Source organism: Mustela erminea, chromosome 12 (assembly GCF_009829155.1).
Source record: "Mustela erminea isolate mMusErm1 chromosome 12, mMusErm1.Pri, whole genome shotgun sequence".
Classification (NCBI taxonomy): Eukaryota; Metazoa; Chordata; class Mammalia; order Carnivora; family Mustelidae; genus Mustela; species Mustela erminea.
Genome location: NC_045625.1, coordinates 46155645 through 46227733, shown reverse-complemented (window position 1 = coordinate 46227733; position 72089 = coordinate 46155645). Strand labels below are relative to the sequence as shown.

At 34.7% G+C, this 72089-nt stretch overlaps 1 long non-coding RNA gene across 1 annotated transcript; it reads left to right on the top strand.

The window, feature by feature from the left end:
• The first annotated feature begins 37251 nt into the window (after positions 1–37251).
• LOC116569934 lies at positions 37252–66690 on the top strand. The gene is made up of 4 exons (XR_004277253.1): positions 37252–37326; positions 42662–42768; positions 60684–60772; positions 66594–66690. It is a non-coding gene; the product is annotated as an uncharacterized LOC116569934 (long non-coding RNA).
• Positions 66691–72089: the final 5399 nt, after the last annotated feature.

The following is a 72089-nucleotide window of genomic DNA, read 5'->3' as shown; positions in this document are numbered from 1 at the left end:
GGAAAATTAAAATCCCCCATGTTCAGAAAGGTTAGGATTTCAAGACAGCAAAGGGGAACACTAAACCAAGTGCAGGGTCCTCCGGAGCCTGGACCCTTGCAAGGCTGCAGGTCACAAGCCTGGGAAGCTGGCCTTGCTGCTCTCCTTCCCAGTCAGTGTTGGGAAAAGAACAAATATATTTTGTCTACTGATGCTGCGATTGGTACAGAAGGAGCATGAGCATTCACAAATATTCACTAAATGTATAAGTACATACCTGCTGACTATAATTCATGTTTTACCTGCCGTACTCCCTACCAGTGAGAGGCTGTCCCTTTGGATGCTGTCATCATCCTCACAATGCCTGAGATTTCCATGAAACTTTAGACAAGGCTGGTGGCCCTACAGTTCACCTAATTTCAGTCTGCTCTGATTTTCTCCCTTTCCCATACTCAGAATGTGTAGATATTATATCCCCAAATACTTTGGCCAGTTTATAAAAATACAAATGCTGCAATAAAATAGGACCATGAACAAACTTTGAATATAGAACAAAAAGACGGAAATGTGAGGTAAGACCAGAAAAAAAGTTAAAGTCCATTAAGAGCCTGTGTAGTAAATAAACTAACACACATGCTTGGCTGTGAGAGTCTCCAAAAGCAAAACAAAGGCATGATTAGTTTAAAAAAAAAAAATTCTTGTTGTTTATAGGAACAAGGTTGTGATAAATATTCTGAAGAAGCAGGCCTTGTAGATTCACTTGGAAGCAACATGTTTTGTTTTCCTATGGGGCAATTTCTTTCTCGTCCCTTGAATGGAATTTGGGGCAAATCTCATTAATGTTGAATCACTACCAGGTAATAAAAGGTCCTCCAGTCAGTAATTTAAATGTCTAATCTAAAAATTTAAATGCCTAAAGGAATTATAAGTCAATGGTATAGCTACTCAGCTCACCGGTTGGTACAAGCCAGAGGCCAGCCTCATACAGTGGAAAAGAGGGCATGGTTGGCCCTCTTTCTTCACCTGGTGTTTCTTTTTCTCTTTTTCATTATGCTAATAACGGCCATTGATTTTTCCTGAAAGGATGACCCTTAGAGCCAGGAACTAGAACTCTCACTGTGTACCCTACCTTAGAGATCCTGTGTTGACTGTCTTCTGTTTTGCCCTGTCACATGGGATGGAGAAACTATCTAGATCAAGCAGAAATACCTCTTCAGAACCAGGATACTAGTTCAGTATCCTCCGACCATCACTCTGGAATATCCAGGACCCTGTCATTCTTTGTCAAATGATGCCAAGTCTGGGTCCATCGTCTGTGCGGGGCTCTTCCTTAGGGTTTGTGTTCCTGAGGCAGGGAGGCTTTGCTGGTGTGAGTATTCCCTAGATTGGGGAGAGGGGTGTGCCCAGGGGCTAACTGTCTGTGACAATATGGGTGGAACTTGGGTATTTGGTGTGGGTGATTGTAAGTGTATCTGTGAGATTTTCCATGATGCTGAAGGGAGCTGAAGCATAAAGAGGAGGGAGAGAGGCTGCAAGTGCTCCCAAGATGTCAGAAGGTCAACAGTAGGCAATTTGCACCAATAGACTAAAAGGGTCTCAAGAATTCTAAATTCAGCTTTGTCACTCAGATAGTTAGGAAGGCGTATTTTTCAGGTATATGACTAGATCACATTTTATTTAAGAGTTTGTTGCTTTGATTCATAGCTAACTCTTTAGACATATAATGTTACTTGGTCCCTCAAACATTAGAGATGAGTCTGGCTTCAAGATCAGTTGAAATGGGGTTGCTGGAGAAAATGGGAGGACAAAGAATTTTATACTTGACTAAGACTGTATGTAATTCTGTGTCAGGCTCTCTGAGTTTTGTTTTTTAACACCACAGACAATTAGGAAAACAAACAGAGGGTGAACAGTTTATATTTCGATGGAGAATGATGTGGTTGCTTTTCTATTTAGAGGAGAGGAGGTACTCGGGTGTTTCAAAATGATACATTTTTTTTTAGGACTTTCTCTGGTTTCTCAGAACCCTTGCATCACTGGGAGAAGAACAGATATGTTATGGTCAGTATTTCTATATTTCTATTCTTCCATTTTTAGAAAAGGATTTACTTATTTATTTGAGAGGGAGCAAGAGAGCAGGGGGGAGGGGCAAAGGGAGAGAAAGAAAGAGTCCCAGCCAGACTCCCTGCTAAACTCGGAGCCCCACACGGGGCTCGATCTCATGACCCTGAGATCACAACCTGAGCTGAAACCAAGAGTCGGTTGCTTAACCGACTGAGCCAGCCAGGTGCCCCTTATTCTTCCATTAAAGAAATAGCAGGGTTACCTTAACCCTTGCCACTTTACATGATCTTGTTGGTCAATCTCAAAGACTTTACCAGCTCTCTATTGGATGTGGTCTGCATCGGGTACACAGAAAATGTTCCTATGTGCTTTGCTCAGACAACATGTGGCCTAACATGGCCATCTCTGTTATTCTACTGTGAGAGTAGCCTTCCAGTCTCATCCTTGAGACTTCCTAGGCTTGGTAGGATATCAATGGGCTTTTGCTTCCACATTTCACAGAAAATATAATTTCTCCAAGAGGTTTCAGAAGAAACAATGTTTCCCCCCACCCTGATTCTTAGATTTAATAAGGTATTTATAACTATGGTCTTTCTATAACGGATCTTACTTATGATAAATAATAGTAACACTGATAATGGCAGTTCACATTCAAACAAGTACTTGTTGTAAAAGTGCAAGTTAGAAGAAGTTCTGAGGAGGCTGAATATGTAATCCAGAATATAAAAAGGGAGGTTAATTTATTGGGGATTGTTCTGGAAAACCAGTAAAATCCTGGGAATTTCTGGCAAATATGTGTGAATGTGTATATCTATTTTTCTGAGGAAAATATTATTTGCTTATTATTTTTCTTGTAAGTCAATCACATAAAAATGGTTAAAACATTGACTAAGAGGTGACAGGATCAGCATTGCTTATACAAATTATGAAAGGTCGTAATTCTCTTCAGATGAAATGGCCGTCAAAAAAATAAAAATGGTCAAAAGATCAATAGATGTCAGAATTGTTTGGGGCAAAATTCCTGCCTTTTTTTCTAAATTGATTTTGTGCTTTTGAATTACTTGTGGAAGTTATTAAACTCTAAATACTCATACTATGCGGAACTACAGGATCAGGATTTGCAGCATTCCGGGGATCTGTTCTTTCTCTCTCCTTCTCTCAATCTCTCCTCTGTCATCTCTCTTAAAAGTTTTCTAGTTGATTTTAATACATAAATAAGTTGAAGAAGCAGTTTTTTAAGAGCCCTGGTTCTCAGTTGGGTAGGGTGGGAAAAGGAAAAGCAACACAATTCTCATGATAACTGGAGAACTTTGTCAAACTCTACGTGTCAATCCCCTTCTCCCCACCAAGACATGAAAATGGCACTCCAAGGAGATTGGTTAAGGGACAAAAACAAAAATCAAAATCAGAGATTATATTTTTATCCATAGTGCTATTACCCATAGAGATCAAACCTCCTGATCCATGGTCTCCTATTATTTGACTGTAATACCAAAGATAATAGGTTCTAACTACAGAGAATACTTGAAAATAGACATTTACCTTGAGACCTTCTGTATCTGTGAATTTAAAGGAATATTTTGAATAACATCAAGAATTTTCTGAAATCCTGAACTTTGCCATTTTGAAATGTCTACTTAAAGATTAAATTTCTAGCCTTACACATTAACTCTATAAATTTTTGTTATTTTATACTTTCATGACACCACATATGTACATATTTCTGAACACTTCACATACTTAAAAATTGTTTTCTTTTTGTGCATTCAGATACTCCCATAAAGACAAGATGGTTTTCTATGAACGATTATTGGTGATTCTACTCAGTGATGCTAGTAGGTATAATTAACTTGACTGTATCTGAAGTCTTTAGGGGTACAGTGAGAATAATATTCGAAACCCCTCCCTTGATTTCAATGATATTTCATTCGTAACCTCCCACTTGATGTCAGATTGAGGTCTTTCTGTTACAATAGCATTGACTCTACCAGTCATCGGAAGCCCACTCAGTGTCTGCAAAGTGTACAAAACGCCCCCCTTTTGGAATTTCACTCCATATGTCATGGACATCTATGCGATCCTTTCAAGTAGTTTTCAACTAGATATATAAAAATCTGATTCATACAGACATGTCCTCATAAGCAAGTGTATGGAAGTATGGTGTCTGCTTCCTCATTGTTTTATCACACTGGAAAATGTGCTCAAAATGGGCGATTGGAAGGATTGTGCACATTCTCCTTAGGTGAGAAATTCAGTTGCCAGCAGAAACAGATGACTAGTGAGATGAAAAATACATCTTGATAAAAGGGAAACTCCAGCAGTTCATTAGATGGATATTAAGTGCATATGACTGTTTATAACGATATACACTCTGAAGTTCTACCAGCATTTTATGCTTTTCCACCAGCAGCTGTGCTCACTCCCTGGGGAGCTGATTTTTTCCTAGTTGGGGGAGAAGGGGACATTGCATGATCTAAGATGCTACTTCTTCCTTGGATCTCTATAAACTCAAACATACTTGGCAGCCGCAGAGATACACAGCATGGTCCCTGTGTTGCTCTGCTTGTCCAGGGGGAGCAGTTGGCTTCACACAGAGAACAGGTTGCTCAGACTAACTTTTCGAAATGATAACCCTGAAATCCTAGAATGGGGGTGGACTGAACCAAGAAATCGTGGTTCTCTCTAGTTAAATATTTCATGCCTCATCTGTTGTAGCTCATTCTACAGGAAAAAAAAAAAAGAAAATAAACTTTCTTTCTATGTCGAGCTTCTCTTATTTCTTGGAAAAGCATTTCAGGTCCTTGCTCCTCAGCTCGCAATATTTGAAATATGAATTCTGAATTTGTGGCTTATCAATAAAAACACATTGACTTTCACAGAGGTTGTCTGGTGAATTCCAGTACAGGAGTAGAAACATTTACTTACATTGTGTTCACAGCTGATAAACTGCGGTTGCTAACAGTTTGTTAATTAAATCTTAGTTAAGCTTTGTCCTTCCTGCTTAGAAACGGGAACTCTTAACATTTGAGGCTGCAATTTGCATGCATCAGTCAACACCAATGCTGAACAAAGTGCTTGTTTAGGTAATAAGATAAGGAGGTGCCCTCTCCACATTTCAGTTCTAACCGCCTCAGAGGCAACATTTCCCAAGATTCCCAGCTGCTGCTTGTTCAGGCAGCTCTGTGGTTTGCGCTGCATATTAATTTCTGTTCGACACGGGAATTCAATTTGTACTGTACATTTCATTTCTTCACAGATTTAGATTTATTTCATGTTCTCTGCTTTTAATTAACTCTCTGGCACAGCTGCTGGACAGGATAGAAAAACTCATTGCTCTCCCTGTGTTATGAGTACACCACCAATCATTTGCCACTTAGATGGTGGTGCAAGAGCTATCGGTTTCTATGGCAACTAGAGCCGTGGTGATTGATTCCTTGCCAGTATGGCATCACCACAGGGAGTGCGGCTTGTGATTTTTCTATGCTCACAACATCCATCTAATTAAAACAGGATTATGGAATCATCCCAGTGTATGTTCAACAACTACACTGCAATCCATTTATGTAAATGTCAACACTATTAAACACAGTGGTCAGAGTGTTTATGAGGAAGTACTTGTTTTGGTCTTTGGTTTGTGCCCTGGAAAGTGAGCGCCCAACCACCTGGTTTTGGCTACCACGTTCTCTTAAAAATGGTAGCCTTCGATCCAGCACAATCTTTCTGCCCCGAAAAATCGTAGGAAGCAAAACCGAATGACTGCCTTTCGATTGATACAATGCTAGCTGAGTCTAGAATGCTGTTCTAAGACTGGCTTGGAAATTGGTTAATTAATTTAGCGTGTATGAATTATTTATTCATCAAAAGCTCTTAATTCATGTGATTGATTTTTGCTTCAGCGGCCTCCCTTGAGAGCAGAATATCCTTCTGCTCTCGTGATTTTCTTTCACAGAGCATTCCTCGAGTCCTCTAACAGTTACCTGGGGTTTGGGGAAGGCTCACCTATCAGGTGAGATGAAAGATGCAGCATTCACAGTTCTGCACAGAGGCTTCAGATGAAAAAGGCAGCTCAGGGGTTTCGTGAGGGACTCAATGGGGAAGGCAAGCCCTGGAGAGAATTGTGAGATGTATATGCGCAGTAAAACGGAAGGACGGAGGGTGACAGATCTGTTAGCAATGTTTTATACATCAGAATTGTTACTGGATAAGGCTGACAAAATACTCTGTTAACATGAAAAACGACAGTCTGTGTTGCCTAATAGCTTCATGTCCCAGTGTGTTTCATTTCCCAATGTGTTTGTATGTTATAGAAGCTTCTACTATGATGTGTATAAGTCCAGGCTATATAGCATGTGTGTTTGCTGTCAAAACTCTCTTTGTTTTACAGATCTTCCCCCTTGCCTTCATATATGTTATGTGAAGAAGTGGCACATCCAAACGGTACTGCCAAAAGTATTTCTGGTTAAATATTAATTATTAGTACTATACTTTCCAAAAGTTTTATGACATCTCAAAGTTCTCATGAATTGACAGTAAAATTATTCCCAAAGCAGGAAATTCATAAAATGACAAAAGTATATAAAACATTTTGACTAGAGAAAGAAAAAGGATTCTAATATCAGCATAGCTATCCACAGACATGTGATGATGGGTTGAGATAAAAATTGACGGAAGTGGGAGTGCTTCCCTGAAGGTAACTTTTAAAATATGTACTGTTCTTCTGTGGTGCGACTGCAAGTGTGTGCGACTGTACAGAAGTGTGATTTGCAGTATTCTTTTGTCTTGGCCACACAGTTTATATTACACGTGTATCTCTGCACTTGTAAGAGTTTAAACATAGTAGTGACGATATGTATTACTCATGGCTAATTCATTACTGTGAAGCAAATGAGCATCCGTGTTAACTATGACCAGTAGCAGCACCATTCACCCTATGGTAAAGTCTACTGTACTTGAGAGATGTTTATGGCATCACTAATGTTTTCTTTGGATCCACAGGAAACTTTTATTTATTTTTTAAAATGTTTTAAAATTTTTTTATTAACATATAATGTATTATTAGCTCCAGGGGCACAGGTCTGTGAATCGCCAGGTTTACACACTTCACAGCACTCACCATAGCACATACCCTCTCCAATGTCCATAACCTCACCACCCTTTCCCTACCCCACTTCCCCCGGCAACCCTCAGTTTGTTTTGTGAGATTAAGAGTCTCTTATGGTTTGTCTCCCTCCCGACCCCATCTTGTTTCATTTATTCTTCCATAGGAAACGTTTCTTAATGCATAAATCAAAAAAACTTTTTTTGAGGGTTTCTTTTGGAAGGGAAAATTTACATATTGCAAATGCAAAACATTTGAGGGTAATTTGGAGGTTTATTTTCCTCAAGTAATGTGATCAATAAATTAACCTCGTTTTTAGCTAATTATTTTTTCTTATGTAAACTCAAAGAATGTAAAACTATGCTTTCCTTAAATTTTAAAATCTTAAAATGATGTAGTATGGAAGGGTGCATCAGAAATTTGTATTGTGTAATTTATATATAAATGCTGGATATTCTCACTGAAGACTTGAGTAATAAAATTATAATTACACAAACTAGAATGGGTAGAATTTTAAGCATATTATCTCTGTCTGCTTCTATAAGCACCTCATCCTCAAAAATTATATTTCATTACAGTTTTTTAATAATCAAGATCTGTTCTGTTCATATGTAGAAACTGACATTTTCTTGAGAAGTCACAAAGTTTGTCTAAAGTACAATTGGACATGTTTCATGAAATCAAGGAAAAATTATGCAAAAAGATAAAAAAAATTAGAATACCCTTGAAAATTGTATTAACTCTCTTTCTGAAAAGAATCACAGACATTATTTAGATACCGATTATTCTATATATTTTTATGGATCATGACATCTTCGACGGCATCCCATAGTTACAAAATGAAAATATGTACTGCTTTAAAGGACTCTCTTTTCAGAGTTTATTTTTTAAGTTCCCTACAGCAAAACTGGAGTAAGTGAAATAGTGAGTCAAGGACTTGGTAAAGCTGCCTTCCAGATGGCTGGAGACATATTTGACAGAGCAGGTGCTATGTTAATCTGACAGCATTTTTTTAGGTGTGTTTAGGTTGATGGAACCCGGAGTCATTACTCCACTATCCACATGCAGGGAACAGCTGGCCAACCCAAGATCCATCCTTGTGAGTGCATAAACTCTATTTGAGTTTTGATGGTCTGGAAAAAGTAAAAGATCTATTTTCCCCCTTTTCTTTGCAAGTGTAACAATTGAGTAAAAAGGAGCAAAACTTCCTTTGCTGTTGAAATGACTGTAGTCAATGCCAACTTCACTCCAAATGCAATTCATTTGTATTGGACCAAAGGAAATGTTTCCAAACTAAACTTTTCCATTGTTCTCTGGCCTCCTTTCCTTATTTGACATATGTAAGTGTTCAGCTGGATGGACATGGAAATATGAGCCTGAAAATAGAATATTCCTTCAGAATAGGAGTCTGAAAAAGGTAGGATGGGGCATGTACAGATAGGAACTTGAGTTAAATAAGAAAATGACAAATAGATGGATGGATAAACAATAGAAAATTAAAAACACATAGAGACAAAGATGGTAGATGGTTAATTGGTAGATAGATGAACATGGGCATATGATATAAAATGTCGTTTTAGTATGATGCTTCTAAAAATATTAGACCCCCTCCCATACAGAAAAATAGGAAAGAATGGACTGGTAGGTTGTATATATGACTTGACCATAATTTGACCTAACACATAATAGTTACTATTTCTCAGCTACTTATTGTGTTAGCACTGTGTAAAACAGTTTTACAAAATTATCACATTTAATTGTTACAACATCCACGTGATATAGATAATCTTTCTCCATCTTGCAGATGAGGAAACTGAGGCTCAGGGAAGTGATGTGTGCATGGTCACACAGATAGCCCACGGCAAGGTAGGAATTTAAACTCAGAAGTACTAAGTGAAAACTTGGGCTGTTTATTGTACTATAGCACATGTATGCCTAGTAAGTGGCATGAAACATGACCTGGAAGCATTATAAAAACTTTGGAGGAGAGCCTGGGTGGCTCATTCCGCTAAGCCTCCAACTTCTGGTTTCAGCTCAGGTCATGATCTCAGGATTGTGAGATCAAGCCCCTGGTCGGGCTCTGTGTTCAACGCAGTCTGCTTAAGGATTCTGTCTCTCCCTCTGTCTCTCCCCATCTCACTCTCTCTAAAATAAATAAGTAAATCTTAAAAGTAAAATAAGATAAAAGGCTTTAGAGGACGTTAAGAGTGATCAGCATGGTTCCAGAAACTCTGTGACCTGACCTGAGAAAACCTAAGTGTTTCTAGCATATCCCCTAAGCTTGCTATCTTGTGCTAACCCCTGAAGATAACTCATTGTTTTCAGTGTTGTCCCAGACTCCAGGGTCACAGAAGGATGGTGTTGGCCCTTTGGGTGGAATGCTATCATCCAGATGAAACAGTCAAGGTCTAGAGATGAAGATAGCAACTCCTGAGGAACTAATAGTGTCACAGATATCCACCTAATCCTCTTTCTAATCAGCTTAATTTGATCCGGGCTCATTTCCGGAATTCAGCTAAGAGTTACTTAAGTTTGGGAGTGGTCAGGAAACATACAGTTATTTTCATTAGATATGGACATATCACTTTTAGAGCTTTCCAATGCTAGGAAGGGGGAAAATTACACATGTGCCTAGCATTTAAACATTTTAAAAAGCATAGTTAAGTAACTCAAGTACTGCCAGGGAGTCCCCTGGCCTTTGAGATCTAGTTAAACTTGATATGAATTAACATTACACAATCTTGTAAATTCTGTGAATCCTAGGAAAGCACTTCTAATTTTTTCTCTCTCTTGCTGCTCTTCTTATCAGTATACATTTGCTGCTCCTACTCTACCCTAAATCAATCTGGATGTAAATTCCATCCTTGTCATCAATTCCCTCAAGGAAATTAATTTGATAATTTTACTGAAGGTTTCTCTGCCTCTGGGCAGTGTGACTTTGAATGTGATGGTGTCACATAGCTTCCATTCTTTCCCATCTTATAACTCACTCTCCATTTCTCCTCCGCCTATTTTCCACCCCAAGTTGTTGTAGAAACAAGGAAATTTTTCCTCTCAGATAGCGAAAGAACTGGGGTCCCAGCTTCTATCACACATTTAGACTGATATCTCTCTTTCTTCAACAGCTGGAGAAACTCTATTCCTTTCCCAAAAGAAATATGAGTGACTAGAATGATTTCCATCCTATTCTCGTGTTATTTTCCCTTATATCTTATTAAAAGTGTATCAGTGAAAACTCTAGAATTTCCATTGGAATATAAATCAATGAGCATTGATTATATTAGTGTTATTATTATTAGTCCAAAAGAATAATCAAAATTATGAATTTCTAGGTCTGAACCAAACTGTGTTAAGAAAAAACTTCCAATCATTGGGACCATTCCTTCCTCAGATTTAGGCTCTGACTTCCTTAACCAAAATAATTTAGGGGGAAAATTAATAATGTGTCAAAAGCTTTATTTTTAATAAGAAAAGGGGGGACCTCTTGTGCTTATGTTTAACCTCATTATCAACACAGATATACAAATACTGGTGAAGAATGAGGGGACCCACCTCCTGGACCAGATACAGACCTCTGACAAAGTTGTTAAATAAATCCCAACACTCAAGAACAGTATTGGTTCACTTCTTAAAAGCTTCCACTAGCCAAAAGTTGTCTTGAATTTTTCTGCTTATAGAACCAAACCCTAGAAATGAGGGGAATTTAGTAAGTGATACGGTTTCTATGAAATGTCATTTGACCTTCAAGTGATCAGTAAAAGGAAAGCAGTGTTTCTAATTCAGTATTCTTAGTTGCTATCATTTCTTAAAATTTCTTTTTTTTTATAATGCTAATTCATGGTTGTTCTTTTTAATTATCAAGTAACATTCCCCTTTTAAAAAGTTCCAGTGAGATGTAAGTCATGGAGAAGAATGGGAACATTCCTCTTCCCCCCATTCTGTCCGTCTTTTCCCAGTAGGTAACAGCTGTTAAAGGTTTGATGTAGATTTTTCTAGTTAATTTTTCTGTATATGCACAAGTTAAAGATTACAGGACAATATAATTCACATTTTGGACCTTGCTATTTAACAATATACTTTAGATATTGTTTAAATATCAATAATTTATTTGGGTGCCTGGGTGGCTCGGTGGGTCAAGCCTCTGCCTTTGGCTCAGGTCATGATCCCAGCGTCCTGGGATCAAGCCCCATATCGGGCTCCCTGCTCGGCGGGAAGCCTGTTTCTCCCTCTCCCACTCCCCCTGCTTGTATTCCCTCTCTCGCTGTCTCTCTCTCTGTCAAATAAATAAATAAATAAAATCTTTAAAAAATAATAATAATTTACTGATTTTATATATCACTTACTTTCTTTCATATTAAGAATGTATAATGTTTCAATGATTATCAGTGTACCTTTTGTAGATAATGTCACTATACCTATGCCTTTGTGTACATATGCAAATATTCCTTTATAATAGACTCCTAGGAGCACATTTGCTGTATCAAAAATAATGCACATTTTAAAATTTAATTGATATCAATTGTGTTTAAAATGGGAGGGGCAAGATTTACCAATTTAATATCTAGCTTATAATTTAAAGACTTTTCTTTGCCTCAGGCTTCAATATGGCTAGCCAAGCCACTGCATAATCTGATTAAGTCTCTATTTAAATTTTTGACATTTTGTCTGAGTTTTTTACACTGATTCGTATTTTTTAATTTTACATTAAAATGTTATTTATCTTTATTTTAAGGTTTTTGGCAATATGTTCCTTAGGTTTGCTTACTTTTGAACTTTATAAAATTAATATCATACTATGTAGTCTTCTGGGCCTAACTTATTTTTCTCAATATTTTATTAATGTTAATACAATACTAATATTTCTCCACTCACTACTATAGTAATTTCATTCTGGGAATGAATATATCACAAATTATTTACCCATTTTTAATTAGTATTCAGATTTTCCCAAGGTTCTTGCTATTATGAATAATGCCCTATTAACATTCTTACACGTATCTCCTAATTACTAATGTGCAAGTTTCTTTTGAAATGCCTAAGAATTTCTGAGCTACAGGGTACATAAGTGGAAAGTCTCACATTTTCAAGATAATAACAAGTTATTTTCTAACATGATTATACCATAATGAACATAAAGTCTTAATTTTAATGTAGTTGTATATATTCTTCCATGGTTAGTATTTTCATTTTATCTAAGTTAAAGATTCCTCTACTGGTGGCATATTGGATTTTCCTAAGATGAGCACAGCAAGAAGTCTCATCCTACATACTTTCCTGTAATGTGATCTCATTCTTTTCCCATCAAGAAGTGGAATATGACCTTTAATCTATGCTGGCCTGGCCTTAGTGACTTTCTGAGCAGAAGTGACCTTCCAGAATTTCTGTGGCTAGGACAAAGAATGAGTCTCATGGAATGTTCCCACTTAGAATACTTAACTCCAAAGGCCAAGCCCCAGGCTCTAAGAAGCCCAAGCCACGAGAAAGAGCCATCTGGAGGCACTTTGGAGAGATAGCTTCTACTGAGCTCTCTACCAAAGTCACAATCAGTTGCTGTTCAGGTCAGTGAACCATCTTGGATGTCTCGCCAAGAGAAGGTTTCAGAAAACTCCAGCCCATCCACTATCTGTCCATCCATTATAACCATAATGAATCTCAATCAAGAACTACCTAGCTTTAGAGATAATAATAAATTGCTCTTTTAAATCATTAAGTTTTAGTTTGTTGTGTAGCAATACATAATTGCACTATTACCAAAAAAAGTTTTATATTCTTCTGAAAGTTGACATTTTAAAAAAATTTTAACATCCAAATCCTTAATCTACCTGCAGGTTTTTTTTTTGCATATAATGAAGTTACAGATCCAATTTTTTATCCTTCATAAGATTAACAATAGGAAACCAACTTTCTTGTAGAACTTATTTTTAAATAGTTGTTGTTTCCAGAATCTCTGTCTCTTTTTTTCTTTTTTAAGATTTTATTTATCTGACACAGATTGAGAGAGAGAGAGCACAAGCAGGAAGAGCAGGGAACCCATGACCCAAGCCAAAGGCAGACACTCAACCAACTGAGCCACCTAGACCCCTGTTTCCAGAATCTCTTAACTTGATACATGTTTGTAGCTTGAATTACTTTTCAGGTTTCTACAATAACAAGTTTAACCCATGGCAGATTCTGAAGAATGTAATTTGTTGTACCTAAGGCTAAGATTATCATTATTAGAAACTGGCATAAATTAAATTCTCAATACATGTCATCTTATCTGCTCCACAAAAGATAGAAAAATAAAACTACCTTGTGAGAAAATGTGCTGGATTTGAATCTATACCCTATTACCTGATTCTTCCTGGAAATACAGTCTTGCATTTTCATGAAAAATTTAGAGTCAGAAATGTCTGTGTTTATGAGTCTAAATATGTTTCTTAATTCTTTTCTCTATATCATATGTGATGTTCTTAATTCTATTTTTCCAATTTTCAAAAATTATCAAACTAAATATGTTCTGAAGAAATGTTCAGCTATAAAGAATAGCAATAATTTGGGGGAGGAGTCAAGATGGCGGAGAAGTAGCAGGTTGAGACTGCTTCAGCTAGCCGGAGATCAGCTAGATAGCTTATCTAAAGATTGCAAACACCTGAAAATCCATCGGCAGATCGAAGAGAAGAAGAACAGCAATTCTGGAAACAGAAAAACAACCACTTTCTGAAAGGTGTTTTCCTTTTTTTTTTAAATTCTTTTCTTTTCTTTTTTCTTTTTTCTTTTTTTTTCTTTCTTCATGTTTGAACCTCTTTTTATCCCCTTTCTCCCCCCTCACGATTTTGGATCTCTTCTAATTTGGTTAAAGCATTTTTTCCTGGGGTTGTTGCCACCCTTTTAGTATTTTACTTGCCCCTTCATATACTCTTATCTGGACAAAATGACAAGACGGAAAAATTCAACACAAAGAAAAGAACAAGAGGCAGTACCGAAGGCTAGGGACCTAATCAATACAGACATTGGTAATATGTCAGATCTAGAGTTCAGAATGACAATTCTCAAGGTTCTAGCCGGGCTCGAAAAAGGCATGGAAGATATTAGAGAAACCTCTCGAGAGATATAAAAGCCCTTTCTGAAGAAATAAAAGAACTAAAATCTAACCAAGTTGAAATAAAAAAAGCTATTAATGAAGTGCAATCAAAAATGGAGGCTCTCACTGCTAGGATAAATGAGGCAGAAGAAAGAATTAGTGATATAGAAGACCAAATGACAGAGAATAAAGAAGCTGAGCAAAAGAGGGACAAACAGCTACTGGACCACGAGGGGAGAATTCGAGAGATAAGTGACACCATAAGATGAAACAACATTAGAATAATTGGGATTCCAGAAGAAGAAGAAAGAGAGAGGGGAGCAGAAGGTATACTGGAGAGAATTATTGGGGAGAATTTCCCCAATATGGCAAAGGGAACGAGCATCAAAATTCAGGAGGTTCAGAGAACGCCCCTCAAAATCAATAGGAATAGGCCCACACCCCGTCACCTAATAGTAAAATTTACAAGTCTCAGTGACAAAGAGAAAATCCTGAAAGCAGCCCGGGAAAAGAAGTCTGTAACATACAATGGTAAAAATATTAGATTGGCAGCTGACTTATCCACAGAGACCTGGCAGGCCAGAAAAAGCTGGCATGATATTTTCAGAGCACTAAACGAGAAAAACATGCAGCCAAGAATACTATATCCAGCTAGGCTATCATTGAAAATAGAAGGAGAGATTAAAAGCTTCCAGGACAAACAAAAACTGAAAGAATTTGCAAATAACAAACCAGCTCTACAGGAAATCTTGAAAGGGGTCCTCTAAGCAAAGAGAGAGCCTACAAGTGGTAGATCAGAAAGGAACAGAGACCATATACAGTAACAGTCAACTTACAGGCAATACAGTGGCACTAAATTCATATCTCTCAATAGTTACCCTGAATGTTAATGGGCTAAATGCCCCTGTCAAAAGACACAGGGTATCAGAATGGATTAAAAAAACAAAACCCATCTATATGTTGCCTCCAAGAAACTCATTTTAAGCCCGAAGACACCTCCAGATTTAAAGTGAGGGGGTGGAAAAGAATTTACCATGCTAATGGACATCAGAAGAAAGCAGGAGTGGCAATCCTTATATCAGATCAATTAGATTTTAAGCCAAAGACTATAATAAGAGATGAGGAAGGACACTATATCATACTCAAAGGGTCTGTCCAACAAGAAGATTTAACAATTTTAAATATCTATGCCCCCAACGTGGGAGCAGCCAACTATATAAACCAATTAATAACAAAATCAAAGAAACACATCAACAATAATACAATAATAGTAGGTGACTTTAACACTCCCCTCACTGAAATGGACAGATCATCCAAGCAAAAGATCAGCAAGGAAATAAAGGCCTTAAACGACACACTGGACCAGATGGACATCACAGATATATTCAGAATATTTCATCCCAAAGCAACAGAATACACATTCTTCTCTAGTGCACATGGAACATTCTCCAGAATAGATCACATCCTCGGTCCTAAATCAGGACTCAACCGGTATCAAAAGATTGGGATCATTCCCTGCATATTTTCAGACCACAATGCTCTAAAGCTAGAACTCAACCACAAAAGGAAGTTTGGAAAGAACCCAAATACATGGAGACTAAACAGCATCCTTCTAAAGAATGAATGGGTCAACCGGGAAATTAAAGAAGAATTGAAAAAAATCATGGAAACAAATGATAATGAAAATACAACGGTTCAAAATCTGTGGGACACAACAAAGGCAGTCCTGAGAGGAAAATATATAGCGGTACAAGCCTTTCTCAAGAAACAAGAAAGGTCTCAGGTACACAACCTAACCCTACACCTAAAGGAGCTGGAGAAAGAACAAGAAAGAAACCCTAAGCCCAGCAGGAGAAGAGAAATCATAAAGATCAGAGCAGAAATCAATGACATAGAAACCAAAAAAACAATAGAACAAATCAACGAAACTAGGAGCTGGTTCTTTGAAAGAATTAACAAAATTGATAAACCCCTGGCCCGACTTATCAAAAAGAAAAGAGAAAGGACCCAAATAAATAAAATCATGAATGAAAGAGGAGAGATCACAACTAACACCAAAGAAATACAAACTATTATAAGAACATACTATGAGCAACTCTACGCCAATAAATTTGACAATCTGGAAGAAATGGATGCATTCCTAGAAACATATAAACTACCACAACTGAACCAGGAAGAAATAGAAAGCCTGAACAGACCCATAACCAGTAAGGAGATTGAAACAGTCATTAAAAATCTCCAAACAAACAAAAGCCCAGGGCCAGATGGCTTCCCGGGGGAATTCTACCAAACATTTAAAGAAGAACTAATTCCTATTCTCCTGAAACTGTTCCAAAAAATAGAAATGGAAGGAAAACTTCCAAACTCATTTTATGAGGCCAGCATCACCTTGATCCTAAAACCAGACAAGGATCCCACCAAAAAAGAGAGCTATAGACCGATATCCTTGATGAACACAGATGCGAAAATACTCAACAAAATACTAGCCAATAGGATTCAACAGTACATTAAAAAGATTATTCACCACGACCAAGTGGGATTTATTCCAGGGCTGCAAGGTTGGTTCAACATCCGCAAATCAGTCAATGTGATACAACACATCAATAAAAGAAAGAACAAGAACCATATGATACTCTCAATAGATGCTGAAAAAGCATTTGACAAAGTACAGCATCCCTTCCTGATCAAAACTCTTCAAAGTGTAGGGATAGAGGGCACATACCTCAATATCATCAAAGCCATCTATGAAAAACCCACCGCAAATATCATTCTCAATGGAGAAAAACTGAAAGCTTTTCCGCTAAGGTCAGGAACACGGCAGGGATGTCCATTATCACCACTGCTATTCAACATAGTACAAGAGGTCCTAGCCTCAGCAATCAGACAACAAAAGGAAATTAAAGGCATCCAAATCGGCAAAGAAGAAGTCAAATTATCACTCTTCGCAGATGATATGATACTATATGTGGAAAACCCAAAAGACTCCACTCCAAAACTGCTAGAACTTATACAGGAATTCAGTAAAGTGTCAGGATATAAAATCAATGCACAGAAATCAGTTGCATTTCTCTACACCAACAGCAAGACAGAAGAAAGAGAAATTAAGGAGTCAATCCCATTTACAATTGCACCCAAAACCATAAGATACCTAGGAATAAACCTAACCAAAGAGACACAGAATCTATACTCAGAAAACTATAAAGTACTCATGAAAGAAATTGAGGAAGACACAAAGAAATGGAAAAATGTTCCATGCTCCTGGATTGGAAGAATAAATATTGTGAAAATGTCTATGCTACCTAAAGCAATCTACACATTTAATGCAATTCCTATCAAAGTACCATCCATCTTTTTCAAAGAAATGGAACAAATAATGCTAAAATTTATATGGAACCAGAAAAGACCTCGAATAGCCAAAGGGATATTGAAAAAGAAAGCCAACGTTGGTGGCATCACAATTCCGGACTTCAAGCTCTATTACAAAGCTGTCGTCATCAAGACAGCATGGTACTGGCACAAAAACAGACACATAGATCAATGGAACAGAATAGAGAGCCCAGAAATAGACCCTCAACTCTATGGTCAACTAATCTTCGACAAAGCAGGAAAGAATGTCCAATGGCAAAAAGACAGCCTCTTCAATAAATGGTGCTGGGAAAATTGGACAGCTACATGCAGAAAAATGAAATTGGACCATTTCCTTACACCACACACAAAAATAGACTCAAAATGGATGAAGGACCTCAATGTGCGAAAGGAATCCATCAAAATCCTTGAGGAGAACACAGGCAGCAACCTCTTTGACCTCAACCGCAGCAACATCTTCCTAGGAACAACGCAAAAGGCAAGGGAAGCAAGGGCAAAAATGAACTATTGGGATTTCATCAAGATCAAAAGCTTTTGCACAGCAAAGGAAACAGTGAACAAAATCAAAAGACAACTGACAGAATGGGAGAAGATATTTGCAAATGACATATCAGATAAAGGACTAGTGTCCAGAATCTATAAAGAACTTAGCAAACTCAACACCCAAAGAACAAATAATCCAATCAAGAAATGGGCAGAGGACATGAACAGACATTTCTGCAAAGAAGACATCCAGATGGCCAACAGACACATGAAAAAGTGCTCCATATCACTCGGCATCAGGGAAATACAAATCAAAACCACAATGAGATATCACCTCACACCAGTCAGAATGGCTAAAATAAACAAGTCAGGAAATGACAGATGCTGGCGAGGATGCGGAGAAAGGGGAACCCTCCTACACTGTTGGTGGGAATGCAAGCTGGTGCAGCCACTCTGGAAAACAGCATGGAGGTTCCTCAAAATGTTGAAAATAGAACTGCCCTATGACCCAGCAATTGCACTATTGGGTATTTACCCTAAGGATACAAACGTAGTGATCCAAAGGGGCACATGCACCCGAATGTTTATAGCAGCAATGTCCACAATAGCCAAACTATGGAAAGAACCTAGATGTCCATCAACAGATGAATGGATCAAGAAGATGTGGTATATATACACAATGGAATACTATGCAGCCATCAAAAGAAATGAAATCTTGCCATTTGCGACAACATGGATGGAACTAGAGCGTATCATGCTTAGCGAAATAAGTCAAGCAGAGAAAGACAACTATCATATGATCTCCCTGATATGAGGAAGTGGTGATGCAACATGGGGGCTTAAGTGGGTAGGAGAAGAATCAATGAAACAAGATGGGATTGGGAGGGAGACAAACCATAAGTGACTTTTAATCTCACAAAACAAACTGAGGGTTGCTGGGGGGAGGGGGTTTGGGAGAAGGGGGTGGGATTATGGACATTGGGGAGGGTATGTGCTTTGGTGAGTGCTGTGAAGTGTGTAAACCTGGTGATTCACAGACCTGTACCCCTGGGGATAGAGTATTATGCCTCCATCAGAAAGGATGAATACCCAACTTTTTTAGCAACATGGACGGGACTGGAAGAGATTATGCTGAATGAAATAAGTCAAGCAGAGAGAGTCAATTATCATATGGTTTCACTTATTTGTGGAGCATAACAAATAGCATGGAGGACATGGGGACTTAGAGTGGAGAAGGGAGTTGGGGGAAATTGAAAGGGGAGGTGAACCAGGAGAGACTATGGACTCTGAAAAACAATCTGAGGGTTTTGAAGGGACGGGGGGTGGCAGGTTGGGGTACCAGGTGGTGGGTATTATAGAGGGCACGGATTGCATGGAGCACGGGGTGTAGTGCAAAAATAATGAATACTGTTATGCTGGAAATAAAAAAAAAAAAAAAAAAAAAAAAAAAAGAAACTAAGTTATTGAGCTGAGACATTCTGCTTATTTCATATACATGTTAAAGATGTAAATCTCCCTGTGAGCGGTGTTTGAGTTGTATCCCATAAATTTTGATATCTGTGATTTCATTTTCTTAAAATTAAACATATTTCAAAATTTAAAAAAAAAAGAATAGCAATAATTTTAAAATACTATGATGCATATTTCTAAAAGCTATGTGCTTTTCTTCTATATCCACAATACCAAATAGCAAGCTTTTACTTCATTAGCAGTAATTTGATTTACAGTTATGCTTAATCTGTTTATGTATGTAAAGGTGATATATGAAAAAATGGTATCATCCTCAGGATCTCATAAACAAAGAGCTCTGGCATATATAATCAAGTACTTGCTGGGGTATAATCCTTTAACTTCCTATTTAGCGTGAAATTTAAGCTACTGCACTTTTTTATAGACTTGATTTTTTAGAGCCATTTTAGGTTTACAGAAAAGTTGATAAAAAAAGAATACAGTGAACTTACAAATATTCCTCACCACTCCCCCAACACACAATTTCTCCTTTTATTAACATCTTGCTATTGTGCACATTGCAAGATGTTAATAAAAGGAGAAATTGTATTAACATCTTGCATTAGTGTGGTACATATGCTAAAACTGATGAAGAAATACTGATCCATTATTATTAAATAAAGTCCACAGTTTACATTTGGATTCATTTTGTATCACACATCCTGTGGGTTTTGACAAATGTGTAATGACGTGCATTTACCAATTAGAGTATCATGCAAACAATTTCACTGCCCTAAAAATCCCCTGTGCTCTATTTACTCATCTCTCTTTCTACCTAAACCACAAGCAACCACTAATCTTTTTACTGTCTCCACAGTTCTACCTTTTCCAGAATGTCATAGAGTTGGAATCATACAATATATATCTTTTCAGACATATTCTTTTCAGTGGAATTCCTTCACTTAGCAATATGTATTCAAGGTTCCTGCATGTTTTTCAAAGCTTAATAACTCATTTCTTTATATCACTGAATAATATTCCATTGTATGGATGTACCACTTTGTTTATCCATTCCTATTGAAGGATATCTTGGTTGCTTCAAAGTTTGGCAGTTCTGAACAAAGTTGCTCTAAACAGTCATGGGCAGCTTTTTGTGTGATCATACATCTTCAATTCATTTGGGTAAATACCAACGAGTATAATTCCTGATCATACGGTAAGAGCTTTAGCTTTATAAAAATCTGCCTAACTGCCATCCAAAAATGTTTCTTCCCACTGGCAATGAATGCAAGTTCCTGTTGCTCTAAATCCTTATCGGCATTTTCTGTTGTCAGTGTTTCGGAGTTTAGCCATTCTCATAGTTATGTAGACGTATATCATTGGTATTTTATTTTGCAATTCCCTAATGACATATGATCTTGAGTATCTTTTCATATGTTTATTTGCCATATATTTTTTTGATGAGGTATCTGTTTAGATCTTTTGCCCATTTATTAACTGCTTTGTTTGCTTTCTTATTGCTAAGATTGAGAGTCCTTCGTATATTTTGGATACCAGTCCTTTATCAGATATGTGTTTGGCAAACGGTTTCTCCCAGTCTGTGAATTGTGCTTTCATTCTCCTAAAAGGGTATTTCATAGAGCAAAAATTTTCAATTGTTATGAAATCCAAATTATCAGTTTTTTCTTTTATTAAATCACGCTTTTGGGGTTTTACCTAAAACCTCACCAACTTAAAGTCATCTAGATTTTCTTCCACGTTATCTTCTAAGAGTTTTAGAGTTTCATGTTGCATATTTAGATCTATGATTCATTTTGAATTAACTTTTATGAAATGTGTAAAATCTATGTCTAAATTCTTTTTTACATATGGAAGTCCAACTGTTTCAGTCAGTCATTGAAAAGACCATCCTTTTTTCATCAAATTTCCTTTGATTTTTTTTATTGATCAGTTTACTCTATTTGGGTGTGTCAATTTCTAGACTTTTTATTCTGTTTCGTACATTCTTTCTCTATTCTTTCACCAATGTCATACTCTCTTGATTACAGTTGTAATCTTGAAGTTATAATTATAACAGTGTTTTAACTTTGTTCTTGCCCTTCAATATTTTGTAGGCTGTTCTGAGTTGTTTGCCTTTCCATATGAACTTCAGAAACAGTTTGTCAATATCCATAAGTTAACTTATTGAGATTCAAATTAACAATGCACTGCAAGTATAGATCAAGTTGGAAAAAAATGAATATCTTAACAGTATTGAGTATTGAGTTTTCATATCCATGTGTATAGAATCTCTATTTATTTAATCTTTTTCATTTCTTCCATCTGAATTTCATCATTTTCCTCATATAGAAATCTATAAATATTTTATCAGATTTATAGCTCAGCATTTCACATTTTTGGTGCTAAAGGTATTGTATTTTTTATTTCAAATTCCAATTGTTCACTGATGTTATGTAGGAAAACAACTGTCTTCATAAGTTAACCCTGTACCTTGAAAACTTGCCTTAATCAATTACTAGTTTTAAGAGCTTTTTGATGTTGATTCTTTGGGATTTTCTACAGAGAAATCATGTCATTTGTAGATAAAGACAGTTTTATTATTTCCTTCCCAATCTGTGTTTTGTTTATTTCTTTTTCTTGTCTTATTGTATTAGCTAGAGCTTACAGTACAGTGTTGAAAGCAGTGGTGTCGAGGATATCCTTAGCTGGACCCTGATTTTAGCAAGAAAGCATTTAGTTTCTCACTATTAAATATAGTGCTAGCTATAGGTAATTTGCACATATTCTTTGTCAAGTTGAGTAAGTTCTGTATTCAAGCTGCTGATAGATTTTTGTCATGAATGGGTGTTAAATTTTGTCAAATGCTTTTCTTCAACCATTGATATGATCAGGTGACTTTTCTTCTTTAGTTTGTTTAATCAATTACATGAATTACTTTTAAATGTTTAACAAGCCTTACATGTCTGGGATAAATCCCACTTGTTTATGGTGTGTAATTATTTTTATACATTGTTGGATTCAATTTGCTAACTTTTTTGAGGATTTTTGCATCTATGCTTATGAGAGATATTAGTCTATAGTATTATCTTAATGCGTTTTTCTGATATTGATATAAGAGTGATGCTGGCCTCAGAATGATTTAGGAAGTTCCCCCCTCTGGTTCTGTTTCCCAAAAGAAACTATAGAGAATTGGTATCATTTCTTCCTTAGATATTCAATAGAATTTACCAGTGAGCTCATTTGGGCATAGTGCTTTGGTAGGCTTGGAGGGTTGTTAAGTATTCAATTTCTTTGTAAGATACAGGACCATTTAGTCTGTCTATTTAGACTTGTATGAGTTGGTAGATTGTATTTTTCAAGGAATTGGCCCATTTAGTCTAGGTTATCAAATATTGGGGCACAGAGTTGTTATAATATTCCTATGTGACCCTTATTATCCATGTTATTTAAAAGATAAATTAAGGGAAAAAATGTAAAGGGTTATATTTTACCTTCAGGTATTTCTTTCCTAATTCTCTTTTCTTTATGTAGAGTTGAGTTTCTGACCTATAGGATTTTCCTTCCCTCTGAAGAACTTTAACATTTCATTACTGGTAATAAGTTCCCTCAATTTTTGTTTGTTTGAGAAAATCTTTATTTCTCTTTTATTTTTGAAGGGTAATTTCACTGGATATAGAATTCTAGGTTGGTAGTTTTTTTCTTTTAACACTTTGAATATTTTCTCCACTCTCTTCTTGTGTGCAGTTTCTGAAGAGAAGTCCAATATAATTCTTATCCATGCTCCTCTATATTACATATAGTATTCTGTCTTTAACTTCTATCAAAATTTTCTTAGTCATTGATTTTCTGTGGTTTGAATATTATAAACCTAAGTATAGATGCTTGGGGGTATTTATCTTGCTTGATGTTTACTGAGCTTCCCAGATTTTTAGTTTGGTGCCTGTCAATTTTAGAAAATGTTCTATAATTATTACTTCAAACATTTATTTGTTCCTTTCTCTCTTTCTTCTACTTCTGGTATTTCTATTAATATATTTTGTACATTTTGTGGTTATCCTTTGAATCTTGGATATTTCATTCAATTTTTTTCGTTCTTTTTTTTTGCATTTTAGTTATAGATGTTTCTATTGATATTTCTTCAAGCTCATTGATTCTTTTCTCAATCATACCAAGTCTGTTGATGAGCTTATCAAATTTCTGTTATACTGTTTTTATTTCTACCATTTCTTTTGATCTTCTTAGAGTTTTCATCTCTCTGCTTATTACATGATGCATGCTCTCTTGTGTTGTTTACTTATTCTGTTAGAGCCGTTTCCTTATATTAATCCCAGTTGTTTTAAACTCCCAGTCTGAGAATTCCAAAATTTCTGTCTTTACCTGAATCTGGTTCTGATTAGTTTGTCTTTTCAGATGGTACATTTTGTCTTTTCAATTTGTGCCTTGTTAATTTTTTGCTGAAAGCCTGATATGATGCAGGAAGTAAAAGGAACTGAGGTAAATAGGTCTTTAGTGTAAAGTTTTATGTTTATCTGACTAGGAATTAAGCCATACTCACTGTTGTAGCTGTGTTGTCAGAAGCACTTCAGGGGTCCTTGTTTTTGTATCCACTTTTGTCTTTGGATTTCCCTAGACATTTCTTTTTCTTTCTTTCTTTTTCTTTTTTTATTAACATGTAATGTATTTTTTACCCAGGGGTACAGGTCTGTGAATCATCAGGCTTGCACATTTCACAGCACTCACCATAGCACATACCCTCCCCAATTCCCTAGATATTTCTTTTTTTTTTCTTTCTTTCTTTTTTTAAGATTTTTATTTATTTATTTGACAGACAGAGATTACAAGTAGGCAGAGAGGTAGTCAGAGAGAGGAGGAAGCAGGCTCCCCACTGAGCAGAGAACCTGACCTGGGGCTCGATCCCAGGACCCCGGGACCATGATCTGAGCCAAAGGCAGAGGCTTTAACCCACTGAGGCACCCAGGCACCCCTCCCTAGACATTTCTTAAATGATGTCCAAGATGCATAGTTGCTTCACTTGTATTACTCTGTTATTATGCAAGAGCATCATTGAGGTGATAGTAAGGTTTGGAAAAGGAGAAATGTTTTATAGTCTTATGATTAGGTCTCATTCTTTTAGCAAATCTGTGTCCGTAGGTTGTCACTTTCCTAAGTGTGTCTCTGCTTTAATTTATTTGCCCCTGTAGGTGAAACAAGAGGACCAGAGGCAGCTGTAGTTGGATATTTCCTTTTCCTACCTGGAAGACTAAAGGGTGATAATATTATATATTTCCCTTCACATAGGTCAGTTAGGCTTTGGTAAGACCCAGTTGCTTAGGGTTTGGTAAAATAGTTTCCCTTGTAGGCAAGCCTCATTAAGGAGTACATAATATTCTGGGCATATTTCAAAATGAAGAATTTTGTCTTCTCCCTACTGGAAGTATAAGGGCATTTTCCACTGATCTTCACTGTGAAAACCTGGTGAGGCTCCTGAAAGCAAAGTTCAGGAAAGTGTGGGGACCCCTATGACTGACCCTCCCTGGGATTTTAATTTTCAAGCTTGTCCACATGGAACCCCCAGCAATTGATTAATTGTAGTTTAAGTTTTCTTAACCCTGTACTGGCTCCAGATATGGTTTCTGTCCAGGGACTACTACTCTAGTAAGCTGTGATTCTCTGTCTGCCCATCTGTCTCAGTGATGTGGGGGGAAGCAGTTGGCCATGTGATCTCTATTCTCAATAAAGGATCTCAGAAGAGTTGTTGGTTTTCAGTTTACTCAGCTTTTTTTCTCATTGTGATGATGGAAGTAAGGCCTTCCAAGCTCTTTACATTCATATGAGAAAACAGAACATTTTTTATTCTTTAAAACTTTTTTTCAAGCTATTATAGACGCATATGCAGTTGTAATATACAATGCAGAGATATACTGAGAACTTTTTTGCTGGTTTCCCCCAATAATAATATCTTGCCAAACTATAGCACAATTTTACTACTAGGATATTGACATTAACACCATCCACTGGTCTTGTTCAGATTTCCTCAGTTCTACTTGTACTGATTTGTATTTGTATATATGTATGTGGGGTATATGTTTAATTCTATACAATTTTATTTCGTGTACATTAATGTGTCCACCATCCTAGCCAAGATGAAGAATAGTACTTCTAACACCACAAGAATCCCTCTTATTGCTCTTCAATAACGATATCCACTCTCTTCCCACCATATTCCATTTTTACCCCTGGAAACCACTAATTAGTGTCCATTTCCATAGGTATTGCATTTTTTGATACATTAAATTTGTATTTTATATAAAGTTCAATAATATTAGAATTTTGATAAGTAAATTCTCCTTCTATACCATAACTTATACATAGCAAAATGAAATTTCATTTTATACATATATTTTTTTCTGTGTAATATATGAAAAAAAGGGCCATCTATTTCGAATTAGAATGCAATCTCACTTCTCAGATCTCCTGAGATATGATCCCTGAGTTGAAAGTTAGCTATTTGTTGTCATGGAATTTCTTCTCCTGCCAGTGAATATAGAACTCTAATGGTCAGAGCAGATAGTAGCTAATGTCAGAATGGTCTCTCCCTATGTGGTTAACAGCAGAATGCCCCCATTGCATGTCTACTTCAAACAGGCAGCCACTTTCTCTCTTAACAACGAATCAAGGTGAGAATGCTTTCAGATGACTGGGCCCTGTGGCAGAAGGATTCAGAGAACACTGGGTTAGAAATAGAAAATGGTGGAAGTCTACATGGGATCGGTATTTTCTTTATTTGAATTACAATTTGTTAGTATCCATATAATTGAATGTTACTACATAAAATTATCACTTTTTAATTTCACATAAGATTGTGCTGTTCCTCCTCTGATTTCCCTTATATTATATATCTGTACTTGCTTATATATTATTAAAAGCTATTTTAATAGATTATCTTAATTGGAAACACTAAACTAGTTTTATGCAGCATTTTGCCAAGAAAACCATAGTGATCTCACACAGGGATTAATGCTGAATTGATCTTTGTATTGATTATCCATCTTACTCTTAAATTATGCAAAGCTTCAATTAAAACATAAAAATAAAATGTGAAAGCAAGGGAAGATTCGGTCTTTCAAAATATGCAGATCAGATGAATACACTTTATTTAGGACGTCTCTCCTTTTTGCATCTGTATTTTGAACATATCCGGTTATATATTCCAAGAATAGGCATAGATATTACAGAGAAAAATCTGCTTTTAAAATGTACTCAGTAACTATTCACTAATCCTTTCCTCAGAGAGCTTAGTCTGCTAAATATGATACAACATATTCTCTTGCATGCATTGATTGAATGCCAGAACAAGACTCCAAAGATAGCGTAATCTAAATACCCAAGGGTCCTGAAAGAGGAGATGATTTAATCGATATCTGTTACACAAAGGTTTAGCAAAAGGAAAAGTATCTGAACATTGTAATGTCAGTGTGAAGGATTTAAGTTTGTATAGTTATATTGATTCCAAAAATATTATATCTATATCAATTTAAATCTCTACCTATTATCTTTTTATAATGCATTTATTAGAGAGAGAGAAAAAGAATTCACACATATACCAAAATTAGATCAAATCCTATAATAAGGATAGGACAATGCCATGAGTTGTTCCTTGTTTGTAAGACATGTTATCCTAAGGGGGGGATGTCATTTCAAGGCATAAGGATATGGCAAACCATTATGGCATGAATACAGTTGATATCCATTTACTTAGGAAAAGATGTCACTATCAAAATTCTATGTGTGTATTTGCTTTATGGAAAAGACTTGAGTCACTGGTGAGGGTACTTTTCTTATCTGATACTTCTCATCCCAGCTGTAATTTGGGGGCAAATTTCCCTTTTAGGGATTCAGGTAAATCTATGTGGGCCAACTCACACAGGCATCTAAAATGAAAAATGAAGTTCATGTAAAAGGTAAGCATGTGATGAGTCTCATATCCCCTGGCCTTATGTGGGTGATAGAAATAATTACTTCCAGACATATCACTGCACTGGGCACAGTTGGCACACGGGAGTCAGCCAGGTGTTAGACGTGATAGGAAATGTGCTGCCTGATTAGACGGACTGGAGTCCAAGTGCAACAACATTCTCTCTTAAATGAGATGAGGGGCGGGAATTTAAAAATGCCATTTAATTTTTCATCTGTGGCCAACACATGCCAGTGTTTCAAGATGATTTTGTTAATCACATGGGACTATTGGCTGCATGTGGTAATAAAAGGATAGAAAAATGTTTTTCCCAAACAAGGCAAACATGGTCCAACTCAGTTTCATTGCAATCAGTGCGGTTGAGGATTTTTTTTTTTTTCATTCTCTTGGTTTAGTTCCTCTTATAACTACATAAACATATTTTGCTTTGTTTTGTTTCTATTTGAGGCAAAAATCTTCTTTGCAGGCATACTAAGATTTTTATTTCACTGAGCCATTTTTATTGTGATAATTCAGTCCTACTCTGAGCCATATGGATGCTCTGGAAACTTTATTACTCCTGAAGATGCCCTGCAGTTTTTAGCCAAGAAGATGGAAACTTTATTCCAAAATATAGATCACTTACGTAGGGTTGTTTAACTTACATTCTTACTCAGTTTTGATCATTTGATTCATGTCACATGTTAAATATTCATTAATAATATTATGGTCAACATTTACTGTGACTTTATAATACAGAAAGCATAGTGCCAAAGCATTTGATATGCATTGTGTCATCATTCAAATATAATAACTCTTTAAAATTAATATTGTTATTATGATCATTACTAATTGAAAGGGAGAAAGGACTACCTAGACAAGTTTCATAAACTACCCTACGCCATGTAACATGTGAGGTACAGGACTTTTTCTGAAATTGAAGTCTGTAGTCTCAGTCATTTTGATGAATGCATAAGTTTATTTTTTATTTCCTTTATGTAGTTCTCAAGGCCCTTTCTGGTAAAAATCATTTTCATAATAATAATGACCTTTTTGTCAATTAGATTATCACTTTTGCACAAAAATTTCATTTATATGATTTCAGATTTCAACATTTAGGAAACTACTAATCAAGTTTTGATAGCATATTAAGATAAATATAAACATTCTTGATTATCTTAAGAACTATTAGAATACTCCTCCCTTTTCCAACTACATATCTGTGTGAGGCCAGATTTTCTTAATACACTTGAACCAAGACAATATATCGCAACAGACTGAATGCAGAAATGCAGACATGACAATTCACCTATAGCCTGTTAAGCCAGACATTTCAAAGGTCTGTAAAAAAGGTGTGGTGCAAAAATAATGAATACTGTTATGCTGGAAATAAAAAAAAATAAAAAAAAATTTAAAAAAAAAAGGTCACTCTTCCTTTTATTATTTTAATTGTTAGGGAAAATATAGTTAAATTTCACAAAAATGATATTTACATTAACAATTACTTATTATTGTTGTTTTTTAAAGAGATTTGTTTATTTTTAGAGAGAGAAAGAGGGAGAGAGGGAAAGTATCTTTCAAGCAGAATCCCCACTGAGCAAGGAGCCTGACATGAGGCTCAATCCAACTCATGAGATCATGACCTGAGCTGAAATTGAGTCAGGCGCTTAAATGAGCCACCCAGGCACCCCTATTATTGTTATTTTTTAAATGAATTAATAAATAAATATTTTAAATGTACTTAGGTTTTAATTTTGATACTTAGAATATTGATAGATGTAGCCAACATAAACAAAACTCTTCATAACCTATAGGAGTCTAAAGGGATTCTGACAATGAAATTTTAGAACCACATCCCTAGCACATTCCCCCAAAGAAATACTGCTCCTACCACTAGTTCCTACATAGTATTCAGTAAGTAAATACATCACTTTGTTCTTTCTTTTATTCATGTATCCAAAGTCTAGCCTTTCCACAGAAATAATATCATAATGCTAATAGCCCAGTGACTTCCAGGTAGGGTGAATTTTCACCAACCTAAGAATTTTCAACTGTAATTCGAAGGAAATTAAGAAACCCTGGTGCTTTCTAAATTATGGAACAACATAATTAGGGTTAAGTATTGAGAATGTTCTTCAAGTTATAGTGTGTAGGATCAATGGTCGAGGAGACCAATTGTGATGTTATTAGATTAGTAGAGGAGAGAAACATCAAGAATGGGAAAGAAGAGTTAAAGCTATGAACAGTGACTGGCACAGGACTGAGGCACTATAAATAGTTTCAGGATGAAGAAACATTTCAGTGTTAGGATGACATAACTTAAAGCAGATATCAAACTCTTATGTAGGTCAAGGAGGAGAAGATACGGACTGCACTGAGGTTTTGAGACATATTGCTCTATATATCAAATTTTATTATCATAGTTGACATGAAAACTATGATGATAAAAACTGAAGGTGCTTTGCAAATAAAATTGGAAAATAATTTTGTACATAGGGAACTTAATAAAATATTTTTTTAAATATCACTGCTAAGTATAAGAAAGTAAGTAAGGTGGTTTTCCCAACTACAATTTATGCTCCATTAAAAAAGAAGTATCTTCTGTATATTCACTGTTATATCCCTAGACACAGAGTACTTGGCATCTAGTAGATAGATGTTCAATAAATATTTAATGAATTAATGGTTCTGTTGGAGCAAATAAACAGAGTGTATTTAATCAAGAAAGAAACTTAGAAATTGGGTAATTCAAATTGACCTTTTTTTGACAGATTAGATTCTGAAATCCCAAGCAGAATCTTCAATATCCAAAAGCTTGTGGTAAACAGAACCCAGAACCCAAGACACTTGACTCATTAACCAGGAATGAAAAATTTCTCATTCTTAATGGTTCCAGTTTTAAGGTAGATATAAACAGGACCCCTTTCAAAACAAAATAATATACTTTAGATTTCAGCTACAGCATAAAATCAATTTGTTTCACTTTGTACTTTTTTAGAATCAGCAAACAGAACATAGCTATGCCCAAGGATTTGGAGCAGCTTGTAGGAGGAGGAGTCACAATTCTCCACCTAAGAATTGGGGCTGCAAATAGGTTTTAAAAAAATGGGGTGAAAGTTTTTCCTGCTCCAGAACTATGTAAGATTCAGTGACTTTTTGTCTCTACTAAATCATTTTATTGTTTTGAACAATTTCTTATTTGATAAACAGAGCCGTTCAGAATCTCCACATTCAGTATCTTCAAATATTTTTCACTTTTTCCATAGAGGATCTAAAAAAAAGATGATCATGTAAAACACAGGTGGATGAGTGAACTATTCTCTAATCAGTGCTATGATATGTTCCTTACATTTTAGAGTAAACAGTTTAATAGAAAATATACCTCAAGGGGCCCAGAATTTTAATTGAGTGGCTCAGTAGGTTAACCATGGGACTTCTCCCCCACTTTTTTAAAAGATTTTGTTTATTTATTTGAGCCAGGGAGGGGCAGAGGGAGATGGAGAGGGAGAAGCAGACCCCCTACCCCGCACTTCCCCGAGCAAGGAGCCACATGGGACTCTTGATTTCATCTCAGGTCATGATCTCAGAGTCATGAGATCAAGCCCCATATCCGGTTCCTGGATCAGCAAGGAGTCTGCTTGAGGTTTTTGCTCTGCCTCGCCCTCTGCTACCACCCCAGCTTAAATGCACTCTCTCTCAAATAAATAAATTAATTAAATCTTTCAAGAAATGCTTCAAGATAATAATGTATTAATTTGTCTCTTAATTAAGAGTCAAGCATCCTAACCATCTTTTAAGCCTCGGTTGCTCATCATTACCTTTTTTTTTAATTTCAAGAAAACTAGCTTGACTTTCATTGATCACTATTAAGATCTTGTGACTTGATCTGAGTTTGGCTGCATGACAAATATCTTTAATAGTTTTCTTTATAAATTTCTGTCACCTTTACTCTTTCATAATCTTTGAACTACCCACTTCCAGTGAGATTAATAACTATCATTCTGTTCTACTTTCAAAATCCTATAAACCAGAGAGAAATGGGCCAATCATCAATCCAGCAATTCCATGAATAAAGTCCATATCTTTTCATCCAGTCCCTTGAGCAATTAATTTTTATATTTTGCTTCTTGGCTCTAGCATACTCATTTATGTCTCCAAAGTATAAAATGTCTAGAATAGGACTTCTGTTATTCATGATTGTTTTAGATACTAAACTTTTGTAAATATAATTTCAAAGCTTATATACATAAACATATTTATGCTACAAACATAATTTCAAAGCTTCACAAATGTAAATAAACCCCTCTTTTATCCAGTGACTAGATCTTCTTTCTTATAAAAATGAGACCTCACACTGCATGAAGATCATCCCCTGCACCCTAGGTGCGAGCATTTTGTCATCCAGTGCAGCTCTTAACTTCTAAATAAATTTGAAACATTTTGATTTTTAAGTGATTATTTCATAATAACTGTAAGAGGTCTGTTTCAGTGTTAAGATATGTCAGATTCTCCCATTTGATCAAATTTATTCAAGGGGGTAAAATAAATATGACTGATTTCAAGGACTGTATCACCTATTTTGTTTAGTGACATTCATAAATATTTGGTTTAGCTTTCTGATGTCATAATCATGTGATCAATGCCAAGCCTAATGGAATAAAGGGAAGGAAATGATAGAATGGGGAAGGGAAGGAGAAAGAAAGGAGCAAAGAGGGAAGAGAGAGGAAGGGAGAGAGGGAGGAAGTAGAGAGCAGGGAAGAAAGGAGGGAAGGATTACGGAAGTACAAAACACTTTAAGAAACTTACCTGTCTGGTTTTTTTTGTAATTGTATAAATTGGTAAAATAAACTGGGAATTGAGAATTTTAAGATAACAGTGTAATAATCTTTGATTTCAATTAAGATAGATTTCAAACGTAACGTCCAAAAGAAAACAGGTGAGGGACACAGAATTTTGTGAGAGGATGTAGGTATGCAGGGGTATAACAGAATGACCAAATGATAGATTAGCAGAAAGATGCTGGCATGACGTACATTGATTTCAGAAAACAAGAAAACAGTAATGGACAAAATGGTATCATGGTGATAAGACTCTAATGAATATTTATACCATATTTTTTTGAACAGCCTTTGTGGCAGTTTCCCTTATTTAATGAGTTCTGTGTTCCCAGTGTAGGAGCTAAGTTACTCTCTCTCCCAGCTATTCGTGCCCTTAGTACATGGCCTGTGAACTAGATTTTGTCAACCAGATATGGTCAAAATAGACATTGATTTGAAAGAGATCAATGTGAAAAATCCATTCTGTTACAAGGGTGGCAGAGTATGGGAAAACACAACTCAAGCTTTCAGACCAGCAATGACAGAGATTGTGCTACAAATTTTGCCATATTTGGGTTCTTGCGCTCAGTGGCTGCTGTGTAAGCTGTAGTGCCAGTATTCAGTGGCAGTGCCATTATATCTGAAATTTGCCAGGCAATGTAATATATGTGTACTCTTCCTGGTTTTATAATCTTGGATGGTAATTCTCTGGTGCCGTATTCCCAGAGATATGGTAAAACATTGAACACTCCCTAATAAATTCATTTTGTATGTTTGTAAGTTAGAGAGGATCTTGTGGTCTAAGATGTAAGATCTCTGAATGAAACAAGGATCCCACCTTATTTAACACGAACCATGTAGAAAACTTCCTGCTTACCTATTCATGAACTAGTGCCACAAAGTTTCATTCATTTCGTACTAATCTTTCTTTCCCCTCTTGTGTCAACAATGCCTGTAGTTCAGTATTTTTCTCCCATACTCATCTTTCTCTTCTCATTCCTACCATCCACACGAAAGAATTTTCCATTTTCAAACCTGAGATAGTTTGGGTGCAATTTGGGTTGGAAAGTTCTTCTCTAAAGCCAGACAGTGGAGGGAAAGGCAATAGTCACCCAAGTCCCTCAAGAGAAACAAAAGACATGATAATTATTAGCTATTTCACTTAGAGACAAACACATTAGAAATTATATTGAACAAAGCAGCATTTATAGAATACAATCAGGGAAATGAACACGTGTGCGCGTGCACGCGCACACACCTTTCCTTATCTCAAAACAAAACAAACAAAAGGAACAGTAAACAGACACTGAAATGTAGTTAATGATATACATGCTAATGTATTTAAGAGTAAAATGTTGTAGAAGAGGAAAATTTCTCTTTCTCTTCCAACCCTCTTTGGATCTCTGGCTGAGCCCAAGAATTAAGCTGACATAAGGCAGATTAACAGGAGAAAAGCATACAAGCTTTATTGAACTGTTACATATCCATGAGACCTCACAAGAGAATGAAGACCCCAAGAAGGAATCAGAAAAGGATGCTTTATGTCTCTTAAATAAAAAAACAATATATATGTGAATATTTTACCAAAAAAGGTGTTGGGACCATGGGTAGTAAATGGTGGAGAAGTAACAATGTTTGTTTATGCAACCTTCTCAGTCCTAAATTCCCTGTGGCTGGTGATAAGCATGCTATATCTCTTGGTATTGGGAGGATATACTTACTTCACATGGGACATTTATCTCTGTTTTCAGGGAAGAAGGACAGGGAGGGGCGGGGTCAGTGCTACCTTCCTACTTCTACCATTTTCATAAACTCCTTTAGCTTAAGATATTTAATATGTCAAGGTGCCATGTTTGAGGATAGCATGCCCTAAACCCCATCAAAGACTATGTTTTACTTAAACGTATTCATCAAAACTACATGACAAATATTGACAGAGGGATGAATTGAGAGATCTATAAATGGAGAGCTTTTTAACAAAATAAATACTGCAAAAATTAATTGTATACCTAGGGAGTAGGTATATGAATATTGTACAATTCTTTCACTTTGTGAATATTTGAAATATTTAATTGTACACTTTTGGGGAAGATTTCATTTACAAAGCAGTGAAAACAGCTCTGTATTATATAAAAATAAATTCCCACTTCTTCTTTATCCATTCATCTGTTGCTGGACATCTAGGAAGATGTGGTATATATATATATATATACACACACACACAATGGAATACTATGCAGCCACCAAAAACCCGAACTCTTGCCATTTGCAACAACGTGGATAGAACTAGACAGTATTGTGCTAAGTGGAATAAGTCAATCAGAGAAAGACATTATCATATGATCTCTCCAATATGAGGAATTTGAGAGGCAGGGTGCGACGTCATGGGGGCAGGGAGGGAAAAAATGAAACAAAATGGGACAGGGAGGAAGACAAACCATAAGAAATTCTTAATCTCAGAAAACAAACTGAGGGATGGTGTGGCTGAGTTATGGACATTGGGGAGAGTATGTGCTATGGTGAGTGCTGTGAATTGTATAAGACTGATGATTCACAGGCCTGTACCCCAGAAACAAATAATACATTATATGTTAATAAATAAATAAATAAATGTTCAGCATCATGACCTAGACCTAATGCAGCAAGAAAATTATTATTTGATTTACTTTTTCAATTTAAGACATTAGACAGATATATAAACATGTGGTAGGAAAAAAATAAATGTTTTAAAAGATTTAAATGAATAATCTTAATAGAGTATAATATCTGTTATTAGTTTCCTTTAACAATTTAACAGTTCTTTGTTGTCATAGAATGTGTATTTTCTCACTATGCTAAAATAGTTACCCTGTCTCTCTCAATTGGAAATGAGAATTAGAATCAAAGACTTCTTACGTTTAAACTGGATTGAAAAAGAAAATTGACTTGAGCCTTAGAAGTCAAGACTATATCTTAAAGATTTAAAAAAAAATGTTTTCTTAATTTCATACTTGAAAATTTAAGTTTCTTAGTTAAAAGTTTCTTAATTTTATACTTGAAAATTTAAAGTGACTTGTCTGGTGTCTTTTGCCTGAGTGATAGAACAAGACAAGGACTCACGTTTTCTGACTTCTAACATAGGACTCTTTCTAATATAATACAGTATTATTGAACAAGTTTAAAATTTGTATTAAAAATCATATAAACCTCCATATAAAGCCTTTATTCATTACTGGATTTATCAAATTTCTATTCTTTAATCAAAACCTAAATTCAGGAACAAAAGATATCTAATTTTGTTTTCATTTTCTTATATTATGTCATTTATGAATATTATAAATTATTCTCATATTATTTTATAACATATAATGTATGTATGTCTTCTAGAATCAGGGTGCTAAAACAAGCCCATGGTTTCCAATGAGATTGTTACTGAACACAATGGCTACAGAAATACAGTTGACCCTTGAAGGTCACTAACATAGCGTTGGGGGAACCAGCTGCTCTGTGCAATCAAAATCCACAAAAAGCTTTGGATTCCCCCAAAACTACTAATAGCCTACTGTTGACTGGAAGCCTTATTGGTAACATAAACAGTTAATACACATTTTGTACATTATATGTTTTGTACATTGCAATTTTACAATACATTAAGCTAAAGAAAAGAAGTTATTATTAAGTAAATCATAAGGAAGAGAAAAATACATTTACCATACTGTATTTATATATTTAAAAAATCCACATTTAAGTAAACCCATGCTCTTCAAACCCATGTTGTTCAAGGGTCAACACTACATACCTGCCTTCTGAAATGTGGAAAACAGATAAACAAAAAATAGAACAACAACAACAAAAAGAAATGTGGAAAACACTCTATAATAGTTTTATATTCACATGATTTATAAGAGAAAGACACTTTAAAACAAAGATGTTTTAATATACAGTGTAATTGTATTTCTACACATAAAAGAATCTACTCAAAGATGCTATGATTTCACTCATATGTGGAATTTAAGAAACAAAACAGATGAACATAGGGGAAGGGAAGGAAAAATAAAATAAGATAAAAAACCGAGAGGGAGACAAATCATAAGACACTGTTAACTATAGGAAACAAACAGGATCATTGGAGGGGAGGTAGGAGGGAGGGGTCATGGGTATTAAGGAGGGCACTTGATGTAACTGAGCACTGGGTGTTATATGCAACTGATGAATCACTAAATTCTACCCCTGAAACTAATAATACACTATATGTTAAGTAAATTGAATGTGAATAAAAAATTTAAAAAAAAAAGATCTCATAGGTCAGTTTTTAAACTGAAGATCTTAATTGCTTTTCATTGTTTGAGTGATAAATGAACGGGAAAAAAATCTATCAACTCTTAATTCTCCTGATTTTCTCTTGTCTACCTGGCCAACAGAATGAAGCATTAAGAGAAGTGAATTCTTGCAAGTAAGGCCAGAGAATTTTGTTTATTTCTATAAACAATTATTATTGGCAAATGATAAGACTCCATTTTAAGTACCGAACACTATGTTATCATACTTCACAATATTTTACTATAAGATTTTCCTGTAGAGATTAACCAGAAAATGGAAGAGTAAGAATTTATATAATTATTTATTGTAGATCTCATAAACATTTGAAAAAAATTTTGTAATATCTCCAGAGAAAAAAATAATTGAGTTTATTCCATGTTCTTAAAGGATATTTTTCTTTCTCAGATTTCACTGTGCAATAGAATTACTTAGGGTAATTTCAAAAGGCTTTTTAGCTAATTCCAGAACATTCTGATTCAGTGGAAGTAATGCCTTAGATAACTCCGAAGCCAGAGTTTCAAGGTCTAGAATTTGAGAATGATTGCTCTAAGAAACTCTCTCATTTTTAGAATTGAAGGTATAGAATCACTTGAGTATTACCCTCACAGTCCATATGAGTCCAACTGCAGTGATTCTAGAACATTCTGCTTTCATCATAAATATGAGAAGAAAGTTCTGTTGAAAATCAAGTGTCTGAAATCCAAGGGACTAAAAGCTCTGGATCACCTGTCATAGTCTTCAATCCCAACTCCAGGTAAAAATGCTATAGATGACCCATGCCTGGCTGAATGGATTTGAGCTTTAGGTCATTATTTTCAGGCTGGATCATTGTGACTCTCCTCCTGCCTTCTAACTTTGCCATTAACTATAGAATTAACCTTAACATGTACTTAAAAAATACCTCCAATAGCCTTAACCCTTCCACCCAACATTAGCACAGAGAACTTATACTGTCATGAAGTCTCACCATAAACAGGATTATGGAGCCATGCCCCTGAAAGCCTATTTACCAAGCAAGCTTAAGTGAGCCGAAGAAACAAAATCTAACAGTCATCAAGTTGAGCATTATAAAAATGCAAAGACAGCAGAAAAACAAATGGCATCTTTTTAGTAACAGTTGTGGAAAGGAAGAGTTTAGGGGAAAACTACCATCTATTCTCTGGGAAAGGAAAAAGAACACTTGTTACCTTAAAATAACAAGAAATAGAAATCGTTCACTTATGGAATAAATATGATCATCAGTAGAAACATTGGCTAAGCGTTCTCTGCCCATGTCTAAGTATCTCGTTCATGGAAATCTCAATAAATGACAGAAGATGACAAACACTTAGGAGAGAACATTGACAGTTATTATGCATTAGGGTAAATTGCTAAAAAAAAAAAAAGAAAGTCAAAAAAAAGTTGAAAAAAAAAACAGTTAAATGACTTACCATTCTAAATTCTTTATATACATTAGCTCATAAAACAACCCGTGAGATAAGTGCTGTGTCACTTTTCTCAGATAAGAATATTGAGGCACAGAAGTAATCAGAACTTAAAGAAAGAGCCATAATTAGATATTTTGGGAAAAATATAATTTTCTTTGCAAAATTAATAATTTATGGCATTTAGGGAAAAATTTGGTGAAATTCTACAATTCAAGAAAGCAGTATTTAAATATCTAAGTAGAAGAGAAGAAATTGCCACCACTAAAAAATAACAACAAAACATTATTTTCATGGCTGCTAAAATCAGAGTGGCTTTGGGAATCAGCAAAACAAATATTGTTGCAAATAATCAAGCTATAATTGTTCAAAAATTTGAAAGAGAGCCTGTACACTTCCAAACAGTTAAAAAAAATAGACTTTTTGCAGAGAGCATTGGGATAATTGCAGGTGTAAAATTCACTGTTAGTATAATTTACAAATACAAATTCTCATTATAAACATAAACAAAAGTGATCAACAAAAATAAAAGATTTTTGATAAAAAAAAGAATTAATATGGACAATCATCATGCAGAGCCAGTGAGTGTTGGAATGCAGGCAAGTCCTCACCAGCATATCTAAACATTATTCTATTTGTTTCTGCATAAGTAATGTAAACTTCATTGTAGAAGTGAAATTATTTATCTTTGTTTCTTCTGTGAGAATGTAGAATAGTGTTCTCTTCTTTAAAATATGTACTTACCCTGCAGACCCTTTGTAAACTGAAGGTTCATTGGTATAGTCTTGTTTTCCGCTTGTGTTTTCTATAATTTGTACAATGAATGGTCAGGTGTTACTGCTGTGGTTCGAAGTCTAGGACCTGCCAGAACTACTTCCCACTCTTTGAAAAGAATCAGTAGGCTATGGTAATGCTGCAGGGAAGACTCAGTAGACTGTGGGTATGCTTTCATGGTATTTCTCAGGCACTCTAGAAGACTTCGTGACAGCCTGACTTATTTTTCAATGAAAAATGCATCATCTCACGTTATTTTGACATCCTTTACAAATATACAATTATCTTCTTTTACACAAGGTTAAATTCCATTCAGGTAGATGATGATGTTGTCCCTATTTAAATGTGCAAATCATTTACCGTAGTAAGATTCATTATGCAGGACCCTTGGTATTTAGGGGTTCACATTTAATGCAGTGTGTAGGAAGACCATGAGCTGGTGCAAAGATTAACTCTGACATAATAACTGTTTTTAGATCCACTGGGTAACAGTTTTCATTTTATTTATGAGCCTCATATTTTAAATTGACGTTTATGCTGGGCAATGTGTGAAATTATTTGACTGTGACCAGACTTATTTATAAATTCAATGTGAAGACTGACACATTTCATATGCTGTTTGTATTTTGAATATATTGCAAATGGTACAATTAAAATATCTGAGCTTAAAGAGTGAAGGGGAGCAGTACAGATCCAGTTAAGAAATAATGTTTGAGTGCACACATATTTAAAAAGTTATAAAAGGAAAAGAAGCAATATGAGCCACTTATCTCAGTGCCTGAAAATATGCAGGAAGCAAAAATAAGACCTGCTAAGGCTGGCATATGAAAAGGACTTCATGAAATGTTAACTTAACACATTTGAAATCATATTATAATTAGTACCGGGTGAGCCATAAATGTTCCTAAAAACACCTAGAAGTTAATACGGTTTCTCTCTCTCCCTCTCCCTCTCTCCCTCTTGCTTGCTCACATATTATCAAGTATGAAGGTCTTAAATGAAGATTGTGTTCCTAGAGAGTGTGCATCTTGTCTAATGGCAAAATATTAAACCTCAATGAGTTTTCTTCAGGTATTTTAGCTCTGAGTGGACTGTGAAAATGTAAGGGTCCAGGGTCTGGTTTGTGCATGGCTACCTGCCAGTTACCCTGATCTCTTCAATTTACCTGGCTAGCAACAGAGAAAGGACTGTATAGCCAAGGGGTTCTAACAGGTTCGTCTTATTGATTCTGAGACAGCTAGGAAAAGGAATGATACTATAATTACTAGCAAGAAAAATTCTAACAAGACACATTCAATTTGTTCCTTTTTAGTGACTCGAAATTTCTGACTCACGTTTAGCATAATTCATTTCCTTTTAGTGAAAGTGTCAGTACCATCCTTTTCAAAATATTCCTTCTTCAGAATTCCCCTCTGCATTCAGAAATGACATACAATAGCAATAATAGCAATAATTATAGTAATAACAATACCATGTATTTAGTGATTCAGGATAGAGTGATTGACACTGAAGACAATTATTGCTAGCATATAGTAAAGAAAAACTGGTTTGTTGGTAGGTAGACACTTGGCAACTAGTGAAATGATGAAATCTGTTACCAAACACATAGCTCATTAGAATGAGGGAGTCTGTCGTGCTGAGGGAGGCAGCAGAATACTGTAAACTTTTCATTTTTATGAATATGTCATTTATCTCACTACTGGGCGCATAGTAGGCACTTAATCAATGTAGTTCATTTTATCCGTGGTGACTGCAGAGTAAGCTTTTGGGAAAAGAAAAGTTGAGAAATCCTTGAGGAATGAAGGAAAATTTAATTTCTGGAGGGGAAAAGTTCTTAGAATCAGAAGCAAGAAGGGAAGTTAGAAACAAAGAATGTATCAAAAATCAGGCTGGATTAATGCAGCAGATCGAACAGTCCCGTTAGACAAATAAGAACCAAAGGATACTTATACCAGAAACAAAGCTATGAGTGCAAAGTCCAGTCACCCAGTCAGAAATTTACTATCAGCAGATGCTGAAAAAGAAAAGAAAAGACAAGACTGTGAGAGGCTAGCACTGAAGAACCATGATAAATTATCCAAGTGAGTCGTTCCATTTGAGTATTTAAATGAACCCTTTTAAAGAGGAATGACAAAAGCTGAGCTGAATGTAGAGATGGGTATTAATAATAGATGTTAAAGATAACAATATCCCATCATTACTACTAATAACTAGCAGCCATTCCACAAGAACCAAAAAATCTAAAAATTAACAATAGGGTGATAGAATTTACTATTATAATTTTTTTAGAGGGGGTGGAGAGGGCGAGAGAGATAGAGAATGTTAAGTAGGCTCCATACCCAGTGTGGAGCCCTACGTGGGGCTCCCTCTCTGACCCTGAGGTCATGACCTGAGCTGAAATCAAGAGTCCGTCGCTTAACTGACTGACCCACCCAGAATTTGCTATTACAATTTTTAAATGTAAAGTTTGCCTAATATATTTAGTAATATGCATAATTATTAGTATACTGAATAAATTATACAACTTATAAGAAGCTTTAGTAATTATTGATACAGTTAAATTTACAGTTTCTCTCTTGCCTTGTTAGTCCAATATCCATAACTACCATTAATTCAATCAGCTATCCCTGAAATATCTAATCATAACAATTAGAATCATGTTTTTCTTACAAACACTCTGGATCTTAACATCCAGGGCTTAGAATTCTTCAACTACTGGTCATTCCCACCAGAAAAGGAAATTTCCCCCCAAATAAGAACTCCAGTCCCCTCAAATGAAGGAAGTGGGACAGAAGGAAAGAAAAGGAAGTAATAGTAAATGGAAAAATGATGACGTGTGAGGAAGGGGACTGACCTCTGTACCTGTCCATCCCTTCTGACGAGGCCACCAAAAATAACAACATTGTCCCAAAATCAAATCTCTATCACCTTGAACATTCCTGCTTCTTTTTCTCAGGCTGGGTACCATACCTAAAGAATACCATTAGCAGGGCACCTGGATGACTCAGTGGGTTAAAGCCTTTGTCTTCGGCTCAGGTCATGATCCCAGGGTCCTGGAATCGAGCCCCACATCAGACTCTCTGCTCGGCAGGGAGCCTGCTTCTTCTTCTCTCTGCTTCTTTGCCTACTTGTGATCTCTGTCTGTCAAATAAATAACTAAAATCTTTAAAAAAAAATACCATAAACAAAAATTTTCCAGGAACATAAACCATGTATTAGTATTATCCCTCAACCATGCTCTCAGTGGGCATCATATAAGCACAAATAAAAAAGCTCCTGGTTACAATGAACTGACAGGAGAGCCAGAAAGATTATGGCTGACTAATATTCATTGTTGTTGTTATTGTCCTCACTTTAAATATGCTAGGTTCCAAATATTTAAAAAAAAATTTTTTGACCAACTTTATCTCCATACAAAATTAGAGAGCTTAATCTGCATTCTGTTTGTGGTTTCTTTTTCTTTTTGCTTGTTTCTCTTTTGCTTGGTTTTATTTTTACAACAATCCTCTCATCAAAACTTAAAAGATTGTTGCCCCGCAATTGTTTTATGTTATAAAGTGTATTCCCCATTCCTGCTCTTAATATGCTTACAGACGGATTCTCCTAAAAAATAACAGCTATGAATGCTGTATAAAATACAAAATAATCATAATCATTATAAGCAACTCCCTAGGCTGTGGAGGGTGCGGGGAAACCCCATAGCAAATTATGGAAGGGGACCATAACGGAGCAAGTAACAGTCCTAGAGTACATTGCTCCTGTCCCTGTGGCTTTGTCCCGAAGATAGCTCAGTTACAGTGGGATAGTGAGAAAGGCATATAATAAACTACAGGTAGACTTTGACCTCTTTTTGAATGAGTGTCTCCTAACCTCTTACCTGCATATGTGCAGGACAAATTGAAAGCAACTTACAATTGAGTTTTAAAGAATTGAACTGAGATCCGAGCCTCTGACCACCAGAGATATGATAGTCTGCATTTTTAGTCCAGTCAATTCAGGTATCTACTGAAACAAAAACATTACTGTATTTTGGGAAAACATAACAGAATTGATAATATCTGTATCATAAATCAGATCTATGATAAAATACAAAAACTTGTGTGTCATAGTCAACAATAAGAAGGAAGAAAGTATTAAATCATACTACAGCATGTGTGAACTTTAAACATTATGCTAGGGGAAAGAAGTACATTCTTTGTATTACATTCCATGTATTACCTGACTCTGTATCTAGAAAATTCATATTTGTAAATAAGGCATTTCTGTAAATAAGCAATGACAGTTGGCAAAAGGCATCAATCAGTCACTACAAAATCAATATTTCACAGAATCTGAATCCACTTCACTTCAAAAGTTTGCACAATTATCGCAAATTGAGATTTCTTAGTGTCAAAAATATATAAAGTATTATTATTCATATGTTCAATTAAGTGCATCTAGCAGTTTGGGAAACTATAGTGTTTAATTGTCTCTTTTCACTATATATAAAGATTAATTTTGGACTATTTTAATATCAAAGCAATTTTGGTTTTTATTCTGAAGAAAAGATATACAGCCTCACATATTAATCACTAATGGTAGTCATTATGAAACTCAGATTCCTACTGATAAAAATGATAAAGTAGGGACAAAGAAAAAAACAGAAATCAAATGAAATGAGAATTAAAACATTAGAATTTCTCATTTATTCCCTATGTTTCCTATCTTCCTAGTCCTGGTGAAATGGAGCATTAAAGGCCCATTTATTTAATATTACTGAAGTTTTAAATAATTTTAATGAATGTGTATCTTATTACTTAAAATTCACATATGCCATTCTATAATTAAGTATGCTTTGAATTTAAATCTACTAATTTTTTTATATTCATGGTTTGAATCACTTTTTTACAATCTCTGTGTATTCAGACAGCATTTTAGGGGACAATGAATAACTCCATTTCTTTATATCTTTCAAATATTCATTTTTATGCTAAACTAAGTGAAAAATCATCAAAGAGAAAAAACTTGTATTTTCTAAATAATTGCCACTAATCTCTTATCTCTTTGCTAACATCAGAATTTAGGGCACCATAAAAAAATAATGTATTCAAATTTTTTCAAAGTTATAAAACTCCAATTTCACCTTATTCAGTACACATAGAGGTATAATGATATGTCCAGTATTTAATTTAGTATTTTTAAACTGTATAAGCTTTAATGTGGCTTTCTTTTAAGTTCTACCTTGCTCATAATTTTATATCATGTTTATCATTTTTTCATTGTTATTTCTTTAATCAGAGAATATAGATGTATAAACAGAGGTCCTCTCTTATCTCTGAGACAGTATTTTGCTTAGAGCTTCATTTTCCCCAAATCCACCTGATGTCTAGCTTATCTGACAGTAAATGATTTTTCCTTTCTGTTTTCTTTTTTATGTAAAAAAAAAGTAACATAAAAATTTACCATCTTTACAATTTTTAAATGTGCAGTATAGTAGCATTAAATATATACATCTTGTTGTGCAAGAGATCTCTAGAAACTTTTCATCTTGCAAAACTGAAACTCTGTACTTACTGAATAACTCCCCTTTCCCATCGTCCCTCAGCTACTGGAAACTATCATTCTACTTTCTGTTTCTAAGAATTTGACCTTTTAGATAATGCATATAAATGGAATCATGTAGTATTTTTCTTCTTGTGACTGGTTTATTTCACTTAGCATAACGAATTCATCCAATCCGTAGCATATGAAAGGATATCTATTTTTTTAAGTGAAAATCATTCCATTGTATGCATATCCTAATACCTTATCTCTTCATCCCAGTGGACATTAATATTGCTTCCACCTCTTAGCTATTGCAAATAAGATGTCTCTTCGGGATCCTATTTTCAGTTTTTATGAATACACACCCGGAGATGGGATTGCTGGATCATATGGTAGTTCTATTTTTGATTCTCTGAGGAACTTTCGTACTGTTTACCATAGTAACTGGACCAATTACATTCCCACCAACAGTCCACAACAGTTCCAATTTTCCCATATGCTCACCAACAGTTATTATCTCCCCCGCCTTTTATAGTGGCCATCCTAATAAATACAAGATGATATCCTATAGTGGATTTGATAACCATTTCTCAAATGATTAGTGATGTTGAACATCTTTTCATATGCTTCTTGTCCATTTGTATATATTCTTTGGAGACCTGTCTATTCGAGTCCTTTGCCTATTTTTAAATTGGATTATTTAGGGTTCTTTATTGTTGAGTTGCAGAACTTCTTTATAGATTCTGAATATTAACCCCTTATCAAATATCTGCAAATGTTTTGACCCATTCTGTAGGTTTCCTTTTCACTCTGTTGATTGTTTCCTTTGTGGAGCAGAAATTTTAAGAATGATGTAGTCCCATTTATCTATATTTCTTTTTGTTGCCTATACTGTTGGTGTCATATCCAAGAAATCGTGCCAAATCCAATAACGTGAAAAATTTTTTTCTATATTTTCTTTTAGAAGTTTATAGTCTCAGGCCTTGTGTTTCAATCTTTAATCCAGTTTGAGTTAATTTTTATATAGCTATAAAGGTTCAATTTATTATTTTTTTTAATATATGAATATCCAGTTTTCCAGCATCATTTGTTGAGGAGATGATCCTTTCCCCATTGTGTAGCCTCGGCATCATTGTCAGAGAAATCTCTTTTATATCCCCGGGAGCTTTTCCTAGTTCTAAAATACACAATTTCTGGTTTTAACATATGCCAGTGAAGCAATACCAGAATATGAAGTTTGAATGATCACTTCTAATCTGGGAAAAGGCAGGATCAGCTGGGATCAGATTCCCTCAATTTAATTGAGTATGCAATGTCAGTTGGTATTATAAATACCCGAATCAGAGAAAATTATAACAAATCAGTAAGTTAGCTTTCTATAAAATACATTTAAATCGCCCCAATAATATAATAGATAATATAAGTAATATGTGGCTTTTAAATATATCATTTCTATCTAACTGATTTAATTATTCTGTTTATACATAATTTAGGGGCCTAGAGAACTGAAGACTTTCCATTTTGCATCAAACCAATAAAGGTTTTACTTGATTTGTACTACAAAATCTATACATCTGTTATTAAAGACTTCCATATTTATTAATAGGATGAATACTATGATGTTGTTTATACTTAGGATCTTATATAAAATATGATACAGGCAATGAAGATATAAACATATCAGTTTTGGTAAAGACAAACAAAACCTACATTTTCCAATGAAATGAAAGAACAGACACCATACATGCAATGGTGCATACCCCTGTCTCACCCATTTTAAATTTTTAAGAAAAAAGATATGAGTATTGCCTCTTGAAATCAGAAAAGGCATAGAGTTAGCCTGTGAAATATGAATGTCTGGTTTTCTCAGAACCTCCAATGTTATAGAAAAGAAGAACAGAGAAAATTATGCTATCCTAAATTCTGAGCTCCGTCTATCCTTTTGGGATTGATCATGGACACCAGCATTTTAATACTCTAAACTGGCTGTAAGGAAGAATACCTGCATTTAGAAAGCTCCATGTGCATATGTTGTGAAATCCAGCTAATCTTCTCAGTCGAGAGAACAATTGGCACATTTGTGACTTATCCTTCTGCTTATGTGTTTATACAAAGAGCTAAATGCTGCTGTATAAGCTTTATGCTTTAATCACAGGTGTTAGCATCAGAAAATAGTGAGTAATCTTGACTCCATCATGTGAAATGCAACTTGTGAAACTCAAACCTACTTCTAATGTTCAAGAATTGTTTCATAAACTAATGATCACTAATGGCCTATTTGTTCATAACCTGTGAATTAAACAAAGACTATGTCTTTGGTTGAAAATATGAAGAGAAACTTATTAATTTGCCTGCTATTTTCCTTATTGCATACTTTAATTGGTCTTATGGACTCAATTGTGACATATATTGAATGGTTAACTTTCTAGGATATCAACAATCAGTTCAGAGATATCTATATCTATCTATAGAGCTCCCTAAAACTTAATACTTATCAAGCCAATGCCATAATTAATTTCATAACTTTGTATTGGAATCATTCTCTCAGCTTTTCTTTTCCTTTTTTTTTTAAATTCTTGTACAACCTGTTTAATGATATTTTGCATCTGTTTTGCAAACCTAACCAGAATCAGCAGAGAATCCTGAAATGTAATTAAATTTTGGAGCTATTTCCTTTTTGATCATAATGTTTTATCCCTTATTGAAAGACAGAGTTTACTGCATTGCAAGATAATTACCTTAACGGAGCTTCTTAAAGAAGCACTATTTTCTGGCAAGAAAGTTAGTCATTCTTTTGATTAATACAATTATTAGGAACAACATGGCAAGGGCAAGATTCTATGGTATGAGTAAATCTTGTTATGTGGAATCATGACATAATTCATAGTTAAAGGAATAATTTTATGTCTAGTTTTTTAGTTTCCTTTTTATATTTGTTCAATTCTGCCTAAATAGTATCAAAAGGGGAAGTTTTAATATAGGAAGCTTAGACTGTAACTCTAATTTTTACTTTTTTTTTTGCAACTCTTGCTTACGATAACACTTTTTTATTTTTGCAACTCATGCTTATGATACCAAATGTAAAACTGTCTAGATTCTTGCTCTGTAAAATTATATTCATGGACAAGCAGCACCTGTACACCCTAAAATTTGATAACCAAGAAACAAGAAAGAATGTGACCACCGATGGTTTCTGACATTTAGAATTCTTGATCTAGAATGAAGGTTTTTGATTTGAACCTGTCTGTGTTGAATCATCTTCTGTTTGATCCAAGGCTCTTAGGAAAGCTGTCTCCTTCATTGACACTGTCAGTTTCGGGACAGTCTTGAGAGATTCTCAGTTTTAGATCTTTCATCAATAAAGAAGTCAAAGAGGTGATGCAATGTGTTTTTCAACTAGAATCATAAATTTAAGCTTTAATTCCTAGGGTTTTTACCTGAAGAGGGCTTTATGTCTCCACATGCTGGACTTTGATCTTTCACGTACTACTGAAAGAATGGAATTAAGTGGGGCTTAAATAGCACCACACCAAAACGATTTTATAACAGTAATTGAAGAAAATAGTTCATTAAATTTTCATGAATTTTCTGTTTGATTCATCTGTTTTGGAAGCAGATTTACACAGCTCAACATCTGTTGTATACCTAGTGTAAATAGATACAATAAAATATTTGGAGGTTCTAAGTATATATGAAAACAGTAATCGAAACAATGTGTGAAGTGCATCTTTGCAAATATCTTCCCTGGTTCAAAAGCTAAATTTTCTAGCTCATGAATATTGATATATTTGCTTCTTTTACTTCTGTTCTTATTTTTTAAATTGTTCATAAGTAAGATTTTTAAATCTTGAGAACTATAAGTATCTTCTAGATTTGTTGGTTTCATAGTAACTAAGACAAAACTCTAAGGCCATGCTTCCTTCTTATTATAAGAAGTAAAGTAGCAAAAGTTTTATTTGAGTGATTTCTAAATAAAACTATTTTTGTTCCTTAAACTTTGAAAACATATTCAGTTGGAAGATCTACAGCTCTGCCAAGAAGGAAGAATATGGAAAAAAAAATTCAATCAGGCTGTAAAGAGATTGATGAAAAACTTAGCTACAACCTTAGTGACGTGTGCAGTGGAGTGAAGACCCTTATTTATTCAAAATAGAAAAAATAATGATTTAAGGGTCTGAATGGAGGCATTAAGCTGTCTCAGAGCCAAATAGAAATATATTAAAATGTCTTCAGAGAAACAAAGAAATACAAAGTGCAACCAAGCAGTGAAATAAAATAGTTGAGATTTTAGTGGTTTCAGGATTCTGTTTACTCAAATCAAAGAATTATATAACCATATATAAACAAGAACTAGATATATAAAATCCACTCTTTAGTAACAGTATAGAATGCAGTGCTCTGAAAGCATAACAAGCACAGAAGTGCTTACTGTGCCCATCAGTGATGTAGAGTCATCCTGACATGTGCATTATGGTTGAATTGGAAGCAAGCATACTGTCCATTGGTAGGAAAATGTTTGATTGTATTATCAACTTTCTTAGAAAGTAGAATTTTGCAACATACGTGAAAAAACACCATAGCCCTGATCTCTTGAGTAGCAGAAATGGTCATGTTTTATTAGTCATGTTTTATTTTACAAAAACAAATTCAATTGCAATGTGATTAACATGATGTTATTCATGTAAAAAAAAAGATAATGGAGATTGACTGTATGGTAGTCTAAATTGGTATGAGAAAGGACAGCAGAAGTCTGTACATGATAAATGTTGCTTTTCTGCAGCAGGGGTGAATGTTCCTACGAAACCTTTTGTTTCAATGGATCATGGCAAATGTATATTACTTCGGTAACTTTCTATGGGGTATACAAAAATTGTCCTTAAAATTAAGGTAGTAAATTTAACTTGAATATAAGCAAGCTTCTGGATAAAACCACCTATTTGTAGAGCTACAAGGGATGGAGCAAGTAATTTAAAAAAGAAATAATCTTCTAGGCTTAATTTAAAGAAGAAAGAAATAAGTAGGAAAATATACAGGTTTCTATATTGGAAGAGAATCAATATTGTTAACATTTAAATCTCTGCAACTTTACCTATAGATTCATGTGCATGTACAAATCATGTGTATATAAACTGACAAGCTGATTCTAACGTGAATTTGGAAGTTAAGACATCTTGGGTGGGTAGCACAATATTTTAAAAGAACGAAGTTGGAGGACTCATGTTATCAAACTTAATATTCACCATACTTAATATAGTGTGTGGTGTCTTTTTGTACAAGGATAGACAAATGCACCAACATTCAGCAGAGAGAGACCAGGATTATATATTCGGTCACATGTGTTCTTGCAAATGTGCTGAATTGCAAGTGGATAAACATGATCTCTTCCATAAATAATGACAGATTAATTAGATATCTATTTGGAAAAAAAATTAGCTCATATAAGCACTAAAATTTATTCATAGTGAATCGTGGACACAAATGAGGAAAGTAAAATAATAAAGCATCTGAAAGAAAACATAGGAGAAGGCCTTCATGACTACTGGTTAATTAGAGACTCTTAAACAGTCTGCACTAAAAAAAAAAAAAAAAAAAAAAAATCCATTACATCTACTGAAAACTGAAAAGACAAATGAGATGAGAAAAAGATTTTTGCAATACATATATTTAATTCTACTATACAGAATACATAAAGATATCCTATAAATCAATGAGAAAAAATGTTTGAGGTAATGAAAATGCTTTGATTTCTGTTCCCCACCAAGATGGAATAAGAGTGAAAGATTTACTCTCTTGCTTTAAACAATTAGAAATATATTAAACAACTAGAATGTGAAGTTCTCAGCTACATGAAGCAACTGAACAACTAAAACATAGGAAACAACTAAAATATAAGAAAATATTTCTAGTTGTTTGACAATTAAACCATGCTGGACTATGATCTCTTGAGAAAAAGGAAAGAAGAAAGTAAACCCTCTGACTGCAGCAGCTTAATGCTAGATTGACATTCTCACTGAATTGATGAGTCAGAGATTACAAGTCAGGAAACCCGAAGTAGGTTTATTCACCTCTTTTTTATTTCTTTTTAAGAAAGGGAAAAGTTATGTCACAGTCATTATTAAAGTGCATATATTTAATAATAGTGACATAAGTAATAGTGGCATAAGTAGGTCTTCTTCTATGACCAGGTCATACAATCAGAATTTATTCTTTCTTTTGGACTTTTCACTTGAGGATAGTTTAATCATTTCCATCAGTAACTACAAGTAACTACAATGACTAAAATCATTGGCACAGACCAATGAGAGATAGTTGTGGGTCAAATAAACAACATACTTTATACTTAGAAAAGGGATAATGACCTTTCCCCTGGAAATATAATAAATAAATAATTTAACATCGTTTCTTTCACTTGGTTTCATAAATTTGTCAGGTGCTGACCCACATAAGTTTAAAAGCATGGAAATAATGAAAATGTCAAGATGGTGTTTATGATTCAAGAGAGAGAGGCATTGGAAAGGATCAGGAGAGAATACACAAGAAGTTTATCAATAATAGTAGAGCATTATCTAGCATTCACATTATATTGCTGGAAAAAGAAACTCCAAAATATAGTAATATAGTAGCTTAACTAAGGAAAAGTCTTACTTTTCCTCTTCTTCCCCTTGTTGTTTTCCTCTCCTCCCCCTCCCCTTCCCCCTCCCCCTCCCCCTCCCCCTCCTCCTCCTCCTCCTCCTCCTCCTCCCCCTCACCCTCCCCCTCCCCTCCCCCTCCTCCTCCCCCTCCCCCTCCTCCTCCTCCTCCTCCTCCCCCCTCTCCTTCCTCCTTCCTTTTTCTCCTTCCTCCTCCTCCTTCTGCCTTCTTTTTCTTCTCATCCTTCTCCTCCTCCTCTTCCTCCTTCTTTTCTCTCCTTACTCTTCTTCTTTCTCTCCTTCCTATTCTCCTCTTCCTCATTCTCCTTTTTCTTCTTTCTCCCTCCCTGACGCCCTTTGTCCCTCTCCTTCTCTCTCCGTGTCTCAGTCTGTCTCTCTTTCTTTCTCCAGTGCAAATGGCAAAGTCCTGTGCTTATAGGGGATCTGGACAGCGCTGTTGAACAAGACACCTTTAATTTGCATTTTTGAAGATAGCACAAAACTACATCATTCTACTAGCCCATAGGAATGGGAAAAAAGAAAGGAGATACATAAATTATTATCCTTTTTTTAAAAAGTAAAGTTTAGAGGATTCATAGGTCACTGTCTCTGTTATCATTTCACTGAGAATCTAATCATCACCACATCAAGCTTTAATGTAGATTTGAAATTCTAGTGTTTAACTCTACATCTGTGTGCAGAGCGAGAACTTCTATTACCATAGAGTAAAAGGGAAGAGATATGGAAGGGAGAATAAGCAGTCTTTGGAAAAGCTAGTGTTTTAGATCTTCAGGTGAGTGTTGGGATAATGAGTATTTGTTTATCATTAACATTTATTAAACAACATATTTGATTTATATATTATTACATCAGATTTTGAAATAGAAAAACATAACCAACTTTACATAGACTAAGATCCATAATTCTAATGGAACAAAACTAGAAATCGGTAATAGAAACATAGAGAAAAAGATACTAAGTTTTAGAATCAACAATAAACTATTTTTTTAACATTTTATTTATTTACTTGACAGAGAGATAGAGAACACATAACAGGCAGAGCGGCAGACAGAGGGAGAGGGAGAAGCAGGCCCCCCGTCGAGCAGAGAGTCCGATGTGGCCTCCCTCCCAGGACCCTGGGACCGTGACCCAAGCTGAAGCTTAACTGACTGAGCCACCTAGGTGCCCCCAAACTCTTCTATTAAATTGAAAGTGAGTTACAGAGGAAATCATAAGAGCAAATACAAAATCTATAACCTTGAATGAAAATTAACCACTATTTATGACAGATTTTGTAGAACAAAAATATTTACTTAGAGGTGATTTTATTATCATTTATCAGAAAATAAGAAATATTGGGGAAAGTGGTCTAAATATTTAAGAAGTAGGGGGAAAAAAGAAAAATTTAAATGGACAAACCTAAAGACACCCAGAAAAGATCAATAATAAATATAATGGCTAAATTAACATAATAAGTAACAAAAATAAGAAAATAATACAGAAATTTATCTTATCTCTTAAAATTTATTAAAAGTTAAGTTTTTAGTGAGTCTGATGATAAAAAAGAATATTTGCATAAACAAATGAAAGGAAAAAGATATATAATTCCAAATATATATATATTTTTTAACATAAATAGGATAAAATTATCTGGATCAACAATAACTATTAAAGTAATTGTAATTGAAGAACTTTTTGTCTTTAAAGTCCCAGATACATGCACCTGGGTGGCTCAGTTCATTAAGCGTCTGACTCTTGGTTTCTGTTCGGGTTATGATCTCAAGACTGTGAAACTAAGCCCTGCATTGAGCCTCATGCTGAACCCTCCTGAGTTGGTACCCAAAGTGGGCTTGACATTCTCTCTCTCTCTCGCTCTATCCCTCCCTCCCACCACACACATGGGTGCTCTCTTTTGCTTTTTTTTTTAAAAAAAAAAAGAGAAAGAGAGCTACAGATGGTTTTAAAATGAGTCCTATCAAAATTTAAATATACACAAGTACATGTTATACAAGCTATAGTATAAAATAAGTGGGGAAAAAGAAAATTTCTCAAGTATATGAAATTATTCTAAGCTTATATTGCCAGTGTTACAAGGTGGGGCCGTCTCATAATTCACAACATAGACCTATGCACAAAAAAACAGCATTATAAATCAGTGAAAAAAATGATAAACTATCCAGTAATGTTTAAATAAATGTCATCTCCATGGACAGAAAAACTAAATTATATTCCTCATCTGAACATATATAAAAATCAATTCCATATGCAATAAAAATATAAATATTAAAACTGAAAACAAAACTATTAGAAAAAATATAGAATTCCCTATACCAGTAACATATAATAAAAATGTATTTTAATATATATTATAAATAGTGTTTATAAAGTCATTGTGTATATCACAAATTAGGTAGATGGTAGATTCACGAAAATGTAAAGACTGCCAACATACTGGACAAAATAAATGAAAGATAAGTGTAACTGGACAAAATAAATGAAAGATAAGTGTAACTGACCATAGGTTTATATTTAGACTATATAATGGAATTTGTTTCAATCAATAAGAAAAGATAAGCAATCCAAAAGTTTTAAAACAGGAGAAAAGTTTCAACAGTCCATTCATAGAGAAGATCTAAATGATCATAATCATATGAAAAAATGCTCAGTCTTGCTAATAATTAGGAAAACACAACCTAAAACAATAGTTTACTGTCATATTAAGCAGATTGGCATAATTATAAGACTGATAATATAAAATATCAATGAGGCTGTAAGGAACTGGCAACATTTACATTGTTAGTAGTCATATGTTGGTGGGAAAGAATTTTATATAAAAATTTGGTCATATGTAGTAAAGGGAAGAGGCAAATTCTTTATGATCCATTAATTCCATATGTAATTGTGCATCAAAAGAATTTGTTGTTAGTGAGAAAGAGAAAATGCATTATTTTGATATGTGTGTATACATATGTATATATGTGTATGTATATGTAATGTATTATCTCATATAAATCATTTATAGACTCATAAATAGGGAAACTGGTAAATAAAGTAACATGTTCAGATATCAAAATAGAAGACCATAGCTGAGGGGCACCTGGGTGGCTCAGTGGGTTAAGCTGCTGCCTTCTGCTCAGGTCATGATCTTAGGGTCCTGGAATCGAGCCCCACATCGGGCTCTCTGCTCAGCAGGGAGCCTGCTTCCTCCTCTCTCTCTGCCTGCCTCTCTGCCTGCTTGTCATCTCTCTCTGTCAAATAAATAAAATAAAAATCTTTAAAAAAAAAAAAGACCATAGTTGAGGCGAATGTCCTAGGTACATAAATAAATAATGTATGTATTTTAAAGATTAATGCTATAAGTTACACAATAATGAATAACCTATAACAACATTTATGCACATTTTAATAAAGCTACAACAAACTCCAGTATTACATATCATTAATGTCTATATAACTATAGTAAAATTGATAACATATGTTTGTAGTGAAATATATAACAGCCATAAAATAGTAGTTACTTCTACAGTGTGAATAAGGCAAATGAGATCTTTTAGACAGACCTCTAGCCTTAACTTTAATGTTTTATATTCTTTTAAATATTGATCCGGGGGTGGTGGTGCCTGGGTGGCTCTGTCATTGTCTGCCTTTGACTCCAGGCATGAACCCAGGGTCCTGGTACCCAGGTCTGCGTTGGGCTCCCTGCTCAGCGGGAAGCCTGCTTCTCCCTCTTCCACTCCTCCTGCTTGTGTTCCCTCTCTCGCTGTATCTCTCTTTGTCAAGTAAATAAAATTTTAAAAATGAAATAACAAATAAAATATCTGAAGCAAATATGGATAATGGTAAGATTTGATGTATCAGTAGACAAAAATTTGTTGACCATTACGTAACTTTATTTAAATATTTGGAACATGTTATATTTATGAGGAAAAATACAAGTTTTATATCTCTTTGTTTGAAATACTTTATCATTAAAAAAGGGATGAGGGACACCTGGGTGGCTCAGTGGGTTAAGCCGCTGCCTTAGGCTCAAGTCATGATCTCAAGGTCCTGGGATCCAGACCCCCATCGGGCTCTCTGCTCAGCAGGGAGCCTGCTTCCCTCTCTCTCTCTCTCTGCCTGCCTCTCTGTCTACTGTGATCTCTGTCAAATAAATAAATAAAATCTTTAAAAAAAAAAAAAAAGGATGAAAAAAGTTAAGTGAGGTAATGAGTTAATTTCTTTCCTTAGATTCTCCTTGGGGAAAGACTATCAGGAATAACCAGGTTTTAGAAGACAATTATATAGTTGTTATTGGTTTGTAACACTGTAAACATCTAGAATGCTCCTCTGCCTTCTGTCCTGTTCTCCACTCAGTTTTAGTTTGCTGAGTTAGCTGGCTTGGTATATATAACTTTTTTACAACTTTTCTTTTTGCTCATTTCTTTGTATACTGTTCTTTGTCTTAGATGATATCAACCTATTTTGTAGATTTTATTTCTGTTGTTTTTGATTAGTTTATTTTCTTTCTCAACTTAGATTCCCCCCACTAACTGTACCATTATACTTTCATTTATACTAAAGTTTCAATTTGTCATTTAACTCTTTTTTTTAACTTTTTTTTTTATAAACATATATTTTTATTCCCAGGGGTACAGGTCTGTGAATCGCCAGGTTTACACACTTCACAGCACTCACCAAAGCACATACCCTCCCCAATGTCCATAACCCCGCCCCCCTTCTTCCAACCCCCCTCCCCACAGCAACCCTCAGGTCATTTAACTCTTTATATGACTGGCTCGATATTTTATCTTCAATAATATTCCCATTGAGAATTTTATTTACTTCTTAGACTGTTTTTTTGTCATCTGATTTTGTTATTATCAACTATGAAAACCATTTTGGAATAGGAGCATTGTTGGAGATTGACCATGCCCTAAGGGATATTTGGATATATTTTTTTTTTTTCTAAATACCCTATGCAGAATTTGTGAGCATCCTACTGTTGATTTCTATACTCCCCTCAAAAATGAATCATCTGAGTTTAAATTTCTTAAAATGAGTAATCTAGCAAAAGAACCATAAAAAAATACCTCCTTAGGGTTACCTGGGTGGTCAGTCGGTTAAGTGACCAACTCTGGATTTTGGCTTAGGTCATGATCCCAAGGTACTGAGATTAGGCCCCATGTCAGGCTCTGCCCTCAGCAGGGATCTGCTTGAGTCTCTCTCAGGCACCTGGGTGGATCAGTTGGTTGAGCAACTGCTTTCGGCTCAGGTCGTGATCCTGAAGTCCTGGGATGGAGTCCCACATAGGGCTCCCTGTTCAGCTGGGAGTCTGTTTCTCCTTCTGACCTCTCCCCTCCCATGCCCTGTCTCTCCCTCTGCCACCCCTCCCCCAGCTCTAAATAAATAAATGAACCTTTAGAAAAACAAAAACAAAAACACCTTCATAATTGTGCTTCTAGTACAATGCATTATGGCATTAGGATAGTATTTTCTTTTTACATAAAACATTCCCAGTCCTGTTATGAAACATATCTATGTATAAGCATAGTCATTTTTTTAGAAAGATTTATTTATTTATTTGAGAAAGAGAGAGAGAGAGAGAGAGCCTGTGGGCAGGGGTAGGGCAGAGGGAGAGAATCTCAAGCAGACTCCCTGCTGAACCACCCAGGTGGCTGAGAGAGAGATCATGACCTGAGCAGAAACAGAGTCTGACGCTTACAGACTGAGCCACCCAGGCACCCCATAGTCATTTATCTCATGTTTTCTGCTCCAAGTAAATCCTGGAAGGTAGTTAATACATAGACAAACTGTGTCAAATCAGGAGCGTAGAACACACGAAAGAATCATTTTGAGGAGATGACGATTTGGGAAACATTCTCAATAGGCAGCTTGATCTAACTTCTACCAAAATTCAGTGATCTGCTGTAGTATAGTGCCTGCATGTTGGTCATTACTGTCTTTTGTAGTACTTGGCTTAACACGCACTAAGAATTTGATAAAATTTAAATACATTAATGAGTAAGAAAGAGGTCTATTTAGTGGTCTATTTAGTGTGTCAGAACTAGGAGTATGTCAGAACGTAGTACATCCTACCTCAAGAGTGGGAATGAGTCAAAATCATACAACCTTAAACTGCAAAAGCAAATGGCCTGACCTTCTCTGGCCTTCCAGATTCCCTGGAATATAACTTTCAGTGACTTCCACCCTCTTCTGAAATGAGTGGCTAGAGTTCAAAATACAAAAGACTTAACTTTTCCACAAAATGCTGTTTTATGCTATTAACCTGGAAGAGGTCAGCCCTTTATATTTCAGAAATTTATTATGAAATCTCTCCACATAATAGTCAAATTAAATTACATGTGTTCTTATTATGCTTATGCTGCCAAGTGGAACAGAATAATATTTTATGGGGAAAAATAAAGGGACTAACAATAAAAAAATTAGATTTTACCAAATTCCAGCACAAGTACTTCAGGGAGTTTGTTTTTCAGGAATCTTCCTCTTTAATCTCTAAGATAAATAGATTAATTTAGATCTGTGGCTTTTAAAACTGATTTATTAAGCACTTTTAATAGATCATAAAATCAATTAGGTGATTAAAATAATCACTTAAGCCTTTAAAAAATAAAGTAGAAGAAAGATTTTTATATCGTATTGTATATATAAGGATAAATATGAAAATTAGTTTTCAATCATGTATATGTGTTTGCCAGTGTATATACTGAATTGTGATAAAAGATGCCTTTGTTGTGTAGATTATTTTTTTTTTAGAAAAAAGTACTTGACCACCTTTTCTCTAAACTTTACCAGGTCTGATTTGAATATTCTAGCTATTTTAATATCAAATTAATTCTTGCCTCATTTATTTTATGAAAAACTTAAAAAGTATCTAGTCTGGAAATCATGTTCTTTATGTTTTTAACTAATTTAACTAACTTGTGATGGAAAAAAATAAAATTTGATTTCAATATATTACCTGATTGCTTTCCTATTTATTACATACCATTTAATGCCATACAAACCTCACTGCCTATGCATCAATGTTCTATTATTAAGTATTTTAAACTTATACATAGACACACAAAACATAACATACAAAGTAGGAAAACAGAAAGTGATAATGTAGATCTTTGAGAAAAATCTTCTTTTATAGAAATCAGATATATTTTCATAAACTGTGACCAGTGTGAAGATACAAAAGCAATTTATAATGATGTCAATATCTTACTACTCATGGTCAGATAAATTAATTTACCTATAGGTACATACTAGTATTTAAAAAAAAAGTGTTAAAAAATTAGGTTAAAAAAATTGTTTTGACCTCCATGGGACAAAAAGCATGATAATAATGTTCTGTAATTTTCTGTTTTATTTTGCCTAGGAACTTTTATTACAGAGGTACAAACCAAACCTTTACATTGATTTTTAATATTATTCTTAGAATTTTTATATTATTCTAAAATAAGAATTATTAAAATGTATTTTTTAGATAGTTCAATTAATTTAATTTTGTCATAGGGAAGATCTGTAAATACTGAAAATCAAACAATTTAAGACACTAATAGCTTCAGCTCATTAACAATCAATGATCCTTGTGAGTCTTCAGAATTTTTTTCAGAACTTTCTGATATTCCATTCCTGGTATACTATTTTTCTGTTTGTTGTGTTTACTGAATCTTTCACCTTTTGAGTGATTTCCCAGTGCAAAATGTAATACTGTCATTGTGAGATCATCTCTATTATTACTTTTTTTAAATACAAGTGAACCCTGTCCCTAATTTGGAAGTTCTTTTACAGAGTACTTCTTTGTTTGCCTGTATTCTGAAGGAGTCAGTGACGCTGAATTCACACATTTTACTTTTTAACCTTCTAATTCCTTCTACATCAAGTTCTACTGGATTTCTCACTTTTTCCACCCAAAGACAGCTTTTGTGTGCTGATTCCCAAGAAAGAGAATGAAGATGTCTAGCTCCTACTCACCGGGGCTACAGCTCTTTGGAGCTGGAAGTTTTATGTTACAGATTCCCTTTCCAGTCTCTTCCTTTCTAGAGATCCAAGGGAAAACTTCAGTGTCCACCTATTAGGGTCCATATCTAAGTCCCAAACTCCTGAGGGCCACTGGCATTACCAACTCTCACTTTCTGAACTGGTTTTGATTTTGCTCTTTGTTTCTAGCATCTAAAATTTCACTTTGCTTAAGGAAGTTATTTCTTTTGAAACTTGTTATAATTTATCCAGAAATTCTATGTTTGTATCAGTTGGGCTGCCTTGCCACATCAGCTCAAGTTACCTCAGGATAAAAGTCAAACCAAAGCATTTTTCAGGGGGAAGTTTCACCACACACATCCACATATTAGACTTGCTATAAACGATCAACTTTCAGGTCCAGAACAATCAGGACAATTGGTACTCCTCCCACACAACATAATTCCCATTAAAAAAAGTAGTGTATATAGTTATCAACTCATTATATAATTGAAATCATATTATATAATTCAAATATGCTAAGGGAGTGAAACCTATACGTTCTTACAGGAAAAATAAAAGGCAAATTAGAAAGAAGAATGTATTGTTTAAAATAAATTAAATTAAAATAAAATAAATTAAAATAAATATTATTTAAAAATCCTCTAATGGAAAGGGCATACCAAGTCCCAAGCAGAATATCCAAAAATCACTCTTAGAAATATCATAGCAAAATCTTAGAACTCCAAAGTAAAAGAGAAAAATTATACAAGTTTGCTATGACAGAAATCATATTGATCCTAGCTTTCCTACTTATTACATTGAATGTAAGAAGATATTATTTTCAAAATACTATCATAAAAAATGTAACTAGAGGATGCATTTTATCAAGAAAAATATATTAAGTAGAAGATGGTATACAAGAAACAATCAGGAGAAGGAAAAATGATGTATTATAACATCTAAAGGGAGTTGTAAAAAATTAGCAGAAATAGAAGCTAAAATCTCAAGTGATTAAAAAAGAAAAAACATAGTGAGCTTATTTTTTTCACTCAAAGAGAAGATACATCAGTCAGAATCAGCTTCTGCTGTATATAGGAACAAATAATCTAAAAAGACAGAGCTTTATTATTTCCTCATGTAAAAAATAGTTTTGAGGTAGGTGATCCAGTGCTAATATGGTGGCTCTACCATTATTTATGTAACATTTATATTAAACATTTGTTTAATATTTAAACATATTTCTCCATCAACATGGAGAACTAATCAGCAACTATAACATTTCCTTCCAAATAAAAATACTTTTTGCAAGCTGTCACTTTCTCCTTTTCCTTCCAATATCCCATATTTTGTTGAAATCTTCTTGAGTTTTAGTTTCTGGTTTTTATTATATTTTCAATATGCTTCTACTTTTCTAGATATAAATTTTGTTGATTGTCTCAAGGTTTGTAGTCATACTGTCTGTCAAGTATACTTAACTCTACTTTTTGCTGGCTTCTTTTTTCAACCCTGTTTTTCATATTTTATGAGTTCAATAGCTCTTGACCTCATGTTTTCTTATTTTGTTAGAGTAGATTATTTACTGTTTTTGAAAGACTTTCTGACCATCCTGCAAGCTGGAATATGTCACTAACTTGCCCTCAGAAGTTAATGATGTTTTGAAGTAAATAAAATTCTACATTTACCATTTTGTTTTGGATTTTAAAATATTCCCATTTTTTTAATATCCTGAGTTACAACACATAAATCCTCTGCTAGCTTAATTATAATTCCTTTGACAAAAATCATCTTGTGTTTGCTGTCTTTCTTCATAGGAAACTCTTTATGAAGCTTTGGAATTCTTCAATTTTTACACGTAGTCTGTAGATCTCCTTCACTACCAACACCAACAACCTAGATTGAGGTTTCATTCAGCTCAAGAAAATTACTTATTTTGTATTTTCTTTTCTCCATTTCCTTCAATCTTCCTACAACTCTTATTAGACAGATTGTCCAACTTGCAATATTGTCCTAATGTTCTCATCTCCTTACCTTTTCATGGAATATTATGAGACAATCTGTTGACCAAATCAAGATTCAATCTTTGGATATGTTTCTCCTAATATTAAGTCTGTTCAGGTTTATTTTATGGTCTGTTTTCTTTTATTATTATTATTATTATTATTATTATTATCTGTTTCTTTTTTAATTTTACCCACCAGGTTTTTAATTTTCAGTGCTCTAAGTGTTTCATTTTTGTATAACAAGTAACTTCTTATAACACCCTCTCAGTAATCTCAGTGGATTTGAATTACATGTGTTTATCTTTTATTTCTCTGATAATTACTCTTACTCTGTATATTAATTTTTCTTTGCTTTTTAAAATATTTTATTTATTTTAGGGGGGGAGGGGCAAAGGGAGAGGGAAAGAATCTCAAACAGACTCTGCCCTGAGCACAGAGCCCAGTCAGGGCCTGGATCTCACAACCCTGAGATCATGACCTGAGCCGAAGCCAAGATCAGACACTTAACTTAACTTACTGAGCCACCCAGGGGCTCTAACTGTACTCTTTCTGTGATTGATTCTCTTTCATGATTCTAATTTCTTCAAATACTTGATTCTTTGTTGTGGTGCCATGTTTAAAACTGAAGGTCTTTATTGATCGGTACTGGTAGATCACATGAAATTCCCTCTTCAGTCTCAGTGAGAGCTACATTTGTTATAGGTATCTTGGCCCCCTTTCTCGTGGTTGTAAACTTGGGGTCAAGCACCTAATATGGGACCAAGTGAATAGTCTTCAGGGAGTCAGATTACCTGGTTTAGGAAGTGAAGGAGTCTCAGTCTTCTGTGGTAGCTATTATTTCACTCTGAGCCTAATACCTCTCTACTTCCACACATATCAGAAAGTGATCTGGGTCAGAATTTCCTCTTTCATTTGAAAAGCTGTGCTGAATACTTTAACATCAAGATACTGGAGAATTAATCCACTGTAGATATATAGCCTTTTAATTCCTCAAACTAATGAGTATAATTTTAACTTATTGCTGATTTTATTTATTTATTTTTACATGAGGATATGTTTATAAAGCAAAAAAAATGACAATAGTAATATTTTATTTGCAAATATTTATAGTTTTGCCTTGATTTAATTTCACAATTTTACTAATTTGAGGGAAATTTTTATCTATAATGATCTGGGATGATATGTATGTCATAGAAATTATGGGTTTCTTGAAAGCTTGAAACCCTGAAATGCTATAAATGTTGTATTTTGTAACTACTAAATAAATAATCCCAGAAAATATATCAAAGAGCTGTTATTACACTTGGGATGTTTATTTTTGCTTGAAGTATATGTTAACTTTTTTGAAATTAGATTCTTAATTTTTTTATTTCATATGTCCTGCGTTTGTCTATATGTCTACATCTATATCTATCTATCTATACATATAATTGTTACTTTTCCCCAAAATGATAACCTTATGGAATGATGAATAATAAAATGTGCATTCATATCCTATTTTGAGTCTTGCTAGGGAATATGTTTTATTAATTTTAAAAGCATTAATCATCATTTACTCTGTCAGTTAAGGACACAACTCTCGATAACCATATTTCATTTTTTCCTTTCATTATTTTATCTTAATTCATCGACCTGACTCTTAAATTATTTATATCTTTCATTTCTATTTTACAAAGGATTTAATTAAAATGTCTTAGTATTCATAAAGTAAGTTTTTTCTTAATAATCATCATGTGGTTAACTTTTGAGTTAATGACATTTCCCTAATCTGGAATATTTTGGAATATTTAGCATGTTTTTTTAACAGCAAAGAATTGAAATGAACAAAACTGCGGAACTTTCAGCCAATAACTAAGGAAAATATTTTTTATTCAAGATTTATTTATTTATTTTAGAGAAAGAGAGAGAGAGCCTGGAGGTGTTAGAAAAGGGCAGAAGGAGAGAGAAAATTCCAAGCAGACTTTTGGCTCAGCACAGAGCCTGATGCAGGATTCAGTCTCAAGATCCTGAGATCATGACCTGAGCCGAAATTAAGAGTCAGAGCCTCAAGCAACTGACTACCCAAGCACCTCAGTGATAATCTTTAATATGAATTATATGGGTCACTATGTTGCTACCTCACTAATATGCTTCATAACTTTTTTCACGGGGATTTATTGCTACAGCTTTGTATTCTTACATAATGTCTATAATTATTGTGTTATAGGCAAAACAACTTTAAGTCTTTTTCAATATTCATATCAGTCTGTTGAATTAAGGGGTATGTTTATTTTAAAAGACTACATGGGATCTTTTAAATTAATGACTTTATAGTCTTTTCAATAAAAAGATTATATGGAGTCTTTTTAATTAATAACATAGTTTTGGAAAACTTAGCTTCTTAATTATAGTTTAAGTTCTATGCTTTTGGAATTTTTTCTCTTTCACTTAGTTTTCCAAACTTTGCCTTTTGCAACAACTTTTCTACCCCATTTACAAATAAATGACCCACTATAAGAAAAACTTTTGATAGTTTTACAAGAAAAATCAACATAGTAAATAATTTTTTCCTGGTTTAGTAGCTAATACAAAAAAAAAAAAAGTAAAGGGTCTAGGACTCCATCTGACATTTCTAAGTATAGGCTTCAAATACAGTTAATTCATCATGTACATTGTTTGATATAACTTTATACTTAAACTTTTACTTCTTTAAATGATTGTCTTATGCAGCACTATGCAAAACTTGGGAGGCTTTTTAAAATACTGAATTTAGACTGAAATAATTATCAGCATCATGCACAAGTGGGTCAAGCTTGGAAGAGGAAAAATTGCACTGCCAGCTTTGAGTAGGACCCAAGAGGCAAGGCACAGAGCCCATGATGTGGATCAGGCTTGTTTGATTATTTTCAATGAAGCTCCTCAGCTATTGTGACCTAAATCTCTACTTAGGTTGCTTGTTTTCCTTGGTTCATTGTTTTAAATGTGCTGAGTTGTTTAAGATAAGTCCTAGACAAATATTAAAACATCCATGAGTTTGTCTTACCTTTGGTAGCTCCCTGAGTCCCTTCTGTACAGAAGGCAAATGTATTAGTCAGTCTTCTTCATGTCTTAAATAACCATGAAAAATTGCTGTGCTACCCTAAGTGATTAAAATTACTTATTTATGTAAGTTTACAACGCCACTTGTAAACTTATGCTGGGCTAATGAAACATATCTCCTTGGATTTTAGAACTGGTTTGCCAACAAACTATGGCCAGTTGCTGGTGGAGAGTAGAGATTTAAGGTCAAAGCTACCACAGAGTATGCCCCCTAATCAACATGAGGATTTCTATTTTTTCTTTTCCCTTCCTTTTTCTCTCAGACAATCCAATTGAGGACTCTTAGCTAAAGGCTAAGTCCTAGAGCGCAGGAAAAATAAAGATTAGTAAAAATACATATGGTCTTAAAGCTATTTTGAAAATCAAATTCATTTAAAAGGCTCTCAATAAAAAATATTTCAAGGTTATATGATTTCATTGTTAAATTCTATCAAACTTCTAAGAAATAGTATCAATTCAAAAATTTTTCTTACAGAAACATAAGAGGAGGAAATATTTTTCAACCTGTTTTTATGAAGCCAAAACAGCTATGACACCAAAATCTCACAAAGATATTACAAGATAAGAAAATTAGAGACCAATGTCCCTCAGGGACATGGATACAAAACTTGTAGACAGGGGCGCCTGGGTGGCTCAGTGGGTTAAGCCGCTGCCTTCGGCTCGGGTCATGATCTCAGGGTCCTGGGATCAAGTCCCGCATCGGGCTCTCTGCTCGGCGGGGGGCCTGCTTCCCTCTCTCTCTCTGCCTGCCTCTCCGACTACTTGTGATTTCTCTCTGTCAAATAAATAAATAAAATCTTAAAAAAAATAAAAAACTTGTAGACAAATGGAATCCAGAAATACATAAAAATACATAAAAATATAAGACATAATGACCAGGTGGATTTACACTAGGAATGCAAGGTTGGTTTAACATTAAAGAAACAACATAAGAGATGAATAAAAGTGGCATAATAAAATTCAGAAAATGGCATAATTATTTTCTTTATTTTTAAAAAAATATTTATTTGTCAGAAAGAGAAAGAGAGCACAAACAGAGGGTGAAGCAGGCTCCCCATTGAGCAGGAAGCCCAATGTAGGACTCTGTCCCAGGACTATGGGATCATGACCTGAGCTGAAGGCAGATGCTTAACCCACTGAGCCACCCAGTTGTCTCTGGCATAATTATTTTTTTTTAAGATTTTATTTATTTATTTGAGAGAGAGTGTGTGTGATAGAGCATGAGAGGGGAGAAGGTCAGAGGGAGAACAGACTCCCTGCAGAACTGGGAGTCCAATACAGGGCTCAATCCTGGGACTCCGGGATCATGACCTGAGCTGAAGGCAGTGGCTTAACCAACTGAGCCACCCAGGCATCCCAAGACATAATTATTTTTAAAATATAGACCCGAACTTCTTCAGAAAACCTAGAGTCAGCACCTGACTTAATTATAAAATATTGGAACTTTATCTCTTACAGTAACAAGGTAAGAATATCCACTCTAATAATTTCTAATCAGCACCATACTGGAGGTTCTAGCCAAGGCAATAAACAAGAAAATGAAATAATAGTTATAAATATTGAGGAAGAAAAAGTAAAATTGTTTTTATTCACATACAACAGCATTGTTTAAATAGAAAATCCTAACAAATCTAAAAATAATCTACTAGAACTAATAAGTGAATTTAGCAATGTATTAAGATGTCTATTTTTACCTTTCTGTTTTAAAGTGGATTTGATGTACCACCAAGCCATTGACACTCCCAGTTTAACTTACCATGCTCTCATGCTCACTCTCTCTCTCTCTCTCTATATATATATATATGTATTTTTAAAATGTTTACTCTCTTTTATGAAAATATAAAATTTCCCAAAGGCTGAGATCTGTTATCTGTTTGCTTCACTAATGTGTCATCAGTATGTGGTAAGTGGTAAACACATTCAATAAATACCTGTTGAATTTCAATGACTTGTATTTATGATAAATAATAAAAAGGAATAGTTTTGTCTTTACAAAAAGAATTTAACTGGTGATTGAATCATTGCAACTCCAATGATCTCGCTTTTCTTTTGCTATGAATCAGTTTTACAAAGGCTTCAAAGTTATAGATGTTACCTTGAATCTGGACTATGTAGTTAGAGCTTTCTTGATCTTTTTTCTTTTAAACACAGAGTACTTGTATTGTTTCACAAGAGTGCTGAACAGTTGTCACAGGGAAAAAACACCCTCAAAATATTTCTCCTTAAAATGATCTTGTATTTTAGTCCCTATATAGTTTCAATTAGTTTTACCCATATTTTCTGATTCATTTCTTTCTGCAGTTTAACAAGTCTCCTTAAGTATTACTGAGTTAAACTCTTTTAAAAGAAATAATACTCACATGAATCTATCATTTCCTGAGTGGTCATGGATATATTGAATTGTTTAAATAGAAGATCTTGATCATTTCTGAGAATCTATTTAAAAGAGAATGTATTGTGTGTGTGTGTGTGTGTGTGTGTGTGTGTACACTTAATTAAAGTACTTTCACTTTTAAGTCAAGTTCACAAAAAAATCCACAGCTTTGCCATAATGAATTAAGTAATTTATGATTTAACTTAAGTCTTATTTTTTAATTTCAGAGATAGTTTCTGAATGATTTTTTTTTTTTTTGGCATTCACAGTGAAGAGTCAGAGTGACTACACAATAATTACAAAACCCTACAACACAGAGTTGAAGGAACTCAGCCTTATTGTAAAGAACTTTTTTATAGAAATAAATGTTTGAGAATGACAGACTTTTCCCGATGCATATATTGCTTGAGATTGGAAAGACAGTGATAAAGAAAGTTATTTGAGTCTTGTCAGAGTGATGAATTTGGACAATAAAGGAAAAAATATAAAAATTGACATGGGAAATATTTGGAAAGTTTCGGTAATATGGTTACAGATGCCTGTTGGTGAACTTCACGGCGCCACAGACTCTATATTCATGTCTACAGAAAAAGCCATTTTTCCATGCAAGGCAAATTTGTCATATTAAAAATAGTTCACCTATCTCATATAAAATAAATTTCTTTCCAACAGACTTGACACTTCAAAAGCCCCTTGCTAGTTAGTCCCTTTGTACTAAAATGTTCACATACTAAATGGCTTATAATTTGAAGGGCACTACCTACCTAAAATGATGGATCCCTCGTTTACTTGGTAAATTAATGAAGCTAACTCATGTTACTTTGCCAATGCAATACTTAAGTTCTAGAATTATTTGTTTCATCATATTTTATCAGACATATAAGGTAATGTTCTCTAGAAATTTCCAAAAGTGATTTGCTATACTCTTAATTTTAAATTGTTTTCATTCATACATACACACATTCCCAGAAACCAAGCATAGGCTAAAATTTTGATTTTAAACCAATGTAAAACAATTTTCACTACAGAAATTTACCAGTACGTCAATGAGGTTTGAGGGAAAAATTTACCGTACTTAATAAAGTATTTGAAAATATAAGGAAGAAGGGAAAGAATGTTTATCAACTTTGCATACATACATATAAAATACTTAACATATGTCTATAAATCTGATAGCTCCCTTTTCATATTGGTGTGCTTGCTCATTATCTAATCTTTCAGGTTTTATTGTCTATATTGCCATCCATTTATTTGACAGTAAAAATCAGATGCTATTAAAATTTGCTTGTGATTCACACTGTTATTTATACGATAGTCTTTCCTCTACCTCATGAGGGCTATGTACGTTCCTTTCATTTATATTGTGTAATTTGTTCAAAGAACATAAGTTTCAAGTCTATTTCTCCTTAATTGAAAATACATCTTTCCTAGGCAGATATTTTACAAAAGTAGTGTGAGTGGTTTTTCACTAGGCCTATTACCTTTCACTGAAACGTTGTCAGAATCTGCCACTGAGATCATAAACCACGGAACTGTATGATGTAGTTCTACATTATCATTTTAGGAATCCCATAGACTTGGTGGGTGAAGGGGAAGGAACTAGTAGAACAACCTCTCCCAGGAGAGAAATCATCGCTATATATGATTTCTGGCCTGTATTTGTTGAAACTGCTTAGTCAGTGACCAATTTTTCATGTTTAATTTTCAATGTAGCCTGGAGTCTATTCTAGGCCCCACCATGTCTGAGAATGGCATTCTCCCCAGTGGTTACCCCTTTAACCAGAGACTGCCTGCTCCATTAAGAGAGGATTATGTGCCATTGGGAAAAATTTAAATATGTTCATCCAAAGTGGGAAAACCTCATTTGAAAGCAACCTGTGCAACCCAAGGACTTTGGTTTAATGGAGTTACTCTTGGCTTTTAATCCCAGGTACAGATCCCACTAAGTGTTTTTAACACCCACTGGAAAGGGAGGTTCAAGCAAAAAATCCCTCATCTTAATTCAGTCAGAACTCCAGTCCATGAGCCTCCAAAGTTATAGGATAATTGGTAAATTCTGCAAATGCTTTTACCTATAATCCATGAAGTTCATTTATCCCAGTGTTTTATTCATTGAGTGATTTAGTAAAATAGTAATTATTAATTGAATAATTCTATGTTCTAGGTTATCTTCTTGACACAGGAGATCAGTAGTGAGCAAAAGAGACCAAACCCCTGCTTTTAGTTGCTTTCTAACAGAAATATTGACCTACTTTCTCAGGAAGGGGAGTTATGAGTCAACTCTAAATTACACCTTTTAATCTAGCCCCAACTGTCCCATATCTAATTGTAAATCCTTAATAATATTTATGTTCATGATGTTTTTAAATTTTTATAGAGCTAATGTAAGGTCCTTTGTGTTTGAAACTTTGGTCCTTTAAACAGTTTTTGGAGGATTACACTGGAAGAATGGGCTTCCATTTTCCCAGAAAGGAAAACAAGTATCATTTGAACTTAATAACTTGAGTAGGGTATGTAGAGTCATAATTTTCGTACCTAACTGGGTCAGAAAAAATAAGATTACCTTTCTCATCATAAACATATTCTAATTCTGTTTCTTTCATTTTCCTATACCTCTTTCCTTCTTCCCATTGAGTGGCAAATTCTTAGCACAGATCAGGATTGTTGCTATAAGAAAATAAGAAAAGGAAATATTGGGGCTTAATGGTTTGAACAGAAAAAATATAACGTATATTTTTTATAAAACATACACAAACCATATATAAGAATATGAATTCATTTTATTGACAAATATATCAACTGCATGTTATGCTAATTTATTGGATCAAATATATGGCAACACTGCTATGAAAAAACCAGTGCCAATACAATGTATTAGCATTCACTTCCAAAAATAGCACTGATAATTATTGGCCAAGTAAATGTAACCATCAAAAACAGAAACTATCCAGAAATATATAGAAATTAGTTCCATAGGGAGAAAAAGAAAACAAACACCCAGGCTGCCAATGTCTACTTTATGGGTCCAAAACAGTGACAGTGTTGAAATCTTCTGGAAATTAAAGCTGTATTATATTGAATTTTTTATACAAGTCTCAGAATATTCTTGGCTTCTGGATAGACTACAAACAAAATGCAGTGGAAAAATAAACCCGTCTCTTTTCTTTCTTAGGTAGGGAAAAACCTAGTTCTTAGGTAGGGGAAAACCTAGTCCTTACTGCATGCTTCTTCCCTGGGTGCATACTTCACTGCTCACACTGGACTTCACTTCTGACACTTCTGGTCACCAAATGTATGGACATTTTCCCCACAACAAGCAATTCTCTGTGATACCAGTAGGGTTTCTGAGAATATAACTCAATTCCAACGTGCTCTACCTGGAGATAGCATCAGATTCCACATGTTTAAGGGCTCAGTCCAAGACTTTCCTCCTGTCCCCTCCTATGAGATACCAGGCACAAGTCCAGATTGTCACTTGTGTTTCTGACCACCTGGCTATAGATTGGAAGTTCCAAAAACCCCCACTTTGGGTTGGATTAATTTGCTAGAGCAGCTCACAGAACTCAGGGAAAGACTTGTTTACTTGTACAAGTTTACTAAAGGATTTGATAAAGAATACAGATGAGTAAGTAAAAGAAGGGATGCATATGGTAAATCTGGGAGGGTACTAACACAGGAGCTTCTGACCCAGTGGAGCTGGGATGTGTCACCTGGCAGATATTGAGGTATGTGCCAAACTGGAAGCTCTCTGAACCCTATGCTATTGGGATTTTATGGAGGCTTCCCCAAATAGACATGGTAACTCTAACTCTGTTTTCAGGCTCTCCCCCTTCTCTGGAGAAGTGGGGTGGGGCTACTGAAATATTCCAAGCTTCTAATCAAGACTTGGTCTTCTGGTGACCAGCTCCACCCAGGATCCCTCTAGGAGCTCACCCAGGGTTGCCTCAATAGAACAAAAGATGCTCCCACCACTCTTATCACTTAGGAATTGACCAGGGTTTTAGGAGCCCGGTGCGAGGAACCAGGGACTGGGGGCAGAGACCAATATACACATTTTCTGTTATTCATACAAAACCATTTCCAATATTAAAATTGACTCATGTTAACAAAATGTAATAGTGTTGCCCCCTTTTTTCATTTAATTTCATTTCGTGGTCAGAATTTGGCACAGGGAGAGGAGGCATACTACTAGGCACTTGTCAGAGACAGAGAGGTAAAATCTTCCCAGTGTGGGATAGATAGCATCAATAAGGAAGTACGAGCATAGCCAAACTTCACAAAACAGTTAGCAGAACAGAAAGAAATAGTAAATGGAAAAACAATCAGTGTGGTGACTAAAACAATTTCCTGATAACTGAGGCTCATAACGCAGCATATGCATGATATAGACTTAAATTTGAGATGAGGGTGATTTGGGAAGAGCAGTTCCTGTCTAGTTAACTGTGGATAGATCTTTTAAAGTGAAGATATTTTAAAGATGAGGAAATGTAGGCTATATTATTTAGGTAAGAGAATATTTGCATGGCGTTCTTTTAAAATGGTTTTTATGGTCATCAGTTCATTTGAAAGTAATGCAAGGTAAGGCAGGAAAAGTACTAATCATTCTCAGATTCATGAAAGCAATTGACTGGTTCAACGAGAATTGGAGCAGAGATCCAAATCTAGGCCTTCTTTCCATCATAACTATATGCCTCCATACATGTGATACTATGTTTGGAGAACTTAATATGTAAGTGTTAATTGTACTCAGCATACACCCATAATCTCAAATTCTTATTCTACAAATGAAAGTGACAATGGACATATGCAATATTAGGTATTTTGGGAATCTTTATGCAAACAGTAAGAGCTACCTGAAATTGAAAACTTATATAAATGGAGCAATTATAACAACACCAAAGTTGCATATAGTCTCATTTTTCTTTCCTCAACAAAACAACCAAAAGCAATGAATCCAATCTCTCTCTGGAATTTCTAAAGATACCTTTATCTCTGGTGTCCTGAAATTGCACTTATTGTAGTGATTTGGAAAACCCAGAGTGTTTAAGTATAGAAACTCATTTTCTAGGATAATTTATCTTCTAACAGTTTCATTGTTTTTTCCTTCTCAAACTCCAATTAATCAGATATTGCCCTTCCTGCAATGCCTGTTTGATTTTTACTTTTCTACCCTGTTTTGCAGCCTTTGCCTTTCAGGTTCCACTTTGGGATTATTTCTCAGCTGCTTATTTTGAGCCTTTCATTAAACTTTTATTTTCCTGCTTATACACTTTACTTTTCCAGGGTTATAGTTTACCTTCTGATTTTTCCACAATAACTTCTGTTCTTATTTCATGCGTATAAATATCTCCCTGTCTCTATGAGTTATTAATTATAATTATTGGCAATATTCTTCTACTCTTTCCATTGTCCTTTCTTCTTGTTTTTCTTTTTTTGTTATTGTAATATTTATGTGAAGCTTTTATTTCTTTTTTTAAAGATTTATTTATTTGAGAGAGAGAGCATGCACAGAGGGAAGGGCAGAGGGAGAAGAAGAGAAAGAATCTCAAGTGGACTTCATACTGAACCTGGCATGGGGCTCAATCTCACAACCCTAAGAGCAGGACCCTGAGATCATGACCTGAGTTGAAATCAAGAGTCGGATGCTTAAAAACCTGAGCCACCCAGGCATCCCTATATGAGGCTTTTTAAAACGTATTTTGGTCTGTATTTTTTATTCATACTTGAAAATAAAGCACAAGAAAGTTTTTTAGACTGTCCATGTA